The 72089-nt window shown below is 39.3% G+C and overlaps 1 protein-coding gene across 4 annotated transcripts; it reads left to right on the top strand.

Moving 5' to 3' along the window:
* The first annotated feature begins 24980 nt into the window (after positions 1-24980).
* On the top strand, positions 24981-48466 carry Cnr1 (cannabinoid receptor 1). Of its 4 annotated transcripts, none has more exons than XM_070010813.1 (2): positions 24981-25020; positions 46827-48466. In XM_070010813.1, exon 2 carries the CDS (start codon positions 46890-46892, stop codon positions 48303-48305), a length of 1416 nt encoding a protein of 471 aa, XP_069866914.1. In that variant the 5' UTR covers positions 24981-25020; positions 46827-46889; the 3' UTR covers positions 48306-48466. The 4 variants fall into 4 exon arrangements, with proteins under 4 accessions (XP_069866914.1, XP_069866910.1, XP_069866912.1 ...); XM_070010809.1 differs by lacking the exon at positions 24981-25020 and adding an exon at positions 25858-26436; XM_070010811.1 differs by lacking the exon at positions 24981-25020 and adding an exon at positions 26474-26620.
* The last annotated feature ends 23623 nt before the right edge of the window (positions 48467-72089 follow it).

Below are 72089 nucleotides of genomic sequence, written 5' to 3' on the forward strand. Positions count from 1 at the left end.
TCTCATCCCCTGCCAGAAGTTGCCAAATTTTCTATGCAAATCAGTGATCTCCCCATCACTGAGCAGCCCTCTGGCTAGCACAGCTCTACCTGTGTTGAATTGAGCATGGGAGTGGGAGTCAGGGTGAAGATGAAGGTGTCCCAGGAACTAAGGTTGGCAGAAATTGATGGAAAATGACCAGAGGTTATTGGTTGAGAGTTAAGAGGAGCCCAGTGGGAGAAACCTTAGAGCTTTGATAAGATGGAGGAGGAATCATGGTGTAGAAACAAGAAGAGGGTGCAGTAAGAGGACCAAGCCCACCTGTGTGATATTTATGAAACCAGCAGGCTCTCTTCAGAAGTGAAATGGCAGGTTCTTCATTTAGCTCAAATATTTTCTCCTCCACAAGTATTTCCTGGTTTTTCTCAACTGGGAATATTTTTTTCTTCACTAAAATCTCTGTCAAACAATCGATATATCTTTTACCACCATATGTTTAACTATTTTAACTATAACTCATTTTGATAGGTTCTTATCTACTTTAGCCAAATGTTTGCTACTTAAGGGTCAAATTCTGTCTGGTACCTCTTTCCATCTACTATAATGCTACCTTCATTTATTTAGGTGTAAAAGGGATTTAGTAAATGTTAAGTGAATGAATAAAAATACTTTTTCACTTTACTCCTAAGTCTTAGTCAAAATAATTGCTCATGTTTTTGAACTAGTTGCATGTATATTTGATCTACAATCACTACAAGTATAAAGTTTTGAGTACATGAATACAAAAAATTGTATTCACAGGCATTGTCTTTTATATCTTATCAGAGTTATCCTTTCCTTTGTAGCTTTCTTTTTCTGACAGCAACAATTTCATGCTCATTAATAATTGCATTAAAAGAATCCTCTTATATCTTCCTTTTTTATTAAGCACAAACCATTTTCTCTTTTAAATGGTTATTCTACACAACAACCAATAGGAATTGATGGATTTCCTTTAGCTTTTAAAGATATCTTATTGTTTTGAATATTTAGAAATCCCATGTTATTTTGCCACTTAATTCAATTACACATTCTGAATTTATAAAAATTTGGAATAGTGACATTCATCTTGTTTTGAGGACAGTGGAATATATGAATAAGTATTTGGGAAACCATGATGTTGAGAACGTAATTGTTTGATATTGTTAGATTAATCTTCAACATGATGCTGATACAGCATACATCCATGTTGGCACAGTAGATGAAAAGTTCACAGGTTTCTTCTTTGGTTTCTTAAGAAATAACATTTGGTCTCTAAAACGTAAAAAAAAAAAGGACTTCCAGTTTTTAAATAAATGATGCTCAAAAAATGGAAATGCACACGCACAAAAGTTCAGACACAGGGATTCCATCTGTCAAAACTAACTCATAAACCAGGCGCTAGCTACTCAGGACACTGAAATGTGAGGATCACAGTCCAAAACTGGCCTGGGCAGGAAAGATCATAAGATTTTTATCTCTAATTAACCACCAAAAATCTAGAAGAAGGAAGTGGCGCTGTAGCTCAAGTGGTAGAGCGCTTGCCTTGAGCTGAAGAGCTGAGGGACAGCGCCCAGGCCCAGAGTTCAAGCCCCACGACCGACCAAAAAAAAAAAAAAATCTAGAAGAAGAGCTATGGCTCAAGTGGTAGAGTGCTAGTCATGTGTAAAATGTCCCAAGGACAGAGCTCAGGCCTCTGGGTCAAGCCCCAGGACCACCCACCCTGCTCCACACACACACAAAAAAATCCTAACTCAAAATAGATTATTGACTTAGATACACTTCAGTATGGAGGACACATTTCAGATATAACACAAAAGGCATGATCTACGAAAAAAATGAATAAGCTAGATTTCTTTTTTGTGGGGGGCTGGGAGGGATCAGTTGTGGGCCTTGAACTCTACCACTTGAGCCACAGCGCCACTTCTGGTTTTCTGGTGGTTAATTGGAGATAAGAGTCTGAGGGACTATCCTGCCTGGGCTCACTTTGAACCGTGATCCTCAGATCTCATCTTCCTGAGTAGCTCTTTGGATTTTATTAGAAGTAAAAATTTCTTTCTGTGAAAGTTGTCAAGAGAAGACAAGACATAGACTAGGAGAAAATGCTTTCAGAAAACATAAACAAAAAACTGTTTCTGAAATATACACCACACTTGTAAAACTCAACAAGAAAACAATTGGATTAAAGAATGGTAAGTGACATTAAAAGACACTGCACTAAAGGTAATATGTGAATAATAACCACACTAGGGGGTTACAAAAGTAGTGCGACACCACTGCACACCTATTAGAATGGCTATCATTTAGAACACAAACAGCACCAAAGGCTGGTAAAGATGTGGAGCAACTGAAATTCAGTGGTTTAAAGAGAGTTTGGCAGTTTTTTACAGAACTAATCAAACTCCAATTATGCTACCCAGCAATTGAACTCCTTGGTTTTTACTTACTCAAATGAGTTGAAATTTTAGGTCCACACACAAAACTCTGCACGTGAATTTATGTGGCCATTTTCTGGTTATGTCAAAGTTGGGAAGCAACTAGGATGTCCTTTAATAGGTAAACAAATAAGTTGTAGCATACTCAGAAATTGGAATATTATTCAGCACTAAATAGAAATCATCAAGCCATGAAAAAATATGGAGTAACCTTAAATGAAAAAAAGCCAATCTGAAAATGCTGCCTAATTCTAACTATATGACACTCTAGAAAAAGAAGAGTTATGGAGACAACAGTAAAATAAAAATGAAGAGAGATGACTAAGTGGAGCACAGAAGATTTTTTAGGGCAGCGAAATTTTTCTGTGTGATACTATAATGGTAGATTCATGTCATGCAGATTTTCCCAAATCTATAGAATGTCTGACACTAAGTGTAAAAGCTGATGTAAACTATGGACTTTGGTTGATTATGATGTGTCATTGATTGTAACAAACATATCACTCTGTTGGGCAACGCTGACAGTGCGGGAGGTTGTACATATGTGAGAATAGATGGGAAATCTCTGTTCTTTGATTTTGCTGTGAAGCAAACTGTTCTAAAAAATAAGTCTTTTCTTTTTAAAATTCTCCTAGTATTCAAAATAAGATTGTTTTCTATGTATGATGTTACTGGCTCTTCTTGATTTGACCTTAATCTTTCTGTCCTATTTTATCTCCTATGATATCTCTCTATAACACCATTAGTCCATGTATCCATCCATCTACCTGTCCACTCATCCATGCATGCATGCATGTTTCTACCTATCCATTCTATCATCCATTTACCTACTTACATGCCCATCCAACCATCTATTCATCCATCCATCATCCATCTATCCATGCAACCATTCCATCTATCCATGTATTAATATATAGGCATCCACACATTCACCTATCCATGCATCCATCCATCTATCCATCTATCCGTTCACCCACCTACCTATTCATCCACCCACCCACCCATCCAGCCACCCATTCATACATGCATCTACACATCCATGCATGAATGCATCCACCCTCCTATCCATGTGCCCACTCATCTGCCCATTCAACTCCACCCACCCATCCACCATCCATCTTGCCATCCATCCATCCACCCACTGACCCACCCATCCATTCATGCATTGGTCATTCATTCTTCCACCTTCCCATTCATCCATTCACTTACACACCCATCCAACTATCTACCCACCCATCCACTATTCATCCATCCACCTACCCATTCACCATCCATCTATCCATCCATTCATCCACTTGCCACTCACCCACACATCATCCATCCATCCATCCATCTATCACCTACAAAATATCTACTTAGATTCTATATTACCAGATATTGCTAGGTACTATGACACAACAGAGAAAAGGAAGTTATCATCATTGATCTTTTATTTTCAGATTTTGAACACTTGAGGGTAGAGATTTTATCTTCCCTTCCAATATGATAGGCACTCAAATAAAGCTTGTGGTTAGCTATGTGAATAAATAACTACTTAAATAATGTTTTCCATTATGACACTGAAATTTTAAATTTAGTTGCATATTTACGTTTCCCTCTAACTCTTTCTTTGAAGACATAAATAACTGAATATTTATTAAATGCTCATGCATTATTAGATTATTTCCTTGCTACTTGGTAGCTCGTGAGTAACAATTCAGCTAGACAGCTTGTTATTGCTTCAAGCCTTTGGAGCAGTGGAGAAGTGCTTCTTTCTCCAATTACTTGTGTTCACAGTGACTGCCAGAAGTCTTGGAAGAAGAAATAGAACTTCAGTAAGAGCTTGATTTTGACTGTTTACAAATTAAGTGAGCAAAGATTTCTGAGTCATTCCTATTCCAGATCATCTTAATTGGTCATCTTCTTACTTCTTTTTTCTTTTCTTTTTTTCTTTTAGGTGTTGGGGGTTGAACCCAGGGCCTCATGTATTCTAGCACAGACAAGTATGAACTGTGATCTCCCTATTTATGCTTCCTTTGTATCTAGTCTGACAGGCATGTAACACATGCCTGACTATTTACTGGTTGAGATGGGATCTTGTGCATTTTTTGCTTGGACTGGACTTGAACCATCATCCTTCTCCTACCGAATATCTGGAATTACAGGCATGAGTCACTGCAACTAGATGACTAAAATTATATTTTTCAAAATCTTCATATATAGAAAATCTACTTGAGAAAGCAAAATAGAGAATCTTCAGGAACAAGCACCCTGTATCAATAAGAATTAATATTTGGCCTGGTATGTTTATCTAAATCCCTACCCACATTTCCTCTCTCTCTCTCTCTCTCTCTCTCTCTCTCTCTCTCTCTCTCTCTCTCTCTCTCTCTCTCTCTCTCTCTCTCTTTCTGCTCACCATTTGGATTAATCAGAGCAAATTTAATCTGTAAATACATATATTATATATATAGTGGTTTAAATCAACATTAAGTAAATTTAATAAATAACTGGTTGATAAGTCTCAAATTTCATTCATTTTGTAAGAGTTCTGTTTCCTTTGAAATTTACTTGTTAAAAAATAACCCTAATGAAATAAGAATGGCCAATAAACTCATGAAGAAATGCTCAACTTCTCTAGCCTTAAAAGAAATGCAAATCAAAACAACATTGAGATTCCACCTCACCCCAGTCAGAATGGCTATAATCATGAAATCTAGCAACAACAGATACTGGAGGGGATGTGGCCAAAAGAGAACCCTACTGCACTGTTGGTGGGCATGTAAACTTGTTCAACCACTTTGGAAAGCAGTATGGAAGTTCCTCAAAAGACTCCACATAGAGCTCCCCTATGATTCAGCAATGCCACTTTTGGGCATTTACCCAAACAATCACAAACAAGGCTACCAGCACAACTATGTGTATCGTAGCATTATCCACCATAGCTAAGATATGGCACCAACCCAGATGGTCCTCAGTAAATGAATGGATCAAGGAAATGTGGTATACATACACAATGGAATTCTATGCCTCCATCAGAAAGAATGGCATCCCCCCATTTGTTAGGTAATGGAAAAACTTGGAAAAAATTATATTAAGTGAAGTAAGCCAGGCCCAAAGAAACATAGTTCTCATGGTTTCTCTTATGTGCAATAACTAGTATATGTCTAGGACAAGCAGAAGAGGTCAAAAGCTATGTACATATGATCATATAAGATGATGTTAAGCAAAATGAACCCCAAGATAGGGACATAAGTGGTATTTTCTTTCTTGCTATTGTTTTTAATGTATTTGTAATATACCATGTGATTTTTCTGTTTCTTTGGCATGTTCCTCCCCCCACGGTATAACCACTGTTTTCACCGTATTTGTTTCCAGTTCCCTGCATCTTGTATATACACTTCTCTAATTTGGGGAGGGGAAGGGAAAAAAACAAAATGCTTAAATAGGGATACAGGTTGACCCCTTGTAACAATGAGATGTACAAGACACTATGTTGAAAATGAACTTTACAACTTCGGAGGGGGTGGAGGGGGGTGGTGAAGGGGAGTAGTTGTGAAGCTGGGAGGGACGGGACAGTAGGTGAAAAACAAAGGAGGAAGCAACAAAGCTTGATAGGAAATGTATTCATTACTTTACTCATGTAACTGTAACCCCTCTGTACAGTATTTTTACAAAAAAAACATACAAAAAAACCCTAATGATATATGTCATATAATTATAACATAATTAATATTATGTTATAATTATATGTATTTGTCTTGAATAATTTCTAAATTTTTCCAATCAATGTGGAGTAGTTGAACATGTTCCTCTATCTTGTATATTTCTTATCCATTGGTAGCTATAGATATACAGGCCAATTAGATCTGGATAAATTTTTTGCAGGAATAGTTCAGGTTTAGTGAAGTACATTTTCACCAAGAGCTACATACGGTTCGGTTATTTTCACTTTTTGTGATGTTGGTAGCTCAAGATAATCATTGTGTAGATCCATTATTTCATTAGGGAAGGAAGACAAGTCATTACTGTATCTTGGAATTTAGTGTCCTTTAGAAGCCCATATGGTAAAGCCTTGGTCACAAGCCTGTGGTACTATTGAACTTTGAGGAAGTAGTATATCATAGAAGGAAGTTAAATCATTGGGAGCATGATCTTGAAGAGGATCCCCAACTCTTTTTTTGCTTCTTGGTTACCATAAGGTGAGCAGGTTCTCTTATGACAATGTACTTCCTACCGTGTAACAAGCCCAAAGCATGGACTGTAACCTATGAAACTGTGAGTTAAACCTTTCCTAGCTAGGCACAGTGGCTCACACCTCTAATCCTAGTTACTCAGATCTGAGTGTCACAGTTCAAAGCCAGCCTGAGCAGGAAAGTCCATTAGACTCTTCTCTCCGATAAACTACTCAAAACAAAACAAAACAAAACAAAAAGCCCAGAGTGGTAGAGTGCTAGCGTTGAGTAAAATAAGCTTTGGGACAGTGCCCAGACCCAGAGATCAAGCCCCAAGCCTGGCAAAAAGCTAAAAGTAAAAAATAAAAAATAAATAAACTTTTCCTTTTTTAAAGTAGAGTAGCTCATATATTTTTGCCTTAGTAACAGAAATCTAACACAATAAGATTCTATTTTCTTTCTACAAATATTGGTTGGAATTCTGTAAAAAGAAGTTTCCCCTCTTCAAACATTTGCCTATCTTGTGCTGTAGCTCATACTGGAAAATTGGGAAAAAATGTTTTACTCTTTCCCCTATGTTCCATTTCTTGAAATAATAAATTGATTCCTTCATATTTTCCAGTTGACCGACGATCTTTTCTTTCCAATGAGTTTTTAGTTTAGTTTAGTATGATGTCACCTAAAAAACTCTTGAGTATTTAATTCGGTGTCCTTTGTAAGACATACAATTCAGAGAGTAGTTTTGTCTTTTGGGGGTTGTTTTGCTTTAAAATTATTATCACACAAAAGTTATGAATATGTACATAAAATTCCAGTGTTCATTTTATCTTTCAATATTTGGATGTCTACTTTGGAAAGAAGTATTTTCAGAAAGAGAAAAAAGTTATTATCTATACAATACTCTGCATTCTTAATATTCTTATCTCCTTGTTTTGCTTCAGAATAAAATAGGTAGATTAATTTCTAACTTTATCAGACTTCCTAGGTATTTTAGATTGGTATCAAGTAAAATGTTTTTAGACAATCTTGTCCTTTTCTTTACTATTTTATCACATCCTGTGCATTAAGATTTCTGGGTCTATATTTTTTTCAGCATTTTCATCTGTACTAAATGGATGAGAGCAGAGTGAAACAGAAATAGCTTTACCCCCAAGTCAATTTCCCATACATTCTAATTCAAGAGTGTGGAGGAGAGACAAATTATGAAGTCCCTATTTTTGTCACAGTCTCTTACTCCCCACTATTACCTCTTCATCTTTGAGAGATTTTTATCCTGTCATTAAAAGGACTGCCAGCAATGTGCTCCGATATTTTGGAATTGGCTTCATAACTATGGAGAACACATACACATTTCCCCTCCAGCAAGATGATGAAAAAGTCCTTAAGTGATCTAAAAGAAGTCCAGTCACCAAGTTTTGTGCCAGCTATTGCCATTTCTATGGGCTTTGATGCTACCTGCCTCTTGAGACAAAGATGCTGAGAACTGAGATGGATTGAACTTTACCCTTAAGCAAAGATAAAGGAGGTGTGGGTAGTACATGTATGTACAGTCTGGTAGGAAAAGTGGGCCTCTGTTGGTGTCACACGTAGGCTGGAGGGCTGGGAAAGCTGGAACACCTGGAATGACACATTCAAAGTCTGATATTGGAACTGTTGCAAAATCTCTTCATAGAAAAATACCATCCTTCCCTTTTAGCCATCAATTTAAGTTGGATTGACTTCAAATGCACTACTAAATTTCACTGCAGGATATAGGGATTTAGGACTAAACAACATAGTTGAAGAAAAGAAAATCACAGGTAAAATGGTGGTGGTTCCATCAGTTCTTTGGGTCCAAGTCTAAAAACAATGCAGAAGCCTGGGTACAGCTGTTTGATGGTTCACTTTCAGACCATAAGCTCTTCCAAAATGTACAACTTCATTTACAGTTCAAGGGATGTTGTTTGTTTGGTTGTTTGTTTTGTGTGTTTTTTGTTTTGTTGTTGTTCTTGTTTTTGGAGGATATAGATAGGAGTCATTGACCTCTGAGAATCTGCCTATTCAAGATCTGATCTCCCCAGGAAAACATATTCACTCACTCACACACACACTTCCACAAACACAAACACACACACACTTTCATAAACTATTTCAGACGAGCATGTGCCTCTTCCCCATGTTACTCCATTTCTATTTTCTGACCCTGTCTATTGCTTAATTTCTTGCCTTTGAGCTCCTTCCTGATGCTAGAAATTAAAGTCCTTCCAGAATGAATTGAGCCTGGAACTGATCCAGGCTGGCTTCTAGACACTGAAAAGCCTGGCTAGTGGCTGTGGACTTTTGTGCCTGCTCTGAAATACTACTCTGGCTTGCTTTAGAACTTACTATCTTTGAAGTATGCTGTGATCCTAACCTGGCCCCTCCCTCCTCTTGTCTCAACTCTGTAGAAACCTCCAGCTCGGGGACAGACATAGCATTCAGCTCACCACCCCCACCTTTATGTCCAACAGCTCCTGTGAGAAGCCGCAGTAATGACACCTTAATGACAATTCCACTCTTTGCTCACAGATTTTAAAGCACTCAAGACTATTTCATTTACATTTTAACGGGAGAATCATTAGTTCCTTGATGGAGAGATTTTAGCTCTTCAATTCATGGCATTTTTTTACTTAACAGTAGGAAACATTTTATCACAAGTCTAGACAAAGAAGATAAAATATGACTTAATGGCTCCATTTATGCATATCTTTCATTACAGACTACTTTGTCTTCAGAAGGACAATGAAGCACCTCACATTATTTTCTTGAAAATAAATCAATTCAGTGTATTTTTTTATTCGATAGTTCACAAAAGTAACAATATATGAGAGCTAAGATCTGTATAGGAAACTCCAAAGCCCTATTGTATTTTTTCTTTTATAAAGAAAGAAATGGAATATTGATTAAAATTTCATTGAATAAACATACCATAAACATCTACGACAATTAAATTTAGTTATAAATTTAATTATAAATATTATAAAAATCTTTTTCCAGAGGTAAAGCAACTTTGAATAATTTTAATTAATTATTGATCTGAATTTCAGGCAATTATGTAGTTTATTACCTAGTACTTCTGTGTGATTATTTGCTTTCCAGTCCTGCTTTTTTTGTTGTTTCTTTGTATGTTCGGAATCAAGTCTATAGTTATAAGTATCATGTTTAAAGCCACTATTGTGACACAACTGAAACAGTAAGGCAGACTTTATTGGGTTCATGGTATCAGGTGTAGGGCCTGCTTCACTGGAGTTTTGCAGTAAAGTAGAGAAGGTTTTGAAGAAATATTCCCTTTGTGATTTTATTTACATTTCTTGGGAACTAAATGGAGGTAGTGAGTTGGTTCTTGTATTACAGTAAAACCTAAAAGTGAAAATATACAGAAGATAAAGTGGAGCTAGTCAAGTTAGTGATTGTCTGTATGGGACACTTTTGAGACTATGAATTTGATGGGGCTCAGAACCTGCTATCCCAAAACAGAGCCAGACACTGAGAAAATGCAACAAAAGACAAGGATGTCTTTTGCCTTTCCATTTGGAAACAAGATTGTAAAACCTGAAAAGAATATTCTATCCCTAGCATCACAAAAGAAGAACAACAAAAATCAAGTTTCTGACCTTCCTCTAGAATAAATAATAGGTCATTAAACCATCACCAGAGCTCCAACAACATAGAAACACAGAGTAATACCTAAACAACTTTTGCTAGGTTTTCCTCTAATTTATCACAACTCAGAATCATATTCCTCTTGTTTAATCCCACTTCTGTACAACTAACAGTTGCTCAAGCTTAGCCTAATAGCACAGAGGTTTTCCAATTTCTCTGGGTTTTCATTTTTTAAGGCCTCCAGTGTCATATAAAACTTATACTTAGTACGTGTGCATGATTGTCTCTTACTACTCTGCCTTGTGCTATAGAGGTGTCCATGACAAAACCAGAGAGAAAAGAATCTTTTCTTCTTTAGTTCTCAATAACAGGATATTAACATGGAATTTCTTAGAAACTATTCAGAATTCCTCTAAAGATCACAGCACAGTTTTGAGGACAAGATGACCTGAATGTGAAGAGCAGCCCAGCAGCTCAGACCTTTGTCAATATGGAAGTGGGATGGGAAAGTTCATGCCTAGACTGCATGGAAGTGAATATGGTTTAACTTTTGGTGTCCTCAGGGCCAGCTCTATCACGGATGGTCAGCAAGATTTTCTTAAGTTCCCTGTGACATTTTCTTCTAAGTCTACACATTAGGATTTTTAAAAACTAAGCTTTTTAAAATCACGGTTCCTTAATGCCTGTTGAGTGACAACCTCGTGGAGTGTTCAGCATATCCTTTTTTCCAGTATTTCTCCTTAGCTGCTTTGCCTGCTTAACAGCAAGTCATCCCTTGAGTTCACTAAGTCCATACTCTCTTTTAATCACTTGGACTGGGTTATTCTCTTAGGGCACCTGTGCCTCTGCTTTCATAGCCATGAGACCAAAAGCCCACCAAAGTAGTGGAGAAATGACTTCAAAAGGAAAACATCCAAACTGGAGAAAAATTTTGCTGGAACTTTCCTTATCAGACAAGGAAGTAGGGTTATGAGAGGCAGCTGTTACAAAAACACATTTGGAAGTGCGATACTGAGGACTAGAACAATCAATCAATCAATACAATAAGCCTACTAGAACCTTCCATCCTTTGGAGCCCTACCCTCTGCCCCATATGTGGGTTGATATGCAAACATCTATGCCTAACTGTTCCAGAGTTACTCTCTATAGAATGTTCCTAAATGTATAATAATGTCTCTTCTATTTTTCTATTGTTATTTAATTCATAGATTCCCTCTAATCATAGAACCTATGTTGGTAGAGAAATTTTCCCTCTCAGCATTGTTACAAATTGATTTTAACATAACAGTGAGAGAGCAGCAACTGTCTAATTCTTGTTAAATCTTCAAGAAGATTCCCTAAGCTAATGCTTCTCCTCGACTCTTCGATCATTTTTACTTCATTCACACATGAACAACAAATTAATTAGATAGAGAATCCATGAAATATAGTCTTTATTCCTCCACCTGGCCCAGTGTTAATTGGATGTTTCTCAGTTGAACTAGTTCTTTGATCCTTGGTTGATTACCAATTATTCTCCTTATCCCAGTTCCCATCTCACTTTCTAAGTGTATTCTGTGTTTTTCTGCCCTGCTCTTATCCTTCTCCAAAAGTTCACAGATATTGTCTACTTCTGCTGGCGCCCCTGCTAGGGGTACCTGGTTGGGTTCTGCCAATGAAAGGTACCAGTAGGACTTGAAGGAAAGACAAGACGGGAAAGAGGCCATTTTCCCCGTATTAAGTGCACATCACTGATAGTAGCTGAATCCTTTGTACCTTTAGAAGACATACAGAGCCAGAATTCCAGGGTTCTAGATTGTGAGTAAAGGACTGACACCCCCCCCCCCCCCCCCCCCCCGCCTATTGTCCCAGGCCCATACAGAGTCTGGGAAAAATCCCAAGTATGTGCAAACTTGTTTGATGTGCGGGGAGAACAATCCACCTGAGCCCAGCTGTAAACATCCCATTGTGGGTCTAACTAAAAAGCCCCCCACCTCCCTTGACTTAGTGGCTTTTTTTTTTATCAACCTCTGCTTCCTTGGTCAGACCTCATATAAAAAAACAGCTTCTGTCCCAGCTCTCTGGCACAACCTCCAAACCCACGGGGAAGGTCTGTGCCCTGGCTGTTCCTCAATAAACAACCTCCCCTGTTGATTATCAAGTCTGGCCTGTTCCTCCATTTTCTCCTCCATTTTCCCAACAGTGAGGTTCTTCCTACTTCCTCTGCCATTCTTCCAACCTAGGCGGCATCCACAGCTCCAATTTATGGGTACCTTACTTACCTTATTTGCACTTCCAATTCACTCTGTAAATACAATCTCCTAGTTTTTCATTGAGCTACCAGAGATGGTTCCTGTGTCCTGGGGGATCCTAACTGACACAGAAGGTAACTGGATGACTGTTGTTGGTTTTGTGTATATCCTGGGGTAGAGACATGTGAAAATGTCTAGGATTAGTGCATTTCCTTAATAAATACAAGAAGTTATCAAGTTGACCTACAAGTACCTTCTGACATTTGTATGAGGATATTTTTCACACTTTTAATGTTTAGATGGAATTTCCGTGAGTTAGCCAAATTTTCTTCCAATAACATTGATTTATGTTTCTGGTCCATGTATTGTTTCCTCTTAGGAACTCTATATTTTTTTGGAGGGGTCCTCACAATCTTTCCCCTAAATTCATGTGTTTTATTATCTCTATCATTACTCCAATCTTTTAACCATTTCTTTTATGTCCTGGTAAACTTTTGACAATTTTTTATAATTGACATTTCTCAATATTCCCCATATGTAGGCTGTTTCCATCTCTGTTTTAAATTTGACAGTCTTGTTTTCCAAATTCAAGCAATCCTTTATTACTTCACATTTTCATAATGGTTTAATCAAGTTATATAAATGCAATTCTCTCTTGAATCTTAATGAGAAAACAAACTAGTTATTTTTTTCAAGACAGACTACTGAAAAATGGCTATTCTCTAGTTACATTATTTTCTACCCCAAGGTGTTTAGGGCTTGGGTTCACAAATATATTTAGAGACAATGTGATTTTAGTGTTTACCCATCATTCAAATGATACAATATACTTCTCAGTGCTTGCTTATAATTAACTAAAACGACTGGATTCTTTCAAAGGCTGGCATCTACAAATGCTTCTTTCAGAGGGACTAGGATTAATTTGGATTATATAAAGGGAGAAAGATTTCAAAAGGTAGTTTTTGCATCCAATGGGAGGAGTTAAAATGACTTGGAGCCTAAATTGCTCCCAGAAACCAAGATTTATTCTTCTTTGTACAATATTTGGGGGTTTCTGGTTTTGTTCTTTTTTTAAAAAAAAAAGTTAGGTGAGTGGATGAACAAATGAATGAGTTCAAAGTTCCAGAGTTTTTGTCACTGAAATAAGTTTTTCTATATTAAGAAAAAAATCAAACTTTTAAATATTCATTATTTTAACACACTGTCAACTCAACAAAATTGTAGGTTTAGAGAACAGATTAATTTTATGTTTTTAAGTCCTGAGTGTCATTTTTATTAAAATGGCATTGTTTTCTAAGTTCTGAATCAACACTCTTTTTCCTTGTACTTAGAACAAATATGCAGATGAGTCATCTGAATTGCAAATAGGCCATGGGAAACAAGATGGTGTCAGGAAAAGAGCAAACCCATTTACTGAGGGCAGACCAAAGTCCTATTTCCATCTTTTCAGCTATGTGACTTGCACATATCATTTAAATTAAGTCTTAGTTTCCTTATCTGAAATAAATCTGCTTTATCTATTTCCAAAGAAATAGATGGTAACCATGAAGCACTATAGAAATCTTAATGTGTTTATTATTATAGTTTCATGCATTAATTTTAAGCAAGATGCTTTTTGAGTTAAAAGACAAATATAGGAAAGATTCAGTAATGCAAGAAGAAAGTTAAATGACCTCTGACTGCACAGGGCAGAAGAACAAAAGTTTAACTAAAGAAGAAGAAGTTGAGGAAGTAGTCAAGCCATTGACCTTCAGAATAACTAACAGCAATAGACCCCTGAAGTCAGGAAAGCACTCTTCCAAAATACATCCAAAAGGGAATAAACAGACTATTTTATATTGACCAAAGAGTAGCAATCATACCAAATCTATCCCCAGGATAAACTTTATTTCACCAACAAACATGTTACTCTGTGTGTTTGTGTGTGTGTGTGTGTGTGTGTGTGTGTGTGTGTGTGTGCGTGTGTGCGTGCGTGTGCGTGTGCGTGTGCGCTTGCTTGTGCTAATACTAGGGCTTGAACTCAGGGTGTGGGCAATGTCCCTTAACATTTTTGCTCAAGGCTGGTGCTATACCATTTGAGCTTTACCTCCACTTTCACCCTTTTTGTGATTAATTGGAGGTAAGAAATCTCATAGACTTTCCTGCCCAAGGCTGGCTTTGAACCATGATCATCAGATCTCAATCTCCTGAGTAGTTAGGATTACAGGTATGAGTCACTGGTGCTTGGTCCTATTTGCCTTTTGAAGCTCTATTGATATTTCCTTTGTTTTCCCTCCCTTTTTCTTTTCTGTTGTAATGGGTTTCATTATGACATTTTCATACACATATAATATACTTGGGTCATATTCACCGTCCATTATCCTGTCTCATCCTTTTTTCCCAGTCTTGCTGGTCTCCTTCCTCTTCCCAAATATTCTCTGGAAGGGATTTGTCACAGAATGTCCAAACTCATTAATGCCATCCATGCTTTTGAGAACTGACTGGGCACTAATTTTATGTGCTAGGACTGAAATCATGAGTTAAGCATACTGGTCCCTACACTCACGTGGTTTGTACTCTGGACCATAAAGCTAGTGATTTAGCAATGAAAGTAAAATTTTAAATTCTTTCTTAAGTTTTAAGTTTTGTTGTAACATTATAGATAGTCAGTACTTCGCAACAATTCCATATGTGAAAATGAAATTAAACTCAGAAAATGGTGACAAATCATCTTAGAAGAAAAGACACCAGAAAATAGTTTAATGTGCCATGGATTAATATTTTAGTTATGTAATTTAACACAGTGTCTGTTTGTCCTAAATTATGGAAGTCTGAGGCTGTTGTTAGCATACTATATGCTAAACCATACTAGCTTGCACTTAGACTTTCTTCTCATACCTAAAACTGCAAAACATCACTTGGTATAGTGCATAGAAATGAGTAAGGATATTGTTTTTACTCTTTCTTTTGGTGGTAGTTTGGAAGTTGCTTTCTCCTAGAAACAGAGCTCTATCCCTTCATAGTATACTGGGCAGTACTAATCTGCCTAGGCTATATTCTTTCTCTAAGGATATTGGGTAAGATTTGAGTAACTCTTTATCTGCGTGGTCTAGGGTTCAGAGGGGCAGGTGAGAACTTCAATAGCAAGTCAAGAGGACCCTGAGAAGCTATGGCTCCATGAGCCAGCATGGCCCATCTGGATGAGGAAATGTGACTGTTCTCTAGAATAGGGTTTCAGTCCTGTCACACACATACACACACACACACACACACACACACACACACACACACACACACACACATCTTTCTATAACAAATATTTTGTAATGTAATCCTAAGTGAAATAGAATTGATAGGACATACAATTCACTCCACACATGCTTTTTAAAAAAATCAATAGAATTCTCTAAATAAAATATATGAAGTGAACTAAAAGGAAAGTAATTTATACACTACTGACTTCATCATTGTAAGCTTAGGCATAGCAGTGGCATGGCCAAATTAGACAAGAGAATCACAGTGAATCCACTAGTTATAAATATAGACTGAAAAAGATATGCTTGTTGAGGGCTTAAATATCACAGTGATGCAATTTTCCAAAAATGTTTAACTCTTAATTTTATTCTGGTTGTATTACTGAAAAATTCAATGTATGTTAAGGTTTAAACCAAGAAATATGACCCCTGAATTTTAGATCTATGTGTAAAATATGGTTAGGCTCTGGGTCTTCACCAAGCAAATGCACATCAGAATGTTCATAAATTGTACAAAAGACAGGATAGGGTTGTTTTGGGGTGTTCTCTGTGTGTGTGTGTGTGTGTGTGTATGTGTGTGTGTGTGTGTGTGTGTGTGTGTGTGTAACTAGCCTGCACATTGCATCATATCTAATATCCTTACCACTTATTTCACTTACCAAGGACAGGAATCACAGAATACCTTCTCCTACACATTTACAAAGTCCCTGGGAGGTGTTACTAATTCCTCTAAGACCTTTAAACGAGTCCAATGCTGGCTTACAGATGGGACCCGAGTGAGTTTTCACTTGAATCCAGCATATTTAAACTAGTTGACCAAATCTATTTAAAGGAGTTGGTATACAATTGATATTTTCTTTCAATATCTGAAATGCAGAAAACTTGGACTCCAAAATTTTATTTCTAGGAATTCATCCAACCATTATGTATATATAAAAACAAAGCAGAGTTGTAAGCTAGGGGTATCGGATGGGTACATTGACTTTCTATCACATTGGTTTTTCTTTATAATGAGCCTCTTATTGCTTATTAAGATTTGGTTTTGGGGGGTTTTGTTTTGTTTTCAGTTGTGGGGCTTGAACTCAGGGCCTAGGCATTGTCCCTGATCTCTTTTGCTCAAGGCTAGCACTCTACCATTTTGATCCACAGCTCCACCTCCAGTTTTCTAGGAGTTAATTGGAGATAAAAGTCTCATGGACTTTCCTGCCCAGGGTAATTTTGAATCATGATCCTCAGATCTCAACCTCCTGAATAGGTAGGATTACAGGCATGAGCCCCCAGTGCCTGGCTTAAGATTAATTTTTTAAAGCTACTTTTGCTCAAAAGTAATAAATAGGGCTGAAAATGATGTCACCTTGAGATTTGAACCAGTATCTTCCTTAAATAGGTTACCTAGTCAACTAAGCACACTAGCCCTAACATATTATTGTCACTAATGGCTGTAATTTTCATTTGTATGGTGTTTAATCATTTTGGAAATGCAATAAAATTAAATGTCCACTTTTTGTCGTATGGTCTAACTTGCAGGGATATTCATAGATTAGTCAATTTATCTGAGGTCTTTTAGAGAATAAATGATTAGCCAAGGGCCCATCCTAGCAGAATAAGTGAGGAATTCTTCAAAGTCAGACCCTTGGGGCTGTCTTGTGAAAGCTAAGCACCATTATCGCTCCATATTAGGCCAAATGTCAGGTCACAGATTTCACATGCCATCTGAAGTTTCTCATTTTTAGCATTTAAGGAACACTAAGAGATATAAATATTCTTGAAAAGCCTTCCTTACTTCTTATTTTTCCCCCATTTATTTTCTGTTTCTGTTTTTTTCTTCTGTATCCTACACATGAGTTTCTTATTAACAAAAACCCTAGCTAGTAGCAAAAAAAAAAAAAAAAAAGGAAAGATAGCTTTCTCTAAAAGTTGACAGAGGAGAAAAGACTCGAGTTCCAGAGGTACTGCTTTTACATTAAGATTATCTTCATATCTTCATAACACATCATAATAGAAAACTTAGGCCTACACACTTTGTGTGTGTGTTTGTGCTGGTCCTAAGGCTTGAACTCAGAGCCTGGGGCAACGTCCCTGAGCTTTTATGATCTGGGTTAGTGCTCTACTAGATGAGCCACAGCTCTACTTCCAACTTTATTTATTTAATTTTTTTGGTAGTTAATTGGAGATAAGAGTCTCATGGGCTTTCCTGCCTGGGCTGGCTTCAAACCATGATCCTCAGATCTCAGCCTCCTGAGTAGCCAGGATTACAGACCTGAAGAGTTTTTAAAAATGGCATTTACCAATGGTTAATTCCCCTATTCTTTAATAACTTCAATAATACAAAACTGTCACCTTAATTTCTACAATGTTGTGCTAAGTTGTGGAAAATCATGAATAGCTTCTAAATTAACTTCCCACATGAGCTTTTGTTCTTTTTTTTAATATTATTTTATTTTATTTGAGAACATACTGTACAGAGGGGCTACAATTACATGGGCAGGATAATGCATACATTTCTTACCAAGCATTGCAGCCTCCTCCTTTGTTTACCCTTCACCTCCCTTCCCAGCCAAGCTTTTGTTCTTAGAGTTAGTTTTCTGAAACCTTAAAATCACACAGAATACAGAGGTTGACTTAACACTATTTCACTCAGTGCCTATATAGGGAAAATAGGAATTAGGCAGCCTTAACAGCCCTATCAATATCATACATTTTTCAGATTCTTACATGTAAACAATGTCCCTTTAGTTAAAACATAACTTCCAGCAGACAACAGAATATAGGATGTATTTGCGTTAACCACAGATAGATCAGTATCTTAGTTCATTCAGGCTGCTATAACAAAATACCTTCAACTGGGTAATTTATAAATATCTATTCATTTAGACAGTTCTGGAAGCTGATCGAGGTGTGATGGGGAGGGGAGTACATGCTGTTTTTTGACAGGGAAGAAGTAAAGTAAAACACAACTCTCAACTTTTATAAAGGAATTGGTCAAACTCTTGGGGAAGAATACTCATGACTCAATCACTTCCTAAAAGTACTCACTTATTAATGGCATCACATTGTGGGAAGGGGCCAGCTAGGTTTCAGCATGTGAATTTTGAGAGGGCATGAATATTGGAAACATAGCAATCAGTCAATTTCCAATCTTAAAGAAGAATGCAATGGGACCATGCCTTTCCTTATACGTAATCACTATTACATCAATCCAGTAATTCTTTTTTAAGACTCTTCACTTGGTTATCAGTATACCAATGCCACTAAAGTGCTAAGCCTCACAGTTTACTTACTGTTCTTTCTTGAAATCAGCACAATAATTAAAACATCCTATGTAATTTGATACACTGAGAAATCAGTGGACCACTAAGTCAAGTAACATATTAATGGTAATAAAACCATGGCTTTGAATTTTTCCTTCAGCTTTCCCCAACGTATTCCAACCTTTTGGTCTTATTAGACACTTCCAAAGCTGTGTAAGAGGAGGAGAACCGATTAGCTTTAGTTCTATCTCACAGAATAGAAAAGGTCTAGAAATGGGGAAAGCCTGAGGCATCCATGGTGAATCTGAGGAGGTAGATAAAAGCATTATCTCTAGATTGTCTAGTCCCAAATCTCTCTGATATCTGTCTTAATCAAAGGTTTCTTTAAACCCCAAATTAGAAAACCATCTGATACATTCAGTTGTTCGATGAGACCTGAGCTGTACCTGTTTCTTTAACGACAGATACAAAAAAGCAATGAACCCAAGGACCAATCACACACCCCATTGGCTTTTGCCAATTCTCATTTTTACTGGCAGCTGCACTTCAAGGAAAATCTAGCGAACTGCAGGGAGTAGGTAATGGGGGGCATCTCAAGGTATCAGTACATCCAGACCACTGCGCAAAGCAGACAATATACAGCATTGGTTCAGAATGAGAGAGACAGAGAAAGAATCACAGCTGAGCCCCAAAGAAACCCTCAAACGGCAGCACTTATGTTTACCAATCAGCTGACTGTCCTGTGGCTTGAGAATTAAAAAGCCTTGGGCCATACTGTGGTCCTTTCCACTTATTTAATGCAGTCATTGCAAAGTGGAAGTCATAGCAAAAATAAAACCGCCTATCATAGATTGAGACCCTGTGTTCTCGATGCCAGGCTGAGAGTTTTATGTCTATTATTTTTCTTATTCCTCATTTCTCAGGATGGTTATTTCTTTTTCAGTTTTAAGTTCTGCCAGAAGTTGAAACAAACCATGAAGAACACTAGGGAAAGAGTTTATTCAGAAGGAGAAATAACTGGGTACACATGGCTCATGCTTGTAATCCTTGCTAATCAGGAGGCTGAGATGTGAGGAGCATAATTTGAAGACAGCCTGGACAAAAATGTCCCTAAGACTCTTATCTCTAATTAACCAGTAAAAGGCTAGAGCAGAAGTGGAAGTGGAAATGTGGTTAAGTGGCACAGCATCAACCTTGAGCAAAAAAAAAGCCAAGTAAGAGTGCTAGTCAATTCAGTACCAACACCAAAAAAAAAGAAAAGAAAAAAGAAAAAAAGAAAAGAAAAGAAAAAAGAAAAAGAAAAGAAAAGGAAACCAAGTAGCTCCCTAAAAAGCACATATTTTTGATCCTCTATATCTATTATTTGCTGTATTTTGACATTACAATTGTGCAGTCTGCCCTGTGAAAAAATTAAAACAAATAGTATATAATGTTTTCAGCCTCCTGAATTAGTATTCTGACTACTAGTTTGTAAGTTTAATCAAAGGGAACAAAAGCTTTATTATTAACCTGTTTCCTCATACTCCATTGTTTTATACTATGTGCTTGTTTATTATCTGCTAGACCATTCTCTTCATATGACTTGAAAGGAAAGGATGATCCATCTCCTTATTACCGATCCTTTGCTGGGTGACACGACACAAAACAAAACATATGAACAAAGAAAAAATTCCTTCCTGTCATTTCCCTGCTGCTGCTCAGCTGGGATGTTCGAGATTGAGATTTAATGAAAGAAGGTGAGAAGGTGGAGGGATTAAAAAAATAAAGTCCTAATGAGCATGTGTTTAGTTGTACAGAGAGATCACTAAGAAGTGACCCTGTCTTTGTTTATTCAAACCTAATACAACGCAGCATCCCTCAAGGTCAAAGAAGCCCAGCGCCCTTCTTCCCTCCCTCATTCCTTCACTTTCTATCCTGGCAACCAGCTTTTCCACTTGGAGCTGACTCATCAAGTTTAATTTCTGATGGTGAAGTGAGAATCTTCTCCTTCATCATCAACTTGTGGTTCTTGAGAAGCATGTAGGAGTGGTACAGGGGGTTCTTTAGGTTTCTTGCATTACTGGAGGAGCGTCATAGGAGCAAAGATCTGAAATCTCACACTGACAGAGTCCTGCCTGGCAGGTCTGCAGAGATACTGGCACTTACCCCATCAATGGAGAGCACAAAGCAGAGGCTGTGCAAAACCGAATGCTCTCATGCTTCAAAGGAGAGCCAATAGCAGCTGTTGAAACTCTAAAGCTATGCTCTGAATGAGAATGAAATCATGTAGTCATATCATTCCAAAAACATTTTTAATCAGTGAGTGTTACAGGCCTGTGGTGGGGGCATCACATGGAAAATGTCAAATCAACTCCTAGGGCCAGACTTGGGCCAAAGCCCCCAAACTGTCAAACAGAGTAACATTTTGGCTTCACTATTTCCTGAACTAGGGGATTGTTACCTACCCATTCAGTGAGTGGGAAAGAGGTGTTACAAAAACCATGACCAGTCAAAGAGGAAACTTTGGCCGAGCACCGGTGGCTCACGCCTGTAATCCTAGCTACTCAGGTTGGCTGAGATCTGAGGATCACAGTTCACAGCCAGCCCAGGCAGAAAAGTCCATGAGACTCTTATCTCCAATAAACCACTAGAAAACTGGAAGTGGCGCTGTGGCTCAAATGGTACAGCACTCACCTTGAGCTGAAGAGCTGAGAGATAACACCCAAGCCCAGGGTTCAAGCCCAATGACCGACAAAGAAACCCCCGCCCCCCCAAAAAAAACAAAGAATAAACTTTGGAGAATGGGTCAGCTATCTCATAGAGGAAGAACACTTCTCAGTGTTCTGTGTCCACTCTAACTATGAACATATTGGCTACTGTGAATTGAGACCTTCCTTTGAAGAGGAAATAGGCAGCGTTAACTGTGCTCTCATCTTCTACGTTTCAGAGTGAATAACCTAAATTACACAGAACAGCAGTAAATTGGCTCATCATAGCCCTGTTCTAATTTTAAAAGGATAAAGATCTAAAAAATAAAAGAGCCTAGCACTGAAGGAACTAGTGAAGCCAGTTAATGGGCCGCCATGTTCTTTCCCAAAAAGGTCATAGGTTCTAATTCGATCTAGATTTGTAGTGATCAACGATTTGTTTTAACTGATATATGTGTCCTCAATGGAATGTTCCTAATAAGGACACTGAGCTCTTGCCTTTGATTCTTGCTGACTCTCACAGATGTACAGGAGACAGGCAGCCACATGTAGGAAGTAAATCATTCCTTCCCATATAAAAGTGATCCTTACAAAGTCTACCTAGGAGCATGGTGCCTGTGTAATGTCTGCTACTTGTCTCTCTCCCAGTTTCCCCAAGCCCAGAGGGAAACAGTGCAGTCGTTTTGTGGCTATCAGTCCATGTCCTGATGAGCTTAGGCTTGGGACAGATGACATTTGAAAGACATACATACACACCCACAAAAACAGCACTTTCCAAACAACAAAGCATTCACATTCCATTCAACAAAGCATTCACATATAGCAATAAAGTATCAGGTCACAAGTCAAATTTTGACTCTATTACTGAGCATTATCCCTGAGCTCTAAATGGAAAGTCAGTACAATTCACCAGCTGTCAGGATCTCACTCCATCGAAATGATAGAATAACAGTTATCGTTGCTGGAGTTATTTCTTGATTTGATTCTTAATGATTGAGTGGTCTACGGGTCACTGTAGACAATCAACAGACTTTTAGCCATTCAGATCCTAGGTTTCTGCTTGGGTTTTCATAGGATACAGTGAAACTATCCACCATTTGGTAGTGGATACAAGAGGGGGAAAAATAACAATAAACTTCCCAGGTAGAGCTAGTAGGCTAACAATTTACCATAGGATGCACTTAATTACAGATATGACACAATCAGATAAAAGCTTAAAATGCTCTATTGCTTTTTATTGATTAATTATAAAGGTGATGTGCCAAGGGGTTACCATTTCATAAGTCAGGTAATGAGTACATTTTTATTTTAGACGAAGTCACCCCTCCCTTCGCTCCCTTCCATCCCCACCCACAAGTTCATTTTCCACATAGAGTCCAGTACCACTGCTACTCACCTTTTGTCCCCCCACCCCAAGGACAGACAAAGCACAAGACAATTCCACTTCCTGGAGTTCAATAAAAAATATTTTCTATGATCAGAGGCATTGTGTCTTTGTGTTTCTCCCCTAAGAGCGTCTTCCTTTGGGAAGTAGTTTAGCTAAGCTTTGTATTTTGATATGTTTTAGTGTCATTTACACTATTTTTAAGGACTCCTATTTTTCTTCAGAGTTTCTAATGAATACTGTTATGTTCCAAGGCTAAAAAGAAGATTTAGGATGATTTTTAAGATGCACATAAGCTGTCAGCATCCCTAATAGGAATGAGAATTCTATTGCTCCTCTTTATGAAAAAGAAAGTTGATGTTGGCTGAGTTGAACTACACGATTTCCATGAAGCATCTTCCACAGATTGTAAGTGGTTCACGCCTTCAGATTTGATATCAACCAGCACGAGGTAGATTGATGTGTAGGAGAATGACATATAAGGGGTGCTACCAGGCTATGTCAGGTGGTGATGATAAACAGCTGTGTCACCCAAGTGCAGACTCACCCTGGCTAGGGGTGGTGGTGAAATCTTATGGTCTGACAGTTCCCAGGATCCACTCCCTAGATTGTCCTGTGACGGAAAGATGTCTCCATCACACTGAAAGCAAAAGCTGCTAGATCCTTCCTTTCAATTACCAGCTGTCTCTTGGACTCATGCTGCTAGGTGGAGCAGGGACTTGGCAGTCACTTCTTGTGACAACCTGGGAGGCCCCCAGGAAGGCAAAGCTTTACAAATGTTTCCTTCTGCTAGGAATTTGAGGTGAGGGTAAAAGCCTAACAAACATGAACCTTGAAAGAAAAAGGCGAAGAAGTTGAAGTCCTTACCCTCTCTTTAAAGCTCCAGAGAGCTGATTTTTTTTAGTAGAGATGGGCTACAGATGGTAAAGAGTTCTTGCAGATTTCCAGTCCCAACAGGAATCCCACATCTCTCCTCCTATCTCTCAATCATGTTTCCACCTGTGTATGGGTCAGTTCTGTCTGTCTGTCTGTCTGTCTGTCTATCATCTGTTCATCCTACCTAGAATGAATATATAACACATATAGAAATCTATATACAAATATACATATACATGAATAGTTTATGTGTACACGTGTGTGTGTGTGTGTGTGTGTGTGTGTGTGTGTGTGTGTACATGCTTCCGCATGCACTCCTTCTCAAGTGGCCATTTCCTTCATGGGAAAGTGAGACTTTCTTGAACCTAAAGCAGTCTAAGAGGATTTTGGAAAACCCCAATGCCCAGCAGGAGGCTAAGTGTTGGCCTGATGTTTCCAAGGCAGAGTGCAAGCTTTCTTTCCTCCGGGGGACCTTGAACTCCCCACTCTGCAGCTTGCTGTTCACCAATGTTCCTTCTTTCCTGGAGAAGCTCCATTAGCCTGATTCAGAATGCTACCTGGCCCTAAATACGGGGCCCAGACATTGCTATTCCTGTCGGGCTGCGGGTAGGGGCTGGAGGGCAATGGAGATGGGTCAAAGTGGGCGGCAAGGGAAGCAGTCTGGGCTAGACTTCGTTGAATCCCAACAAGGTGCCTGCAATCACGAACGGGCATGGAAGGAACGTAGCGCCCATGGCGGGGTCTCTGCGAACAAGGCGATGTGGCTCCATCAGGTGGAACCAGGCGGTCCTTCCAGACCCAACTCAAGAGAAATAAAGATGTCTAAATAAGCACGACCGCCGCCACGAGCGGCTTGGGTCCCGGGAGGGAGGGAGAGAGGAGGGGCGCTTTCTCGGCCGAAGCCGCTGCGGGGGCTTGTTTGGAGGTTCGCAGTTCACCATGATAAATGTAAAGAGCAATTAAGGTCTGATCCGTGCGCACGGGAGGCAGACGGCGGCTGATAGTGGAACCAATTAACGAGCATGTCCCCTAATTCCTGCCGCGGCCGCCCGGCGCACCACGCATCCCTGGGCGCTCGTGGCAGCCGCCCCCAAACCCCAGGAGCCCCCCTCTCTCGGTCCTGGAGGAGAGGGGCGTCCTCCTCTAGCGAGAAGGTGCGGGGAGCGGGGCCCCGGGGGGCTGGGGAGGGGGCGCGCTGGGCCGGGGGGCGCCGAGCCAGCCGCCCACGGAGCCCAACTGTTTTGCCGCCAGGGATCGGAGGGTGGGGTTCGCCGGAGTGGTCGCGCGGGGCCGGGGCGGCGGCTGGAGAAGGCGCCCCGCGTGGGGCTGGGTGGTGCCCCGTGGGCGGAGGACAGGTGGCCGCGCGCAGCCAGGTATCAAATGGCTCAGGGGCTGCGCGACGCAGCGCGGTCCCAAGGCTTCGCTCGGCCCCGGGGCCCGGCTCCGTGCTACCCGCGGTGGGGAGGCGGGGGCGGCCTGTGGATGAGGCCGGGGGGGGGGGGGGGAGGGGGAAGGTAGCGCGAAGCTGCACCCCGGGGCCCCGCGTGTCCCAGCAGGCTTCTCCCCTCGCGATCCCCTTCCCCTTCCGGCCCACCCGGCTGTCCCAGACGTGACCTCCGTGCAACGTGTCTGGAGCTGCGCCGGGCGGGGCGCGCGTGATGAATGGCCCTGAGGTCGGGGGCGGCGCCGGCACGAGCCCCCTTTGGGGCTGGACAGGGTGTGCGGGTATCTGGGCGGAGAGTGGGGGTCGTGGCCGCGGGGGGTCCCCCGGGAGCGTGGGGAGGGGGGGGGTGCTGCGCCGAGGCGAGTCCCCTCGGGCCCCGGGGCCAGCGGCGCGGCGGGGGGCCCCGCGCCAGCAAAGTTTGGAGCCGAGGGCGCCGCGCGCTGCTCCCTCCCCGCGCGGTTTCCCCGGCGGAGTCGGTGCCGCCGCCGCTGCCAGGGCAGGACAAAGGCTCATTAACACGTGATGGGACCGCGCTTCATAAATGGGACCGGAGCGAGAGGGAGCCAGAGACAGAACGCGAGAGCGAGCGGAGGGAGAGGCAGGGACCGCACCGGCTGGGCGAGGCGTCGCGCGCTCGGGCTGGCGGAGACGACGGGCGGCCCCGCGCCGGGCCAGGCGGGGCGATCGCGAGGACTCAGCGCACAGCCCCGGCCAGGGGCGAGGTTCGCGGGCTGCCACAGCCGAGGGGGCGCCAGTCCCCCGTCGCTGTCGCGTGCTGGGGGCCGGGGACGTCAGCGCGCGGACCGACTGACTTACTGACCGACCGCCCGGAGGCGCACCCCGCTCCACCCCACCCCGGGCGCCGGCGCCGCCGCCCCGCCCTCCCCGCCCTCCCCGCCCGCTAACCCCCGGCCGCCCCTTCCTCCTCCACCACTTCGCCGCCCCGGTCTCTTCGGGGCTCCCGTGGCGCCGGTGCCGTCCTCTGGCCCAAGCCGGGCGTCTTGGCTCCCTGCAGATCTCTCCCTAGAGTCAGGGGGGACATTTCGTTCTAGCGGAGGAGGAGCCCCTGTGCGGGGGCTAGAGGTGCCCGGGGAGCTTCTACCCAGAGGACCAGGGGATGCGAAGGGTAAGACCCGACAGAGTTGCCTTTGGAAATACTTTTACCACCTCCCGCCCCATCGGGTACTGACCAGCGTGATCCCCAAGTGTCCTTCATTGGAGTTCTTGTTCCAGGAGAGCGAATCGTGCGTGGCTGTTTACTTAGCTGGATAGCCCCAGCCTGTTAACTGTTGTCTCTGCTGCTTCTGGAGGTTTCTACCATTTACTATTTATTGAATGTGTGTGCACCTGGCTCTCTGTATGCTGATGTCTGTTTGTAGAAAAATGTGTAATTGTGCATGCTTGAAAAGCAGGCGCTGGAGTTGTTGCCTGATGTCAGCCACTAAGTCTTCCCAGGGAAATACATTAATCTGCATCAACCCTAGAAACTAAAGTAAAACGTTAAATGTCACGTAAAGAAATGGATGTCAAAAAATAAACTTGGGATATAGAAAAGGGTAGCTACAGAAGCCCTCGGAGGAAAAACAAATGTGCATAGTACTTAATGCTTATGTTTGCATGCTGATAGAAGCATTTGACTCAGAGCTAGCCATTAGATGAATAAAGTTGACGTTGTATTTTTTTTAAAGGTATTTCTTGTTGAGGCTCACAGATCACAAATGGATCCCCTCTCAGATGTAAATAATTACGTGATAGACCGGAAAGGCTGCCCTTTGGTCATTTGAAAGTTTAAAAGCATGCACGCAGGCTTCAGATTTTAACAGGTCATTTAATCTCTCAAAGGTTTTAAGTTGAAGGAATACACGAAGAAAAAAATTAGTGTCCTATTAATCATTTTGTATCTCATCTTAAAATTGTTTTCCAAATAAGAGCTATTCTTGCCTTTGTTTATTTCTCCACATGTTAAGCCTTCTTGGGCATTTAATCCAATAAGAGATTAGAACAGATTTACTGGCTTTAAAGGTGTTTGAAAGATATCTCTATGGGTCCAATAACTTCTCGTTTTTATTACCAAGTGACTATCTTTTGAACAATAGAGGAAATGCAATTTCTAGGAGGAAACTCAGTGGGCATTGGGTATCAGTGGGGTCACAAATGACATCAATCTCTTTTGCAGAATATTGAGAAGCTCAGAGCAACCAACCTTTAAGGTTCCCATAGGACTTTATCTGATTTAAAGTGTTGCTTTTCTAAATCCTACCCTCTCGACAGTTTGCAAGGAAAAGATGTACTGATTGATTTTTTTCCTCTATCCCCTCTCTCTTCCTTCCCCCCCTCCCGGTACTTCTTCCTTCCCTCTGCTCTCTAATTCAGTTTAAAATCAGTTTTATCAAAGGAAAAGGCCCTGACTACTTTCTTAAATGAGAGAAATAATTTTCTGATTAGCTTCATACATGAACAGAATGCATGAACCTCCAGAATGTTAAACAGTACATACTGCAAGCAGTTATTTGCAGGACACCAGCAAATACCATAGTTGGACAAGAGGTTTGATGGTGCTATGGTTTATATAAACTAATGCGTTTTAGGCTATCAGGAGAACTTACTGTAAATGGACTCTTTTTGTTTCAAAGATGTCTCCCACTCCAAGCTTGGAGCTCCCTTGGCTGAGGTATGTATCTAGTATCTGAGGGGTAGAAGTCTCATTGTGTTCTTAAGTCTGCATGAAGGTAAAATAATGCCACAGGGTGGAAATGCTTAATTCTGACCTTTCAAAATAAAATTACTATGATTGCATACTCATTGTTAGGAAGGCAAATCAGAGATTCATACCTCTGAATTTTAATAGCATCAGTATATGTGTATATAAATGAATGTTGTGACTAGAACTTTAATTAAGCCATAAGTGATATGATTTAATCTGGTGTGTAAAGTTTTTAATTCTGGTGAAAAATTAGATCTCACATCGGGAGTCGTGCCTGGCTTTGTTTGTTATTCAGTGTTTTCTATCTTTTTCTGTTCCCCTTCTCCCTGTGGACTCTGTTCCTCTCTGTATGCCTGTGAGATTGCGTTTCTCTAATAAGCCTTGCTGCAGGATCAGTGTGTTCTTTTTGGCATTTCAAAATGTTAAAATAGTGAAATTGTTAAATGTTACCACCAAGAAACTGCCAGGAATGAAATTCTCCAAAGGAACCACTGTATGTGTGGCATATTGCAGCCTTCCTAAAGAAAACTCTTTTGAGTAGGTTTACCTATGTTCTCAGGAAGGCAGCAACCCCATTGACTGTGTTGATGAGTGTTTAGTATGCAGTGTCACTTATTAATTACTAAGGCAAAGCCTGAGGAACTCTCTCAAAACAATCATATGACATCCTTCTTTGCTTTGACTCAGAGTTAACGTTAACCACCGGGAAATGTAGACAGACTTCTTGGTTATCTTGTGTGTTGGTTGGCCTTTGGAATTAGGATTGGAATACTATGTAAGAATAAACTATTATGAAATAGAACTTGTAACTGCAGTTTAGAGTCCAGCACACTTACCAAATGTTTTGTTCCAGAAAACAGTTGGCCCAATAAAGGGATTATTTCCCACAACTGGCTATCCAGGAATGCTTCAAGAAAAAAAAAAAAAGAGTAGCAAATTGAATTTTCAAATACCTAACAACACATAATTAGTAAGATGAGATTTGGTTATAGCTTCTTGAACTTGGTTAGTAAGATGGAGACTGTCCTTTAGGTTACTGCCTGTTCTTCTTGGGGTAATTATGTTAGCTCACTTGCATAAAGAACACAGATGAGAGCTTGAATTCCCTGAGAAAAAGGATGCCATGTCTCCCCCAGTGTAAGTCTGTCTCTTCTATTTGGGTATTCATCATTTTCTAATTGAACTGACAAAATAGAGTGAAATAAGCCTATGAGTTTAAATTATTTATAATTCTGCTTTTGACTGTGAACCTGAACCCAACATTGTTTGAAAAACTATATGAGGATCCAGTTTACATATTGCACATCTATATTTGTACAAATAGCCAGCTCCACTGGTTTTTCTCTTACTGATTAAAGATTGGTAGGTACCAAAGAATAGGAGGAAATAAAAATTAATGGATGTGTTTTGTATTGACCAATTTTTAGCTAATATTCTAGCTCCACTCTGAATCTCTAGTTCTTTCTTAATCTTATTCTCATAAACATGTTAACTTTGTGTTATAACTGCATGGGTACTGTTTGCGGGGTGGGGGCAGATTGGGATCCAACACTTTGCCATTGAATTGCTATTGAGTGCCTTGATGACCATTCAGTTTATTTATCTGTATATCCTTAAATTAGATTGAATTCTGTGTAACAGATCAACTCAGATTACTCCGTAATATTTTCTGGAGTAAAAGAAACTTTTATCATCCAGACTGTCTGTACTTCAAATCATATGCTACATAATTTTAGACAAATGAATGCATAAATACACTTTTAGAAACATACATGAGCAAACTTGTTCAATGATGTAGATCATGACCAAAATACAAATTTAGACATGATTGCCTTTTAATATCTTTAAACATATCATTCTGATTTTTATTGAACACTACGAAGTTGGAGAAATGTCCAAGTTCGAAGCAACTGTGCAGATGGACACTGAAGACTCGAGGCAAAGGAAGCATTCACCTTGAATCAAAACAAGGCTGTTCTTGTTTTCCAGGATAGTGGGAATCTGTTCCAGTCCTATGTGTTCTAAAGATCTTGCAAATATGCCAGGATGAGTATCACCACATTTGATGATAATTTTATCGAAACACTGATTGCTTTAAGACAGTTTTTACTAATCTTGCTAATTATTTGCTTAGGAAATTAGGACTGTACCATTTGGAAGAAAACATAGGATGTTATTATCAGATCATGAGATGCATAATACGAGAGTTACATTTATCTTATATATAATCCATTTTACTGCTATTACAAGGAAGTTCACTATCAGAAATTTGTGAGAGGGAGAAGAGGAGGGTTATTTTTCATACATTCCATCTCCTCTCTGGCTACTATTTGAATTGTTTGAAGTTAGATGAACTAAGCTTAACCACATGGACAGTAGGAATATTTATGATCTATCAGTCACAACAGGTCAGAGCCATTACATAATCAGTGTGGCTACCTCTAGTTATTGATATAAAATATCTACTAAAAGCTTTCCTGGGTCATATTTCTTCACTGTGAACAGGTGCCTCATGGTCAAATAAAGTACATTATCTTGTAATGGGCAGTTAGTTGCATGTACAAGCATATTCTTAAGCTAGTTTTCATTGATAGTTTTATGTTGAAAGTATTTGTCATATAGATTGCTAATGAATAATGTTGGGATAGCCTCTAATTTAAAAGATGCATTTGAACAGGTTAATTAAACAGTGTAGTGACCACTGATTTCTTGAGGTGCATAATTGAGTGAGTGTATGGGGTTTGGAAACAAATCGTTTACCTCTCAACCCTGAAGAAATGGACCTTGCAAAAGCACTTGTTCTGGTGGGGAGGGGAGTACTATGAGTTCTATTTTGGCCCTCACTAGAGAAGTTTCCCCACCTGTATTTTAGGAAAGCTTTCAGAGTTTTGATTTCTTTGTTTTGTTTTTGTTTGTTTTTTTTTTATTCAAATAAGTGAATTGACACTGGGTAGATGGAAATCATTGATTTTTTTTAGCAACTTTCATTAAAAATAAAAACCACTGTGCTACTGCATCATATTCTGTATTTTTAATTAATTTACTAAAGGTGATGTTACATTTTTTAATGTAAGAAGAGAGTTAAATTCCTTCCCAAATGTCAAGTACTTTTTTCCTAGCAGCACAATATTTTATTAATTAATGTCCCACTTCCCCCATTTATTTGGATTCTTAGTTGGTTAGAGTTTTAATTCATTGAATAGATTTGATATTGTTGGCTTGATTTTTTTAACTTCAGAAGATAAATATTGTTTCCCAAATTTGATAATGTAATATCTTTTTTTCCTACTAGCAAATCCTATGCTATTGCTTTTTTTAAAGAAAAGCAGAGGCATTTTTCAAAGATGTGCCAAGCAATCTGTTGTGGTAGTTTAATATACTGACAAATGCTTTCACAAGCTGCGTATGTCCATAGTATATTTAAATGTAATTAAAAATATGATATAATTAGGAAATCAAGTTTCTCAAGACTTGCATTTAAATAGGAGGGGGCTTTTTTTCAACATTTTTGCATTCTTTTACATCTCACTTTCAGAGAAGAAAATTGTAATGAATATGCATTTTACAAATTGAGTTGAGTTTTAAGGATAGCTGTATCCAAATTGCTAATATAGTGTAATAAAAATTCATTCTCAAACTCAATCTCATTGATCACTAAACATTTAGGTGACATGGCTTTGTCATTCATATTTGTTTTTAATTTATCTGAAATTTGAAAGTAAATTTATTCCTTTACAGAAAGATTTGATTTAAAGTGACTGTGACCAACTGTATGTTGGTTTATCCACATGACGGCTGGTTACATGGACAAAGTTTTGGATTCATTTCAGTGGATTGCTGACCAAAACTTACACATACTTTCTCTAGTTTTTGTATTAGTAATAAGTAAGTGTATATAGAGAGAGCAAAAGGAAAACTAGAGAATGTCACATATAATTAAGCAAAAAAAAAAAAAAAAAGAAAGATTATCCAAAGAATTCTTCATGTCTGCATATGTGGGAATTTGACTTTGGAAGATACCCAACATCTAACTTCTTTCTTATTAACCACAAAAGGGGAAATATTTGTGTGGTTTTTAGTCCTCTATGGTAATCTATCAGTAATTTGTGATCTGTTTTCTTTGAAATGGGCAAAGAACAGCTTGCCCAGAGTCATTACTTTTGCCTCTTTTCTGTTCTGTTAGGCTCAGGGGATTCTTCCCAGAGTTGTGGGAAGAAATGTCTTAGCAGTCTTACAAAACTTTACATAAACTTTGTAAATGGAAGTAAGAGAAAATGGTGCAGGGTTTCTTATCAGTTTATCATGTCAGTACATAAAAATATGTTGAAACCACTTTCCTTAGCTGGACAAAATACATAACTAAGTTTTCTGGGTGGGGAGGGGAGTCTACAGAAGTCTTGAGTTGTAGAACAAAAAAACCTTTAGAGGGCCTCATTCTTCATGGTTATTTTCAGGCTGGATGAGTGTTATTGACTCCAATCAAACAAGAATATCCTGATTTGAAAGGTCCTCCTGTGGGAGAATACTTTGCCAAGAGCGGGCTCATTTAGCAATCATTTGAGTGAACCAAAATCTCATGGAATCTTATTTCTTCCTATTGAAACTCAGTTCTTCTTAAAAGCTAATCCTTCACCTCTCCATTTTGTTGGTTCTGTTTTTTGTTGTTGTTGTTGTTTTCTGTCAGTCATGGGGCTTGAACTCTGGGCCTGGGCGCTGTCCCACAGCTCTTCAGCTCAAGGCTAGCACTCTACCACCTGAGTCACAGTGCCACTTCCAGCTTTTTCTGTTTATGTGGTGCTAAGGAATCAAACCCAGGGCCTCATGTATGCAAGGCAAGCAATCTACCACTGAGTCACCTTCCCAGGCCGGTCTCTGTAACCTTTAACAATGGTTCTTAAATTTCAGAATGTAACAGAATCTCCTGGAGGCCTTATTCACTCAGATGTTTCCCAGCTCCAGTATTAATGATTTCATACGACTAAGCTAGAGCCTGGGAACTTGGTTGCTTGAATCCCCTGTAAGAGCCACTGACTGACCTGTAGACCTACCCCGCATGCACTGACATACCACCAGGTGACTCGTGAGATTATTTTTCAAACTGTGCTCTACACTTTCCAGCTCATTCCCATCCATTTTATTTCCTACTTCTTTATCTTTATGACACTTTTTCCTAATGTTTTTGGCTCCAGGTCTGTTTGGATTCTTCATAATTGTGTTATATGAACCATAGAATGAATCTGACCTTAGATGCACACAATAGAACTACTTCATGCATCTAATTTGCATGTTTCTAAATCAAAACTACATTTCCAAAGTACAGTTTGCATTGCTACCAGAGCCTGGTACTTACATTCCTGTGTGTATGTAATTCTTCGCACTTTCGCAGTATATTTTTCTGTTTGTGTCTTACATTGTTAGCGTGTACTGAAAAATTCCTAAACATTTAAACTAAAATAGGTACTGCATAAGGGCCTAGTTTTGAAAAGAATGTTTGAGGAAAATACTAGATTGAAACAATGATAAAAATGTATTGAAAATTATTCCACTGAGAGAATGAGAGAAAGGAGACTGAATTATTTAGAAAGTCACTATGTCCTCAATTGGTATGAATATTTGAACTAATATTCAATTTCTCATATGATGTATTTTGAGTTAGTCCCCATAACAATATAACATAATTTTCCATTCTTTTTCCTGTGTTGATGATTTTTATATTTGCAAATTGGAAAGCCAAATATTTCATAAAATTGATTTCTAGTTCCTGAGACTTTCTGTCTTGCTTTCAGGCTTTCTTGACATAAACATATTTGTTTTTGGTAGAACTAGTTTTCTTTACTCATTTATATTACTTTCTTGAGGCAGAATTCTAAATATTCACAATTAATTTTGTCAATATATTAAATTTTCTCAATGCTCCTTTGCCTCAGAAAACTAATTAGAAATTTAGTTTTTGTAGGCAGTAGTAATGACCCATTTTAGACCTCCATGACATATTTTCTTATTTATATTTAATTAGTTCAGTTGTAAAATTCATAAATTGTTGTAGCAGGAGGAGAAGTTGCTCAACCACAGCAAGAACTATGTCCAGTGATTGGAATAACAAATTGATTCCTGAGGGCTTTATGAAATCCACTCCATCTAGTGGTTGAATTTTTAGATAACTTTTTTGATAAAGTGTTTTGAAAACATATTTGTAAATGGAGAAACCTATTTGGGAAAGATCAGTGTATAACATGTACTTAGGTGAGGAAAAGTTTCATTATAACAAAAATTTTGCATGTTGTCTTTAGAGGTCTGTCATCAGTGTATATTTAGGCTTCATTCAAGGTTGTGCATTTCATAGAGATGGTCATATGTATTATTGCTATCTAGTTAATTTTATACCTCATAGTACTCACCCAGTTCATAGTACTCACCAGTAGACAGGATCAGAACAAACTGTGACAACTTAGTCTTTGCCCATAAAATGTTAATTTCCTACCCCCACCAATGTAACTTGCATCTGATACTGAGAGAAAAAGGTCTTTGAATAAATCATAACTGATAGATTTTGTGTTATTTTATCATTTGGGCATTTTATCAGATGGATATTTTTTGATACTCAGACAGCTTCAGTGCCCTCATGATCAGCTGGATTTATGCCAAGAAAATAAGCATACTTAAAAGTTATTCTATACAACAAGTTGCTGATGCTCAGTAACATGCTTTTAGTAAGCAATACCTATTCTTTGCCAAGCAGAGGACCTGCAAAGCCATGAAAGACCTGTCCCAGCTCTGGGAATGTTTGTGGTCTGGAGGGTTTAGACACAAGAGAGACCAAGAGAAGCAACTACAAAACTGCAAGCATTGCCCTTTGCATCTCCTGGAAGAAGTTCTCAAGGCATGGCCCATACTCTGTGATGATTAAAATATCCCTATTACATGTTTTCAAATTCTATTCTTTAATCTATGAGGAGGTTGGCAGATGGGGCTTTATTGGATGGCATAAGATAGGATGAAGAATCCTTCCTCTTGCTCCTTTTACCCAACACATATTTGAATATAATGGTTAATGCTTAGTGTTAGCAGAATACATACCTGTTAGACACGAGGAAAATAAGAATCACTCATCTGTTGGACCCTGACTGAGATTTACAAATCTTTCTACTTTGATTCCAGCCCAGAATTTAGGAGTTGGCCTTGGGAATTTCCTCTGGGCCTAAGCAAAATACTCTGCCCAGAATGGAAACTTGAGTGATTCCAGGGATGTTCCATGTAGCTAATGCAGGTTTTCAACCTTTGTTTACTAGAAACCATGGCATCTTATTCATATTCTGACATGAAAAGGTGATATAAAGGTGTCAGACATTGAAGGTGCTCTCTTCACTTTTCACGGGTATTATAGAAAGGTGTCATTACTGTGCATAGCCTTTGTAATTTTCTAATGAAAGCAAAGGAAAAAAAAACCATAACGAACAGGAACCAACCCATCTTCCCTAATTCAAAAAAAGTAGTGTCATGGGCTAGCGGCTCATACCTGTAATCCTAGCTACACAGGAAGCTAAGAAATGGAGGATTAAGGTCTAACACCAGTCTAGGCTGAAAAGTCTGGGAGTCTCCCACAAGGCCATGAGTTCAAACTCTAGTACCACCAAAACAGTTAGTGATGAAGCTGACTTTGATTTTATTAATTTGCCAACAATGACTGCAAACAAGGTGCTGTTTTGATTAGGCCTTACAGCTTACAACTAACTGCAATACTTTGTCCCTGTAGATGAGGGGCACAGATGTTCTGTAAGTCATATGGACAATCCTTTCAGATTTTATTTGTTCAGTGCACAAAATTATCATGTAGTATTTATGATTCCCCTTTTCCTTGAGCCAACTTTCCCTCTTCCTAGCAGTGAGAAAGGGTATTTTATTTAATGGATCTCAGGGCAAAGAGCAGGGGTTCTGAGTTAATACAAACTGGACGGAAGCAGCAGTTCTGTTACTCATTGGACATCTGAGACAGAACATTTTTACCTCTCTCAGCCTCAGTTCTTCTCTCATGTGGAAAAGGATTCTCATAAACTGTACCTCATATAAATATGGAAAGAAATATAAAAACCATAATAAAGGAAATAAAGCATACATTTAGCCTGATGCCTAGAACACAATTAAATGTTCAGATGTTTCTTAGATGTACGTTTTCAAGTATTGAGCATTTCTTTAATATGTATTTGTTCAACCAAATTTCAGATTTGAAGCTGGAGAAATAGACTCAAATTAACCCCTTTGTCAATAGATGCGGGGGGGGGGGGAGAAACAATGAAGCTATGGTGCACAATTGGACATAATGTAATATACATTTAACCATTGCTGTGGAGAACTTCATAAGGAACTGCAAAGAAACAATGTCTTGTTACTGAGCTCTACATGTTTTATGAACCAGAGCAATGTGTTGCTTTCTGCTGTTTGGGGGTATTGCTATGTAGTTCAGACTGGCCTTGAACCTTTGATTTTCTTACCTCAGTCTGTTCAGTGCTGGCATTACAAGCCATTATGCTCACTTTGGTTTCTACTTTTAATAACCAAGACTCATGTGCAAGATAATCTTATGAAATATTTGACCATAACTTTTATTGAATCACAAACTTGGCATATTCTCTACTACTACCTTTCCCCCCAGATGGTAGAAAAGGTATCTCTCAAGGAAAAGGCCAAAATCACTTGGTAGGAGACAACAGCTAAATAGTGAAACAAAATTATATGGTAGATGGAAATTTTTATTCAACAAATCATATCACTTATATTATTAATTCATCTTTGTGACACACTGCTTGTTAACACCATCACAAAATAGTGGTTAAGCCTATGTAATTTTGAAGCCTGAAATATTTTGAGCCCTAAAATTAAATTTTAATAGGCTTTTAAATGTTAAATAATAATGCTATTTTATATTGAATTTGAAAAAAACAGCCTCATAAATGCTTATTGTCCTTAGTTCATACTAATTGACACATTTTTTAAGAAAAAATCCAGCGGTCCCTTTTATTGTTAGTAAATAACAGACCAGAGAAAATGGTACATTTAATAACTTCTGGAGTTTTTTTGTTAGCAAATATAAGTAGAGCTGAAGCTTTTAAAGTCAGCCAAGCATTACCAAGATAATGGAATTTTCTTTCATATGTAGGGAAAGGAGCTGACATTAATGCAAGAAAGAAAGATTACGTATTTTTGCCTGAATTATTAGGATAATTAAGTAAGTCCTTTATTTTACTTTGGTTCAAAAATGATGGGGGATGACCAAACTATTTTAATAATTTCAAACCAAGATTTAGAAGACTTACAGCCATTCTAGCTGATATGGAAGCATTGTTTGTCTATTATGCTATTTGCCCATGAGATCTGCCATGTCTGTTGCAGACATGACAGACATAATGTAGTTATAAGCATCAACTAAGATTTTCCTTACTAACTATACAGAAATACATTAACGAAGTATTGAGGTTTATTAAATTAGTAGGGACCAGATTTGTTCCCAGAAATGTATGAAGAGCAGGAAATGCATTCACTGGAACTGTCATTCTATTTGAACCCTTTATAGTAAGGCTCTTTCTTGAAGTCAGACAAACAGACTACAGATCAACAAAGTAGGAAAAACTGCAGAGTAAAGCAAAGACCCAGAATTACTGCAGGTCATATCTTGGGCCCCTATTAGTTCGTGTATTCTGAGCTTGGCAGTGCTGCTTCAAAGCATTTTTAAATGTAGAATATTAGTCAATTGTGGCGTGCTGATATAATCTACAACTTTATCAGGAGCATCGGTCCTTTGGATACTTCTATAGCATTTTCTGGTTTCTAGTACTTTACATTCTGTTGCTTGTCAGCCTACTATTTATGTCCCTAAAGAGCTACACAGGCCAGACTACAAGGATTTTGACTCCATGTGCAGCAGGGATAGCTAACTAAATTATTGAAATATCCTTCCAAAATAAAATAGATCTTCACTAGGGCAATGAAAATTCTAATAACTGCTGTTAAATTATACTGATACAGGAATTGCTCTGTTTAAAGCCTTGTGTTCATGATTCACTCTGTGATCAAGCTAATCAGAAACAAGGATGCAATTTGTTTGCTTTTGTTTGTTTATGAGACAGGGCATTGCTATGAAGCTCAGACTGGCCTCGAACTCACAATCCTCCTGCCTCAAGCTCCCAGTTGCTGGGATGATAGACATGTGCCACTACAGCTGGCTTCAACATGGATATTTTATACTCTTAATGGTTGTATCAATAAGGATTTGGACTCTGGAAAACTTAAAAAAAAACATACAAATCTATGCTGTTACCATACTCATAGAATTCCTTTGATGATACCATAGCCTGCTTATTGATCTTATGTGGTTTTTTTCCTGAAGGAGGAAAAAAGAGGCAATTTTCATAAGCCAGGTGGGCAAAAATAGCAGATGATACTATTTTAAGAAATTATTTTCCTTACAATAATAGACTCAATGCATTAAAATACTTTATTCTTACTATAAGAGCATGGCTTACACCTTAAGTTGGTTATATGTTGGTTATTAATTGAAAAGCAAAATTCTAAGACGATATCCTTAGATGTCATTCCATTCATTACTGTAACTGTAATAAAAATCAACTGCTTCTTTAATAGGTGCACCTATGAATCTTGCTAGAAATTTCCAATTATATTTTCCCATTAGCAAACAAAAACAAAATTAATCGTACCAACATCCCCCAAAGCTGAAGCTAGATTACTAATGAACTCTCAAAAAAGAAACCACTCTCCATGCAAAAAATAATAAGGTGGAAATTACTGCAATAATCCAAACGTAGAAATAAAAGCAAGAATTGCTAAAATGCAGAAAACAGTTCTCTTGCCATGGTGCTATTAACTGCTCAAATAACTCAAGCACAGTGCTGTTTTGACATTGGTAAGATCCTCCAACTGCATAAAGCCAGGTTGTTTTAAACTGTATTCTTTAATTAAAGTTGACTTGTATTGGACAGAAATTACATCTTCTAACCTTACACCATGTTGTGGCTTAGATTTTTGTTTTTTTGGTCAGTCGTGGGGCTTGGACTCTGGGCCTGGGCGCTGTCCCACGACTCTTCAGCTCAAGGCTAGTACTCTACCACTTGAGCCATAACTCCACTTCTGGCTTTTTCTGCTTATGTGGTGCCTCATGAATGCAAAGCAAGCACACTGCCACTGAGCCACCTTCCCAGCCCTTGGCTTAGATTTTAACAAGCTGGTTTGTTTTAAGGAAAGGGGTTGGTTGCATTAAAGTGGGAAATTGGTTTTGCATTTGTGGTAATCTTCCTATAGAACAAGTAAGAGTACAGTCTTACATTAGTGAAATAGTGAAATGGTGATCTTTTGTCTTCCTTTGAAGAAGCTCGATCAGTCTCCCAAAAACTGACAATGATATTAATTCTTGGGGACCTGCCACTATACAGATTTATCCAGACTTAGTAAAAATTAGTGTTTGTTGCTATTGACAAAATGCCTTAGTTTCTGTTTTTAAGAGCCTAGAAGATTTGAAAATAAAATGAAAATGGCTTTGATGTAGTTACTGTTAATCCTTAAAACAGTACATGAAGTTTAAAAGCCGAGATTCTGGTATATTGCATCCATTCATCTACAAATCCCCAGCTTCTGGATCATTTCCTTACTAATGGCCTCCATTTTATCTGTGAAGTGAGGATGACCAATAAGCGCCTAATAGGTTACCATGTCAGTTGAATGATTGATGTTTGTTAATTTCTCAAGTACTGGACTGCACTAGACATTCAACAAGAGATGCTCATCTGTTACCATCTATGCATCCTGTAGGTGCTTCATGCTTTTAGTGCTAAGACAAAAATGAAATTGAATCAGCAGCCAATGATCAAATTAAGGTACTGCATTTTCTTGAGATATAATAATTGCATAGGCTATCATTATTAGCATATGTTATATTCTTGAAATATAATTAGTATGGAGAATATGGAAAAGAGCCCTAATGCTAGGTTATGATGATAAAAATATTTATTGAGGATTTTTGTGCCAGATACAGTACCAAGTTCTCTATGTGTATTTGTTTTCATTTAATTTTCAGAACAGTTCTGTGATTTAGATCTCATCATCATCATCATCATCATCATCATCATCATCATCATCATCATCACTGTCATCTTTGTCTCTTTTGCAAATGAAACTGATACTTAGATTAACTTCCTGGCTGAGTATGGGCTGACCCTAATCTTGGTCTGCTAACTCCTGATTCAGTGTTCTGTCCTTTGACTAGTGCTCTGGCTGCCTGGAAACTGTAGGGAAACAAAAGGATATAGTCACACCCTTGTCTTAGTATACACAAGGAGTATATCTTAAACGTTAAGAAAGAGCAGGAAATCTAGACCTGCACTATCCAATGTGCTAGCCACTCGCTTCATTAGGCACTTGAAATAGGGCTCCATCCCCAGTTTTACCACCTATTAGATGTGCTAATGGCAAATTACCCTCTCTGTGCCTTTCATTGGAAAATGAGTATAATAACAGCAACTCCCTCATAGGACCATTATAAGAATAAGCAAGTTGATATGTGTGAAAGGCTCAGAGTGCTACCTGTCCCTAATAAGCTCTACATGTGCTTAAATGGGAGAGAGCCGCAAGTCTTAAGAGGTACTCCTGATTGTAGAGGCCCAGAAGGAGGAGGTGTCACAGTAAGTCCAAGGTAAGAGCTTAGCTGACAAGAAAGGTTGATCACAATACTGAAAGCAACGTGAAGAATAAAGTAGGCAGAGGTAATTCATTGCAGCATTATTTGTAATAACCGATGGCAAACATTTAACCCTCCCATCAGTAGGTGGCTGGTCACCTTCCTCTAACAGATCCTTCGGAACCCTGTCAGATGAAGAGGGAGGTTTTGTGCATGACGTGGCACTGACTTTGGTGTGCACTTTCAGGTGGACAAGCAAGGTGCAGAACCGTACGTATAAAGCAAGTGAGGCGCTAAACATAAATGAGAGTAAGAGACTGACTTTTCAATGTCTATATCCTTCTTTTTTCTTGTGTTTTTTATTTTCACTCCCCTTGTTTCCATCCTTGCTCTGAACAAGGATGTGGGCCCAGCTAAGCAGCTCCCCCTTCCCATGGCATTTAGTTAGTTAGTTAGTTAGTTAGTTAGTTAGTTAGTTAGTTTCCAGTACTAGAGTTTGAATTCAGGGCCATGTACCCTTGCCTGGCTTTTTTTTTTTTTTGCTCAAGGCTGGCTCTCGACCACTTGAGCCACAGCTCCACATTCAGCTTTTTGGTGATGCATTGGAAATATGAGTCTCATGGACTGGCTGGCTTTGAATCTCCATGCTCATTTCTCAGCCTTCTCTGTTGCTAGGATTTTTCTCTTGGCTTTTGTTCTCAAGGTCCCACCTTTAGAAGGCCTGGACATTCCTCTCAATTGCTGTGGTGTTTATTTTACAAACTGCTCAGCAGCCCTTGGAGGGCTGGGCAGTGGGAAGACCATCCAGGGGCCAGCCTCCTTGCTGGGACAGCCTCCAGCGTCCTTTTGGCTTTTGAAGACTGCAAGATAATATTGAATACTGCAAATATAATTTTCAAAATTAGCCTGCAACTGGCATGCGTGATAGGGGTTCATAATTTGAGGGACAATGACATGGACGAGAGGCTGTGGAAAATTACCAGTAACTACTTGAAATATGAGCTTTCAAATATGGTTTTCAAGCCAGTTGTCTACTGAGTTGTCTTTCTCTCCTCTAATTTTAAGAAAAGGCAAATAAGTATGATTCAATAACTGTTTGAGTGTAGTAGCTAATATGATTGAGCTGTCTTCTTACTGGGTTCGGGTTGAACATTTCTGGGGGATTCCAGATGTCTCTCCTGCTCTCAGGCTGACAAACTACCTAAGCGGAGTGGGGGAGGCGGGGCGGGGGGAGATATCATTCCCTGTTTGGAAACTGCATTCTAGTTGTGGAAGTAAATATGCAGACTCCTGAATAAATAATAGTATGAGTCCTTGGCAGAAGGGTAAACCAGCACAACTAGTTATGCCTGGCACAGGCTGATTGGCAAGGTCTCTGGCATTGAAGTAGCAATGGCACAGGCCTAGAAAGAGAAGTATCATAGGAAGAAGGCTTGAAAATGAGTGTTTAGATAGAGGGGCCAAAGGAAGGAGGAAGGCCAAAGGTGTGTGGTGTAGTCAGAGACTACGAGCCAAGTTTACAAAGATTAAGAGTTGACTTCTGAGATATAGCTTGTTACTGAGATGCAAAGGGTGTGTTCTTGAAGGAATAAGAATGTGAACAAGAATAGGACAGATTGCCGGGCGCTGGTGGCTCACGCCTGTAATCCTAGCTACTCAGGAGGCTGAGATCTGAGGATCGCGGTTCAAAGCCAGCCCGGGCAGGAGAGACCGTGAGACTCCTATCTCCAATAAACCACCAGAAAACCGGAAGTGGCGCTGTAGCTCAAGTGGTAGAGCGCTCTCCTTGAGCTGAAGAGCTGAGGGACAGCGCCCAGGCCCAGAGTTCAAGCCCCACGACCGACAAAAAAAAAAAAAAAAAGAATAGGACAGATGGATAAATAAGTGCTCCAAAGACACTTGAAACTTGGTTGAAACCATCTGAAGAGAGTTTTTTAGTAACAGAATCAGCAAGCACTGGTACCCAGCTTGGCTATTGAGCTTTTTCTTTCGTATCCTTCATTTCTACATCCTCAGCAAGTGGCCTTTGTCCCCAAACCATTGTCCCAATTGGGCTGCAGTGGCATTTCGTGACTCTGTGTGGTTTGTGCCCTGGAATTCCTGCCTCTTCTCAAGCAGTTAATGGCTATCATGAGCCTTGTTTTATGCCAGTGCAGAGACAGTGTGCAAAGCAAACCCAGACTAAGGAGGCAAGATCTATTTCCTGAGTGATGACAAAATACTAACTGAGGATTCAGGCTCTCTTTTGGCAGTAACTCCTTGTTGTCACTGGATCAGGAAGAAGGCCTTCAAAACCAAGGAGGTGTGAGGAGGTATTTTGGCCCACCTGTCCCAGGAGTGCAGTTCACTATGAGGTGTGGTGTTCTGCTCTTCTCATTTGTCTCTCTAGCCACAGTTGCTGTGTCATATAGGTCATACTTGTATATGTAGACTAGGTGATCATTATGTAGACAGATTCATTTGGAATGAGAACCTCACCTCAATAGGGCATTTTCCTAGCACAAAAAGATTGAGCCACTCTTTAGGATAGAAAGCTTGATCCAAATGGCATACTCATTTATTTCTTATTATGATTGCAAGAACCCCTCATCATCCACGTTGAATAGAACTTTTTTGATTCTGTTTGAAATATACATATACCTATATGCATATTTATATATTTATATGTATATATACATACACACCTATGTATATGTATGCACACATAGACATATAGATACACATATGTATGTATACTTATATATAGACATATGTATACACACATACATTTAGCCAACCAACTTATGTACAGCCCTTCTTATATCCAGACATTATCCACAATTAAAAACTCAGGTAGATAAGGTCCCCAATAAGACCTTCAATGAGCCTATGCTCTTCTTTGTGATATGAAATGCAAAATGAGAAATATTGAAACTTTTAGTAAATGCCATGACAGAACTCTGGGGTTTGTTTTTTGTTTTTTGTTTTTGTTTGTTTTGTTTTATTTTGTTTTTGGTCATGGGGCCTGAACTCTGGGCCTGGGCACTGTCCCTCAGCTCTTCAGTTCAAGGCTAGCACTCTACCACTTGAGCCACAGATCCACTTCCAGCTTTTTCTGCTTATGTGGTGCTGAGGAATCAAACCCAGGGGCTCATGCATGCAAGGCAAGCACTCTACCACTGAGCCACCTTCCCAGCCCCAGAACTCTGTTTTGTTATTCTGAGAGCCCCAAAGAGGATATAGGTCATCTGAACCTGGAAAGCAGGAAGTAGGGAAAGAAGTGATAACCTTATGGGAGGAGTTGACCAACAGAGAGAGAAAAAAAAAAAGAGTATTGAGGTTGTGGGAACAAAGGCACCAAACTGAAAAGTAATCCTTTTGGTGTTTGCTTATTTTTATTAGCATTTATTTGTTGTATCTTGTGTCCAATAATTTGATGTGTTTATGGAGGTAGAATCCATGTGCTGAGACCTAAGCGTGGAAGTAAGGGCTAGAGACACAAACAAATATACCACAGAGCAGCTTTATGGGATTTTGCCCTTGGGTGCAGAAGGTGGGAAGAGGAAAGCGTTGTGTTCAGGGAGAACAGAATGTGGAGAGGATTGGGGCAAGAGAGTGAGTATCAGAATCTGAAAGGAGCTCCGTCAGGCTGATAGGCAGAATCTGAAAAAGGCTGCTCTGGAAGAGGAAGCTGTTTGATCTTTAGGGTACACACTTGACATGGATAAAGGGGGTCACATAATCAGCCATCCATCTTACAGAGATCACACCAGTGGGAATGTAGCAGTGATTAGAAGAGTGAGGCCCAGAGAAAGGCAGGAAAACGGGTCAGTAACCTAATTCTGTTAAGCAATCATGATGGCCTGGACATGGAGGTGGAAAAATGTACAAGGTGGGCCACATCTACCTCATCCATTCCAAATAATTGCTTTTCCTTCTTCCTTCCTTCCTTCCTTCCTTCCTTCCTTCCTTCCTTCCTTCCTTCTTTCCTTCCTCTCCTTCTTTCTTTCTTTCTTTCTTTTTCTTTCTTTCTTTCTTTCTTTCTTTCTTTCTTTCTTTCTTTCTTTCTTTCTTTCTTTCTTTCTTTCTCTCTCTCTCTCTCTCTTTTAAAAGACACAACTCTGTGCATTTGAAAATCTTTTTTCACTCTGTGTCCTGTGTCTACCACATAAGTCCTAAGTATATTTACATAAATATCCTTCCCCTAGGAAAGCCTCCTTCGACCCCTAGACTGGTTACTGTACAGCAACTTTGCCCTTCCCAGGTGGAACTCATACTCATACTAAGTGGCGTACTTCCTGTGAGCAATGAGTTCTTCTATTATGCAGCTCAGACACTAGTGTCTGATAAAGTACCTGGTGGACAGTGGGTAGTCCATACTTTATTGAAAGGGTCATACAGGAATAAATGAATTGTTGATTCAAACAGTAAAAAACCTCAAACTTTTAAATATATCCCACGAGAGTGGTTCTCCCTTCTATCCCCACATAGTATTATATATAAGAACAACAAATGACAAATAGTAAAATATTGGAGTTTACTTTAGTCGTGAGAGCTATCACTCTGAACTTAGATTTCTTGTAAACTAAAGAAATAAATAGCCACCTGTTAAGCATTTATATGACTCTTAAAATTTGGTCCCTTCTTCCTAATCATCCTTGTGTTCAGTGCCATCATTGAGAGCCTTGTTGCCAGGCCTTGACATGCTTGTCACCACAGCACTTGAGGCGGATGCTGTCTGAAGCACCCTCCATTACCATCTTCCCTGATACCAGAGACCTTGGCCTTCCCTAATCCTTAGTGCCAGTTTGGCATTTTCTGATGTTTTTTTTTCTTGGTTGGCCTTGACTTTTTAGAAGTTCAGCTTAGCCACAGAGGGTCTGTGGATGAGGAACAGGAGCAGATCTCTCCATAGTTTCCTCCAGTCCTTAGTTCTTTTTTTTTCTTGTAATATTTTTTTAATTGTGAAAATACCATACAGGGGGGTTACAATTACATGGGCAAGATAATGAGTACATTTCTTTTTTTTTTAATTTTTTATTGTGAAAATACTGTACAGAGAGGTTACAATTACATGGGCAAGATAATAAGTACATTTCTTATCAAGCATTGTAGCCTCCTCCTTTGTTTCCCCTTCCCATCCCTTCCCATCCTCCCCTGCCTCCCCTCACCGCTCTTCCTCCCCTGCCAAAGTTGTAAAGTTCGTTTTTCAACATAATGTCTTGTATAGTTGCAATGGGTCCACCTGTATCCCTACTTCAACAATTTGTTTTTTCCCTTCCCCTCCACAAATTATACCAGCATCAAATACAGTGAAAGCAGGGATGAATGGATCAAGAAAATGTGGTATATATACACAATGGAATTCTATGCCTCCATCAAAAAGAATGACATTGCTCCATTTGTTAGGAAATGAAAAGATTGGAAAAATTATATTAAGAGAAGTAAGCCAGGCCCAAAGAAACATAGGTCCCATGGTTTCCCTTAGTTGCAATAACTAGTATATGTCTGAGACAAGCAGAAAAAGTCAGATAAATTGATGTTAGGCAAAATGAACCCCAAAATAATGACTCAAATGTTTTTTCTTTCTTGCAATTGTTTCTAGCATATTTATAAGATGATTTCTTTGTTGCTTTGTATGTCCCTTTCCCATGATATAACCCCTGTTTTCACTGTCCTTAGTTCTTGTCTTTCTCCTCTACATTGTCCCATGTCCCATACATTTTGTCTTACCTGTCTAACAAGGTGTCTTCTGGAGTAGGGATTGTGTGCTCTCTGCAGCCACATCAGCACAGGATGCTGTGTGGGTGATGGTAGAGGCAAACTCTTGCTCAGAAATGCATATCTTACCCAAGAGACATTGCGTGTGATTTGGCCTATATGACCCTGTGTGTCTATTCAGGACTCACACAGTGACTTCAATCCAGAGAGCATAAGTAACGAGAGTGATGGGTCTAGTGTATGCTGTTCCATTGCCTGGTAGTAAGGGATGGGCTCTCATTGTGTTGACTGAGTACACAAAGGCTTGAACCATGCTCAGAAACAGAAAAGAAACTGCCTGATAGCACATGCTTGTGATGGCCACAGTGCTTCTGCTTACTGTTGTCCTGGTTTGCTCACCATTCAGCTTCTCTGTTTTCCCTCCCGGTAGGCTTCCCTCCTGCGGTCTCTTTCTCAGTCCCGTTGAGTCTGGCCTAATCAAAAGACTGAGGTTATGAAGTCGATCCTAGATGGCCTTGCAGACACCACCTTCCGCACCATCACCACAGACCTCCTGTACGTGGGCTCGAATGACATCCAGTACGAAGACATCAAAGGCGACATGGCATCCAAATTAGGGTACTTCCCGCAGAAATTCCCTCTGACCTCCTTCAGGGGCAGTCCCTTCCAAGAAAAGATGACTGCAGGAGACAGTCCCCAGTTGGTCTCAGACCCAGCCAACCTTACAGAATTCTTCAACAAGTCCCTGTCGTCCTACAAGGAGAATGACGAGAACATCCAGTGTGGGGAGAACTTCATGGACATGGAGTGCTTCATGATCCTCAACCCCAGTCAGCAGCTGGCCATCGCCGTACTGTCCCTCACACTGGGCACCTTCACGGTTCTGGAGAACCTGCTCGTGCTGTGTGTCATCCTCCACTCCCGCAGCCTCCGCTGCAGGCCTTCCTACCACTTCATCGGCAGCCTGGCCGTGGCAGACCTGCTGGGGAGTGTCATATTTGTCTACAGCTTCGTTGACTTCCACGTGTTCCACCGCAAAGACAGCCCCAACGTGTTTCTGTTCAAACTGGGTGGGGTCACGGCCTCCTTCACCGCCTCTGTAGGCAGCCTGTTCCTCACCGCCATCGACAGGTACATCTCCATTCACAGGCCACTGGCCTATAAAAGGATTGTCACCAGGCCCAAGGCTGTGGTGGCTTTCTGCCTGATGTGGACCATCGCTATCGTGATTGCCGTGCTGCCTCTCCTGGGCTGGAACTGTAAGAAGCTGAAATCCGTGTGCTCAGACATTTTCCCGCTCATTGACGAAACCTACCTGATGTTCTGGATTGGGGTCACCAGTGTGCTGCTTCTGTTCATCGTGTATGCGTATATGTACATCCTCTGGAAGGCTCACAGCCACGCGGTCCGCATGATTCAGCGTGGAACCCAGAAGAGCATTATAATCCACACATCAGAGGATGGCAAGGTACAGGTGACCCGGCCGGACCAGGCCCGCATGGACATTAGGCTGGCCAAGACCCTCGTCCTGATCCTGGTAGTTTTGATCATCTGCTGGGGCCCTCTGCTTGCGATCATGGTGTACGACGTCTTCGGGAAGATGAACAAGCTCATTAAGACGGTATTTGCCTTCTGCAGCATGCTCTGCCTGCTGAACTCCACCGTGAATCCTATCATCTACGCTCTGAGAAGCAAGGACCTGAGACACGCCTTCCGGAGCATGTTCCCCTCCTGTGAAGGCACCGCACAGCCCCTGGACAACAGCATGGGGGACTCGGACTGCCTGCACAAGCATGCCAACAACACGGCCAACGTCCACAGGGCTGCAGAAAGCTGCATCAAAAGCACGGTCAAGATCGCCAAGGTGACCATGTCTGTGTCCACAGACACCTCTGCCGAGGCTCTGTGAGCCCAAGGCCTCGCTGGCAGCACTGGAAAAGAAATTTCTGTCACTCTTTCCCTCTTTCCCTTGTCACCCTCTTTCTCTCTCTCTCTCTCTCTCTCTCTCTCTCTCTCTCTCTCTCTCTCTCTCTCTCTCTCTCTCTCTCTCTCTCTCTCTCTCTCTCTCTCTCTCTCTCTCAGCTCAAAATCTAGAAGAGTGTGTTGTCTCATCGGTTATATTTTTTAAGTTTACCATGCTCAGTGAAAAAGTGACAGTCACCATGCTCATTGGTCAGTCTATTGACCTTTCAATAGTTTAGGTTCTCCAACTCTGTACTCCAGGGGTTTAACAGTAAAGAAAGCCTGTTGCTTCTGCGACTGGGCCATCCCTCAAAGTCTTAGTTTAATAAGAAGGAAACCTTTGGCTACACAATTTAGAGTCTTAAGTACCCATAGAAAAATGCTATCAAGTGAGTAATGCCTTGGTAACCGCAACTTTCATTGCTATGTGTCCGTCTAGTATCAGAGATGTCCATTTTTACAATAGCGATAGAACTAATGTAGAGCTATTTTGTAAGATATGTTGTGTCCTGTGAGTTGTGTATCCGTGTTTACTCTGTGTTATTTCTGTCTAGTTTTAGCCAAACCAAAAGGGAGACTTTGCTGTGAAAACTGGAGCACAGCAACAAGTATGTGCCAGTGAGACAATTTTGGATAAAACACTATTTGCCCAGGAGAGAACTTTAGAAATCTTTGTAGTTCTTGAGATATCTCTATTTAAAATTGACACTGAAGGAACCATGATGTTTTACTTATTTTTTTTCTGTGAACACAAGAAGAATTTGAAGATGATCTAAAGTCCTGAACTGAGTTCACTGACACTTCAAAAGTTGCTAGTCCTGTGTTTTCATGAGAGGACATTATTATCTTCTAGACTATAGCTGTTCTGTGAGGGTAATAGATTATAATTAGAAAGGAAGGAAAAAAACATATTGACTTTTTAGACTGACATCTCTGACTTTCCTTAGTTGTTAGCTATTCCTGGACCTCTTAAGACAGCATGTGTCAGTCTTCATGTATATTGTTTTCACTGTGCAGTTGCTGTTTACTTGAAGAGTATTGCATTCCTATATTCCAGGTTATAAGTAGACTTCATGCCTGGGTGGCCAAACAACAGTCTTCATTCTGTTCTTAATTGCAAAGACATATTGTCTGGATCAGTAAAATTGTACTTTGTGTGAATGTGACTGTAAATGTGTGTATGTGTGTGTTTCTATCTTGTAACCGTTGCAGCAGTGTCATAAAGTGAAAAAACTGTGACCAAGTGTAAACTCTACCACTTGCTTAACTCTTGTACATGAATTCAGTTTTGAAAGTTGAGTTCTTCCAGAAATCTTGTTGAATAACAATTCTGACTATAGCCATTCAGACAATCTGTTTCCCTAAGAGATCGCAGGTCAAGGATTACTAAGGACTTTAAGTATTACAGAAGACCAGTGTTTACCAAGGAATCACCAGTGGCAGGAATTCCAGTCAAGGTTGATATTTCCAGTGTCACGGTAGGGATATGAGAGTATGTGGGTTTCTCAGAACCTAATATTGATCAAGTTCATGGAGATATAAACCATTAAAAGGAACATAGATCTAAAAGCTCAGTGCAGAAGCCATCTTCAATTGTGCACGCAGGTAGTTTGAATCCCAATTTAAGTAGCACTATACACATCATGTTAAAGTAGGACTACCAGATCGTGGCCATGTGGCTAATGAGGCTGAATCAGACAGTGAGTGAGACAGAAAAGGGCAGGGAAGAGCAGCACACTTGGGATTGAGGCCTGGGTAACATATGCTGCTTCTGTGCTTTTCCCGGATGCCTCTGGTGACAGCCCAGCACCCAGCTTTGTCTACATGAGATGGGGATAGGAATACGTTTCTCCTCTGCTCACTTAGCAAGATATATCAAAGCATAAAGATGAGCATGGCATTGCTTGATTGCTTTTGATGCTCCAGCCTCATATTCCTTGGGGCATGAATACTCACAATTGGATCCCTTTTCCAACAATGAAAGAAACCATGTAAAAAGCCACTTGACCCTGATAAATTTTGCTTACAAACAGCCAGTCTCTACTCCTTACACAGGTACAACATGACTCTGGCTGGGCTCTGGGGCCGGAGTGGCAGGAAGTGAAATGGAAAAAAAATCTACCTGGTGATTTTCTACCTATCCCAGTATCCAGCCTGCTAGGGTGGTGCCCTTCTTGAGGTTGATGGCCAAGGTAGATAGTGACTTGTGGGTCAATCTGGAGTCTGCCTGCAGATTCTCTCACTTTACCTCTTGTGAAATGCAGATGAGGGCTTAGGGTGCTGCTGGAAGAGTGATATAATTGCCATGAAAGGGGAGACTGCATCAACCAAATCCTATCCAGGGTCTAGTCTCCATGTTTAGACTTGCCAGTCTTTGGTCCTGCGTCATCCTGAATCTTAATCCACATCTCTGAGCTCACCAGGCAGTACCAACTCTCTTCTCACAGCTGTGAAGACTTGTTGAAGAGGAAATTCTTATTACAGATATAAAAATAATTCCAAGATTCCTTTTTGAAACTGTATTTGTGTGAATGCCATGTAGATTTTCTAGTGCATTGTGCTTTCAAACTTAAATCACATATAATAAATTAAGGGACAATGGGGCTGACAGCACTAAACATGGTGCTTATTGATATTCTAAGAAATATCTGTGAAATATCATCATGTATATGTTATACGACCTTCATTTAAAAACATTAAAATTACTTGGATTCATTTTGACATTTCTCATATCATTTCCTAACCCGAGTGACTAAAGTGGCCTCCCCAATGAATATCCTCATTAGAATTACTGTTCATTAGTATCATTCATTTGCTAGTTCCTTAATTAGATCCATTAATTTAAATATGATTTAAATTTAAGTATTTATAAGCTCTGGCATCAGACTTGTCATGCTTTCCTCTGAGGATGATGCACGTCTCCTCACCAAGTCTTATGCCATCACTTGTCGTTAGAAGGGGCCAAATCCTAACCTGCTCTACTGCTTCAGAATAATGATGATTCAGTCCTAGTTTAGAGTTGCATTTAGACCAGTAATGCTGTCTCCAAGAAGCTTCAGTTGGTCATTACATATTAAATATATGTAAAAGAAATAAAACTGGGGAGACCTTGTAGAGATAAGTCTGCAATTGAGACAAGCTCCAAGCCTCTCTGGTGTTTTGAGTCAGGTTTATCTGGGATGAAATGTCAAAGAAGGTTGGTGCGTTGCTAAGCCCACTCTGCAGGAAAGAGGCTCATTCACCAGAGGAGAGTCAGGCCCCTGGTGAATAGCACTCTAGTTCCTGTCCTGTTGATTCTTTCATGCCACTCCATATCCATAAAAGAGACCACCAATATCATGTGCAAAATTAGATTCCTCATACTTTTAACTGTACATTTGTATGATATTAAACAATCTCCTAAATGCTGGGCAATGGCTATTCACAATTGTCTTGCACTGGCCTGATAAAATGTTAACAATGCCTATTGTAATATAGACAAAACAAAACATTCTATCTACTGGTTTGGGCTGAATGTATGTAAATAGGTCTTTTAAAAAGTCAGATGTGTAAGCAGTGGTTTACAAATCAGTGATTTTTCAGACAGGAGATTTTCTTTCCATTGCTGTGGTATCCTAAAACCTCTCTTCATGTAAACTTATGGACTAAGTCTCCTGGGGATCAGAGTCCCCAAGAAAGAAAGCTTTTTTCATGAAATAAGAGGAATCGAGACACCGGATTATCTGGATTCTTATTTCCAGTGTTTCAAGTAGAAAACACAACTCTTTATTGTCTGTAAATCTAGTATTATTACTTTTCCTCTTAGAAGAATATTGTATTGTTAGATGTTTGTTGAGCCGGTAACATCCTTGCAACTGCTGTAATATCTTTGTTAGTAATGTGTATAATACTTTGGATACAAGTACTAGTAAGATTGTTACTAAATGTAGCTTCAGTCATTAAATTACTATAGCAAAGTAGTGCTTCTATAATATTTACGATGTATTAAGCTCACAGTATATTTTATTTTGTTGATGTAATTTAACTGTTATTTATTCAAGAGAAAACATCTCTCCATGTCTACTGTCCAAAGTTACCTGGAATCAAATAAACAGTCTAGATTATCATAAAGAATAGATGCCTTTGAATTCTTTTATTTCACAGTCTGACAATGAAACACTTGGGATTTGTATTCTAAAAGATGGTTGAACACTAATTTATCCTCCCCAAAGCATTTATGACTTTGTTTAAAAAGTGTGGGGACAGACTGATTTAATGAATACTCATTTTCCAAGACAGAAAGCCATCATTTATATAATAGAACAAAAACAGCTGCACAGTATCACCTTATTAAAGATTTTAATGATTTTGCACTAAAACCAAGTTACAATATGTTAATTACATTGAGATTGAGCCCTAGAGTTTATAAACATATATTCTGAACCACAAGACATAAAAACTTCTCAACATAGTTTGTAAAAATTCACAATGTTTCTAAGAGTGAAAAATACAGTGCAGTTTAAATAGTTGTTTAAAACAAAATATGTTTACAGTTCATTTTTAAAAACAAGTCTTAAATTCCTCAAATGATAAGTATTTGAAAGTAGAAAGAGAAAACCAGTTGAGGCATGCAGAAACTCCAATGTCCCCATGAATGATTCCAGAGGGAGAAATTATACCATCGCCTCTAGCACATTCTATAGTGAGATTTTCCTGGGTTGAAGGTGAAACATGAAATTCTTAGCCCCATCTTGAATGACAGTGAGTGGATGCTTTAGATCATCATTGTTCCTCAACTCCTTGTCCCTGGAAGATTGAAAAGGGGTATTGGGAATGGGTGCCCCTGGTTAGCTTAGAAGGTGCCAAAAATGTGTGAGGGTGGAGCTCAGAAAAATCTCAAAAGCACTGATCACTGGGCTGCTGTGGTAACCACATCAGAGGTTTCTGAGGTATCACTGTGACAAAACACTGGAGATAATCAATTTAAAAGAAGGAAATACTTACTGTGGCTCATAGATTCAGAGATTTCAGTCCATGGTTGCTTGGCTCTGTTGCTTTGGCTGGTGGTAACAAAGTTCGCATTGGCAGAGATGCCTGTTTACTTCATGGCAGCTGAAATGCAAAAGAAGACAGGAAAGATCCTGGATCCCAGTAACCCCTTTAAGGACACACCCCCAGTGACCTCACATCTTTCCAATAAGTCCTCCCTATTGGGTGATGAGAGAAGCTTTTGGAGGTAGAACTTTCCCAGTCATGTCTCAGGCTCCTGCGCTTTTAAGGGAGATTCAAAATACAAATTCTAACTGGGTTATGTCAAGTAAGGAAGCTGTGGGGTTTCAGGATACCTAGTTCCCCATAACATATGCAATGGGAAAAGGAAAGATAGGAGAGAACTGATAAGTCAGAAGAGTAACTACAACATTACAATTCTAGTCTTAGATTAGGAGAAGTACATTATTTTATTGCCTTGCTTTGTACTATAGTGCATCATTTCATTGCTTTTGAACATAGGTAGTGAAATATCTGTAGAGCAAACAATTTTTCTCTTAACATGAATTTAGGTGACTAATATAGCACTTTAGGTATTTATTTTAATAATAATATGCATTGTTTGATTATCCTGGTCCATCTGAAATCAGTCATATGTCCCTTACCTCATGAGAATGAGGAGAAATGTCAAAGATTCTCAACTTTGCTGGGCAGAGGCAGTTATCATGCTGGAATGAACACTGGAGGAGGAATTATTAGACCCAGATGTCTGGGTCACTCGTTTTCCAGTTGTTTGGACTCAGACAGCCACAAAACCTGATATTTTTTTTTTTGCTTGCAAAGATTCCAGCTCTGAAAATGTTGAGAAAATATAAAATGTTTTGAAGAGTTTAATACTTGTGAAGGACTACACAAATATAAAGGGCTAGAAATAATCTACATTTGAATTCTTCATTTTATCTTATTTAGTTGATGTCTACACCAGCTTGGAAGCTAATACTTAAGAATAAAACATCCTTTCAAAGTGGGAGAAATGATTTCATTAATATATTATTAACTGTGTGTTACAGAGGGGGAAAAGTGCTTAGTAAAGTCCCAGAACTAAGGGTAGAACCCAAGCCATTTGAACCACAAAGCCTATATTCTTTTTTTTTCATTTGTATTGAGAAACAGAATGGGTCATCAAAAAATCATGGAGCTGCAAATAAAATTAAGTCTTCACATTAGATACTTAACAGATGATTTGAACAGAAAAAGAATCAGCTATCACAATGGAAATTATTCTGAAGAGTGAGTAGAATATTATTTAGAGAATGGATCTTATATATTCCAATATTGTAAAAATTATTAGAAGATCTTCAGGGAGAAGGAAGATGAGATTAGAATAAAATCTTGCAAAGGAGAATGTGAAAGAAAGATTAAACACTAAAATCCTTTTTTTTACGCTCACACTTAAGATATTATGAACAACATACTGAGTCCTGACAATTCCTGAAGAGAAATTTCATGAATGACATCAGCTGAATATGGATGGGAGGAATCTAGAGTATTCTAAGATACCTACACTAACTCTGAAACTGAAAAATGTTATACGAAAGTAGATTTAAAAGACAGGTATACATGTGAAATCCCAGATACTAGGGAGGTGAATTAGGAATAAATTAGAGCTCACCTGGGGCCACTTAGCAACATCTTGTGTCAAAATAAAGCTAAAGAAGCCAGGAACTGGTGGCTGATGCCTATAATCCTAGCTACTCAGGAGGCTGAGATCTGAGGATCATGGTTCAAAGCCAGCCTGGAAATTACATGAGACCCTTATCTCTAATTAACCAGCCAAAGGCTGGAAGTAGAGATGTGGTTCTGTTAAGGCAGTGCAGATTAGCAGAGATCAATACTGCATTTTAAAGTGACCCAAATCAGGCTAGTGCCAGAAAGAAATTTGGATCCTGAAAGAGGAGAAACCCTTAGTTTTATACAAGTTGGTTAATACAAAATAGGTATTAGTTAGACATGCAAAAGGTCAGGAAGCTGACATAAATTTCTGGCCAGAGAGTCAATTCCTTTCTAGTCCATATTCTTATTAATGATAGATCCATTCATTTACCCATCCATTCATTTACCCATCTATTCACGCATGCATACATCACTTAAAGCCATGTATTCCATGAGTATTTATTGCAAACTGCCCAGGTGCTAGCAAATTTAAAGATAAAAAATAGCCTCATACACTACAGAATGGCCTAGGATTTTATAGTATATTTCTATGTATGTAAGCTCAAAGAAGTGAAGTTATCTTGACCAAGTTCACAAGGACAATTACTTGTAAGTTGCATCTGCTGACCTGAGACCCAGAACTTGGAACTTTAAATTCTGAATCATTCCATCGCATCACATTGCAAGGAGTTATGAGGAGTGAATAGGTTCATGTCTCTAGCCAGATACTAATATTTTCTTTCCTTCAATTTCTAGACAATGACAGTTCAGAAACCTTATTAAATCTATCCTGGTGTCAAAATACATTTCTGATGTTTTTTAATTACTTGCTGATATGAATTGTCACTCACTTTGGGTAGCCGAAAGAGTGGCTAAGAAGAAATTTGAATTATAACCAAAGCCAGACACTGCAGGCACAGTCCTGGTTCTAACTACAGTGGGTGTTTCTTTCCAGTCTTATGGCCCTTTCCTGGGTGAAAGATTTCACTTCAATTTGCTCAATTAAAAAGACAGACTTACCTTTAAAAAAAAAAACTTGTACAAAACATAACGCATCTGGAAAGTAACACTCTATAGTGGTAAATGAAATGTAACTTGCTAAAACTGTGCCATGCAAATTAGCAACTGAGAACCTGCCTTGTAGTTGGCACAGATAACAGAATTTACCTTATCTATTTTGAGCTGCATCATTAGTTTTTTTGTTTTTTTGGGTCCAGATGCGAGGCCTGAACTCTGGGCCTGGGCGCTGTCCCTCAGCTCTTCACCTCAAGGCTAGCGCTCTACCACTTGAGCCACAGCACCACTTCCGGCTTTTTTCTTTTTGCTTATGTGGTGCTGAGGAATTGAACCCAGGGCCTCATGCATGCAAGGCAAGTGCTCTACCACTGAGCCACCTTCCCAGCTCCCTGCATCATTATTTTTTACTCTTCTCACTGTGAAATATTATTACCCCCATTTGACAGTTGCCTGCTTGAGGTCAGACAGCTAGCTACTAAGTGTTAAATTTGCTCTGAACTGCTAGATTACTGAGTTGATATCCTTAAGTTCATTCCCATTTAGTTAGCTGTTCTGTGCATTTATCCTATTTAATTCAATATCTACCATAATAAATCATAAAATGACAAGATTAATAGGAAAAGACAAATACTTTCAACAGATAATAAAGTACAACCAGTGCTAAAATGGAGAGGTCAATGGTGAACCCAGAAAGGAAACAATTAACTGACATAGGAAGAAAGGGTAATATTGGGCCGAATAGTGAAAACCCAAAGAGATCTAGCTTTGGAAAAAAAAGGAAAAGGGAAATAAAATGATCAGGAGTGAAACAAGAATTGGATGAGGGAACAGGTGAGAGATATAAGAAAGTACAATACCCTGCTACTTTGCCAAAGTTTTGAATCAGCTTGAGTAATTTGGGAGTGGAGTCTATGGGATTCTTTAAATACAAGGTCATGTCATCTGCAAAGAGGGAGAATTTTACTTCTTCTTTCCCTATTTGGATCCCCTTTATGTCTGCATCTTGTCTTATTGCTGTAGCTAGGCATTCTAATACTAGATTGAAGAGAAGTGGAGAGAGTGGACATCCTTGTCTTGTTCCTGAGTTAAGAGGAAATGGCTTTCGTTTTTCACCATTAAGTACAATGCTGGCTGTAGGTTTGTCATATACAGCCTTTACTGTATTGAGGAATATTCCATGTATTCCTAATTTTTCCAAAACCTTCATCATAAAGGGGTGTTGGATGTTGTCAAAGGCTTGGAAAAAATTATATTAAGTGAAGTAAGCCAAGCCCAAAGAAACATAGGTCCCATGGTTTCCCTTATTTGCAATATCTAGTATATGTCTGAGTCAAGCAGAAAAAGTCAGATAAGATGATGTTAGGGAAATGAACCCTAAGATATGTATTCAAATGGTTTTTTTTCTTTCATGCGATTGTTTCTAATGCATTTATAAGATTATTTCTTTGTTGCTTTGTATGTCCCTCCGCCACAGTATAACCCTTGCTTTCACTGTATTTGATGTCGATATAATTTGTGGAGGGGAAGGGGAAAAACAAGTCATTTAAATAGGGATACAGGTGGACCCATTGCAACAATGAGATGTACAAGTAGTTATGTCCAAAACGAACTTTACAAGTTTGGTGGGGGGCGGGGGGGTGGGGAGGATTGGGGAGGGGGTGGGGGGAGGATGGAAGGGATGGGAAGGGGAAACAAAGGAGGAGGCTACAATGCTTGATAAGAAATGTACTCATTATCTTGCCCATGTAATTGTAACCCCTCTGTACAGTATTTTCACAATAAAAAAAAAAGAAAGCACAATACATCTAGTGAAGGACACCTCATCTCATGTGGCCAGGTGTGGTATCTAAAGAACAAGGATGAAGGCCAGAGGACAGATAGCCAGGGGCTGTAGACACTAAAATTCAGTTGTCTGGGTACACCAGCATTTCAATCTACAGAATATTCATAATATTAGCCAAAAATGTGGAAGTATCAGTAGCTCTTCTCCAGTTCAGCTAACTCAAACACATTCTTACAAAGTATTGTGGGGTGAGCAGAGAAGGGGTGGGGACGGAAGGAGGGAGGGAAGAAGGGAGGAAGACAAACAGAGAGGGAGGAAGAGAAAAACTTCCTACATAGCTTACTAGATCTCTCCAGGGTTGAAGTAGGGGCTCTGTATCCTTTTCTTCATTAGCTAGCCATGTATTTTCCCTCTCCATGGCATTATTGTCACTGCAAGAAAGGGCATTATTCACTTGCAACAGAGGGACATCAATTACTTCCCCAAACAGAGCAGTCATCAGTCACAAAGTGTTCTTGGCCATTATTCACCTGGGCTGGGGCAAACCCTCTGATCTCAGGATGACAGGGACCTTATTGAACACCAGCCCTTGGGGCCTCCAACCCTCTGCCCTCTTGCCCCCTTTGTAAATAAGATTATTGCTCTGCTACTGCCTGGTTTGCTCAAAGGGATATAGAAATCCTTTAGGGGACAAACAGATAAAGACTAACTGAGAAAATCTTCTTAAACTGTCCAAAGCAGCCCAACCTACACCTGACTCAAGGTGTAATTGTTTTATTCATTTTGAATAACATAGACTGATTTTCAATTAGGAATTTGAGTTTATGAAAGGAAAGGAAAAAATCCAAAAACATTTTTTAATTATGCTATAAGGAGAAGACTAAAGCTTTAAAATATTCTGGTATTCTTTTCCAAATTAATTGTGTACTGCATGATTTTTTAGGAAGATTTTGACATACATGCATTCACAAAATCTCTTTCGGTAAACTTGTGTAATTTTAAGGGAAAAGGAACTTTGCCTTTGTTCACAGAGCTTATTACTTGCCCTTATAAGCCTAAAATAATTTTTCTGGATTATTCTTCATTAAAAAATCGCTGTTTGTTCCAGAAAATAACATAGCCCCCTTAGCCATTCGATTTGCTCTCTGACTGCTTGTCTTATTAAATCTCAGTCTTTCTAACATGGGTGACCATGAGCAATCCAATATGACTATTTCCAAATGTGAATTCCTTTCCACTGATGAGGGGTGAGGAGATTTCTGCTGAAAGACATCAGAAAATAGCTTTCATTTCTTAACAACAGGACAGCCTCTGTGTATTTCCTCATTATGAACTAAATATCCCTTGAACTAGGACACACATACTTCAAAATGCCACTGTCTCCCAGAAACACTCTCTTGAGAGAGAGGCGTATGATTGTGACGTTTGGCAGATACAGTTCCACAAAGACCTTAGCACAAGTTATGCTCCAGAGAGCCCTCAACAGGATGGACTTCTGGAGAAGTTCCTTCTTGTAGAGCCCCAGTTCTGATAGCCATTGTGGTGTCCAAATGGAAGGTATAAAGCAGAGATCATGTGTAAAGGAAGGAGTGTGGGATATTTTTCTGAAACAGTCCCAAACATCAGCTGTCTTTAGGCTAATCACATTATGTCCCAGAATAGGGAAATAGAAAAAGAAATATTGATTCTTTTAACTGATTATGAAAGTAAATTTTTTAACAAGATGGCCTCAGGAGATGCTTGAAGTAGAACAGGAAGTTTCTTCGGGATTTGTGGAATCAGCCTAGAGCTGACTACCCGTTGTGCTTTGGGGTTAGAAATGATCAATTCTATCATGCATTCACCATTATTGTCAGCTTCCATAGCTTCATCCCTGGCTTTGTTGTGTAGGTCACACATGACTAGACTTTTTAAGACTGGAGAACTATCAAAGGAGCTTCTGGGTCCTTTGTTCATGATTAGGCATGTACAAAGGAATTAGTCATTTACCAGAATATGATATCTTATCTTAGATGCAAAGATGGGTATAATGCCACAGCTAGAAAAGAGTTGTGAACCAAAGGACTTGGCACCAAGATTCAATATTATTGTTTCTGTGATTATCTTCTCTACCAGTAAGTAGAATAAGTCGTCTAAAAAAAGAAAGCTCTTGCTAGGTACTGGTGGTTCACACATGTAATTCTTGCTGTACAGAAAACTATGATCTAAGGATTGCTTTTCAAAGCCAGCCCAGGCAAGAAAGCCCTTGAAATTCTTACTTTCACTTAACCAGCAAAAAGCCAGAAATGGAGATGTGGCTCAAGTTGTAGACTGCCAGTTTTGAGTGGATAAAGCTAAAGGAAAACACCCTGGCTCTGAATTCAAACCCTAGTAATCACACACACACACACACACACACACACACACACACACACACACACACACACATACACACACACACAAAACAACTAAAGATAATAATAAAAAAGGAAAAAAAGTTTAGTTTAAAAAGCCTATTATTTAAAAATAAAAGCAAGCTCTTTCCTTTCTGTGAAATGCTAGAATATTCCAATGAATCTAGTGGATGTCAGGCACTGGGCCAACAGACACTCAAAACGTAGGCCAAAGTGATGTGCTGTGATTTAAATAATTCTTAAAATTCTGGCTTATTTTTCATGTCACTGTATGCTTGCTGTGGAACTTTGAAGCTGTCTGCATAAATGACTGCAAAGACAGAGCAATCATCTGGAAAATGGGAACTAAACACAGGATCTTTGTCTAGGAATAGGAGAGCAAAAATGAGGCACAAACAGAAAAGAACAGGAAAAATGTAAATGAAAATGAATTGATTCTGACTCTTTGGGTCTAAATGAAAATTCTGTATGTAAGTGATTGAAATATAGAAGCTGAAAATGAAACATAAGTCCTTCTTACCTAAGAATGCATCAATGCAATGATGAATAGATTTAACATTACTAAAGCATTTACATTTTTATATCTGGCTATACAAACTGGTCCACTCAATTTTTCTCCTGTATATAGAGAGTGAGTGTTTGTGAATTGTGAAACTTAATCAGGTCTGGCTCATTGAAAACCTTACCAATTTATGATAAGCACTTCTTGGCTTTGGAAATTGAAAAAGCCAGGTAGTTTATAATGTTCCCAGAGAGAATAAGCCCTCCATCTCACAGATATTCAATGAAAAGCATCTTGGCAGACTTATCTATACAGGTGTTTAATGACAATGTGATATATTAAAATTAAAATTCATAAAAAGATAACTGGGGAGGAATTTATTTCCTCACATAAATACACCCGCAAGGAAGCAAAAAGCTCATAGCACAGTGTGCTTTGAGGAGTTGACACTCTTCTAGTTGATCCCAAATGTTAACTAAGTGTTCATAAGTCTAATTTATAAGAACTTGTCAGAAACAGCATTACTTTTCAACATGAAATGTTGATATGGTGGAAAGTTTTCCCACCCACCCTAATCCTTCTAATCCTACAGAAGCATTGACTGTGTGGTTTTGTATTCTGTAACCAGAATTATTTGTTGTAGATGAGTATGATGGACTGAGCATGCCCAGCTCCTCAGGGCATAGGTCTCCTCTAGAAACATGATAGTGTGTTAGCAAAGTAACAAACCTCAGTTATTCTGAGTAATAGTGGATAGAAATGTGGTGAGTAATGAAATCCAGAAATAACCCCCAGATCCCTAAATCCTTGATAGCTTAGTTTGAAACATTCTAGCCTCATCAAAGATTTTGTTACTGATGCTAACAAGTGGGAGAAGGCTGATTAAAATCCAATGATTTCTCTCTTTCTGCTGACCTCTTTCTGCTGGCAAAAATAACAGGCAGACAAATGGTCAGCGAGCAGGCAGCCCAGGCCTGGCAGCAGAGACACTCTGCAGACTTCATAATTAGCTCTTAAAGAACAGGGGGAAGACTATAAACAAGGCAGAAGCAAGCCATAGGGAGCTTTTCTTCTACTTAGCACTGATGTTGTCTGTGCCTGTTGGTGCAATGAAGACTGAATACCGCAGCCTAGAATGGTACCTTGGGTCTTCCCCTAAGACTTTCCAGACTCCTCAGCTACAGTGGCTTTCCCCAAAAGCTGCAGATTCCATTCCACTGTGATACTATAGGAAGGATGCCTTGCCTGGGTTCACAGCCTGGCTTAGTAGCTTAGCTGTGCTTCTTTTCTACCCCAATGTATAAAGCCCCAGCTATCTGTCTTCCCACTGCTTTACAGGGCCTACAGACTAGTGATGACTTAGTGGCCATGTCTTCTCAAGTACCATATGAATGTAAGGTTTTATTAAAGGAGGAGTTAGAAAATGCAAAAGTAGTTAAGTAATGTTGGATGGACCTTGGCTTCCCATTAATTTCCAATAGGGCCCAGTGTTTTATTCTAGTCCACTCCTAGAGTTTGCACTAGACTCTTTTTCACTAGACTCCCAAGCAGCCTTAAGAGCTTGAAAGAAAATCTAGCAAAGTTCTACTATATAGCTGAATTGCTGGGAGAATTCATTTAAAAATATGATCTGTCTACTATGATCAAATTCAGTGCCACCTAGCTCTCCCCAGAGCCTCCTGGTGACTCAGCAGCAATCAATCTACATGCACAGAATTTATACATAATGTCAAACTTTTTGCAAACATTGTTTTTTTCCCAAAGATCACATGTATGCAAGAATTGAAGGCACTGAAAAAGAAAGTTGGTTTCCAGTGGACTTAACTATTTCAGACATATTTTTGAGAATTAGTACAATGTAAATAGAAAAACTCAACTTGTACACCTAACTATTCAAATAGAATAGAATTATGTGATGATTATATGTTTTGATATTTTGGTATAATTACTTCTTTCTATATTGTTCCTGCCGTTTTAACCAAGCCAAACCACTGTGCAATGATCATGTTCTTTTGATTGTCTTGTGGTAGAACCAGCCAGAATTTGTTCAACTGTTTTATTTATTTTATTTATAGGTATTTATTCAACAAACATTTATAGAGCAAATTTATTACCCATTCTGGGAAAATCATTCAAAGCCCAGTGGAAATCCTGTACTTATGTGGTAATTTATAGTACACAACTGACCTTCCACAATTACAGATATATAATTAATGAATATAGATATATAATATATAATTTTGAATATCCACTGTAGTTTCTTTACTTCTTGCTCCAGTAATAACTGTTTTGCCAAATGTTTTGCTGAATCCAATGATATATGAAATCACTTATCAAAGTATTAGGAGGAGCTGGGAGCTGGTGGCTCACCTGTAATCCTAGCTACTCAGGAAGCTGAGATCTGAGGATAATGGTTCAAAGCCAGCCCAAGCAGGAAAGTCTTTGAGACTCTTACCTCCAATTAATTACCAAAAAGCCAGAAGTGGAGCTGTGGCTTAAATGATAGAGTACTAGTTGAGCACAAAAGCTTAGGGACAGCACCCAGGCCCTAAATTCAAGCTCCAAGACTGGCACACACACACACTCACAAAAACATTAGAAGAGAGAAGCATAGGTGATAGGAAGCTTTTTGCTCTGACACAGCATTAATCTATATATTTTATAACTTACAGAATTAGTCTGCCAGCAGCAAAGGGTTAATTATACAATGAATGGAATGGGGAACTGCTAGGAGAAGAGAAGCTACTATTTATCCAACTAGAATTTAATTCAAATTAACAAGATCTTTTATTGGACTGTCAATGCCCCCTGGCTCATTGAACATATCTGTCACTTATACCTTGGTCTAAATTCTTTTTAAATGTGGCTTCAATTATATGTATTTTTAAATAAGTACTTTTATTTCATTTGCTATATGCTAGGCCATGTCCTTGGGTCATTATTAGCTGATTCATACTATTAATCAGAATGCCCACCTGCTATATTCAGCACAATCCTTTCACAACTTTAATAAAATGTTATGGCATACAAAAGAATATTATTTATATATTATATTAGAGTAAAGGCTGATGCTGCTCATGGCTAAAAAGCATTGACCTTGGACGCTATCAACCATTCAGGGAACAGAGAGAACTAATTCAGTAGGTCTACAGCCTATTTGTGGCCCATTGGTTAAGAATGTTTGAACTGTGAATTCATTAGATAAATCTAAGGATATGGTACCATAGGTAGAAAATGGATAACTGTATAGACATTATTACACAATAGGAAATTTTGAAGCATAAAGCGTATCTTGAGGGGTTGGAAGATGTTGAACAATGGGAAGATAGCAAGAAGTCTCTGGATTCTTTTAATCGGCCCAAATATGAAAGGATGAGTATTCTACATCATTTTTAGGATATCATTGATAAGATTTAAGAGTGACATGGTTCTGGAAATTAAGAAGGGCATTCTAATAATCTACAAGCCCAGTGTATTTTGTGTACTTAACGATGCATTCTACTTTAGGGATATCAGATCAGACAAAGGCTCTTACAGCAATTCTCCTGCAGCTCTGTTTCTGTTCATCTCATTTGTAAGGAGGCCTTTAGTTGCTTTACCATCCAATCTCATACCTTTTAAGCTTCCAGTAACAGCAATGAAGCAATGCTTCGCCATTTAGAATTTTGGGTTCTAAATAATACCTTGTAGTGGTGAAGAGTGGTTCAGCTTTATAGCATAAGACACTATTTCCAGGACCAAGTTTTCAAAGAAAATAAAGATGAAAATGAAAGGCAGTTTTTCGAAATGAAAGACATTCCACGTGTCTTCAAACTTAGTCTGTTGTATAGAAATATGGTATTTTTGCTCTATGAAAGTGTTTTCCAATAATTTATTAGTGTCACTCAAGTGAGTGTCTTTACCCTTTGATCTCAATGACTCTCATTGTAGGCATGTTCTTCTTTCATTTCTCTTTTAATTGATGTAATTCTTTGACCTAAGAATCCAAAAGTCATTTACAAACAAATTGCTTTTTAAAAACTTATCATGCAATAGCCATCATGTGCCATTTGCTGCCCTAGCTGGAGCCACTTACAAATGTAGATACTAGAATCACCTGAGATTTCCTTAGCTCTAAGGTCATCTGACTTGGAAATGAAAACATTCCAGACACAGTAATGCCCCCCACAAACCATGCAGTGATAATGGATTTGGAATGTCTCCACTCAAAGACTACTGGGGAGAGAATTATTTCAATGGAATTCTTCCATAAATTAAAGCATTAGCAATTTCCTCAGTTTCACTGGATGGTATCTAAATTTGCCAAATAATTGAGGTTAACGATAAAAATGATAATACAGAGCTTCCTTCCTTTGTGCCAGGTTACACTGTGAAAGCCTGGTGCACCTTTTTCTCCATAAATTCAGGCTCAGAGGCAGTTAGCTTTGTGAGGCTTTAGCTGAGAGCACAAGCACTGAAGAGGGTAGAGGAATTGCTTAACACAGATGAAGCACTGGATTTGATCTTCAGCATGAGGGATGGGGGTTTCTGGAAAACAAATAGCTGGGATCAAACCAGTTCTTTCACACAAGGACCTTGACTGAGTTTTTCTCTTTCTATCCCTATTTGTGTATTTTTTGAGAGTCATTAAGTAAATATGCCGAAAGAGCAAAACTTTAAACCTTAAAAAATCATTGTTCTCATGTTTATTTGTTTGTTTATTTCACTGGTCCTGGGTATTGAACTCAAGGCCTGGGCACTGTCCCTGAGCTTCTTTTGCTCATAGCTAGTGCTCTATCACTTGAACTACAGCTCCACTTGCAGGTCCTTTTTGTGATTTATTATAGATAAGAGTCTCAATAACTTTTCTAGTCTGGCTGGCTTCCAATCATGATCCTCAGATCTGAACTTCATGAGTAGCTACACAAGTCCCCGGTGCCTTGTCTTTCTTTATTCTTGAATACAAATAAGCAGTGTCCTATGCTGAAAAGTCTTATACTTCGACAATACCCAGCTTTGTCATAGGACCTCCCTTAACGATGCAACTAGCCCCTGCCCCACTTCCCCATAAACAGTGTGATACTGGAAAAATGTCATGGGTGGGGTAGAAACAAATGGAGGTTTCCTCCACTCTTCATGGCAAAAGTTTTATCAGGAGCACTTTCATTGTGGTTTGCTTCTAAAACAAACTCCAGACATGCTTCTGAATTTACATTGGACTATTAGGTGTTTGGAAATAATTCCAATATTGGGACCACACATACATTTTTTCCCTTTAGTCAATTGCTTTCTTGTTCTTCATCAGAAGAGAAGTTCAATACCTGAACTTTGGAGTCGACTTCAGGACCGCTTGATCCAAATGCTGCCAAAGAGGCAGTCCATTCTTGGACCTTAAAGTGACCTGGTACCCAACTCATCTCTGCCCAGCAAAATGCCTGCACTCCCCACAGCCCAACGTTAAGAGGTACCTTGTTATGTTTAATGGCAAGCATTTTCTTCCACTCTCCACTGCAGACTTATTGAAAAATATCCATCTTCATTTTCTTCCTTACCACTTCCCTACTACTAAGGAAGAAAGAAGTATTCTTCACATCCAAATATATTGCTCCTTGTCACTAGTGGACTAGATGACGTTAGAGAGCAGCACTATCAAAGCTATTCTAGGGGCTGGGAAGGTGGCTCAGTGGTAGAGCGCTTGCCTTGCATCCATGAAGCCCTGGGTTCGATTCCTCAGCACCACATAAGCAAAAAGAAAAAAGCCAGAAGTGGCGCTGTGGCTCAAGTGGTAGAGCCTTGAGCTGAAGAGCTGAGGGACAGCGCCCAGGCCCAGAGTTCGGGCCCCACGACTGGACCCCCAAAAAAATTAATTAAAAAAAAGCTATTCTAAAGATACAAAGTATGTTGACCTGGTTACCTAATGACCATGGATAGCAAGATATGTATAGGAAAACATCCTCCAATATCTTACAAACAAACCTTAGGGATAAAGTTATCTCTACATTAGCTTCAGCCTCAAAGATGCTGCCTTTTACCTGTAATAGTTGTTAAACTTTGGTGTGGTCAGCAGGCTGACTCTTCTTTAAGACTAATTCCAGACAGTGGTCCAATAATGTATTATCAGAGTGTCTCTCAATGGGCTACAGCACACACTGTCCATTTGCTATGCCCTGACCTGGATCTGTGAGTAAGCCGATCATTGGGCATCCCTTGGAAATGGATTTTCATTAAATGTTTCAACATACATTTAAGATAAAAGTTGAATATTATTCTGGAAGCAGCTCAAAGAAAAGGAGGACCGCAGGTAGTATTGTTCCAATGTGTATGCTCAAATTCAAACTTAAAGTCCCATTAACTGGAACTTCTTTCTTGAAAAGTCACCCTATGACCCACCACTTAGTTACTTTAAAATAGCATAAAATTGGCAAGGGCATAGGTATGATTCACAGGCTTTATTCTTGACAAAGCTGTCCTCTGTGTACTCCTGACCTTGGCTAAGGGTTCTCCCCTTGCCCTTTAGATGGTTGTGGCTCCCTGCTAGAGACAACAGGAACATATTTTATTTTCCTGAGGATAATGGAGAAGGGAAATCAAAAAGACTATAATTAGCTATTGATTTCTTTCTTAAGATTTTTACCCAGATGCAATTTAAGAAACAAGTCTTTTAAACTTAAATTAGTCCTCAGAAAACCCACGGAAAGCTGAAAGCCCAATAGGAGTATTTGGAGCCAAGTAATTTTTAATGGTGCTGTTGCAGGCCTGTTAGGATCTTTTCAACCACAGTGAAGATCTCCCTCCATTAAACTTCAAGAACTAAGAGCCTCGTGCAATGATTCTCAAATTCTAACTTACAATAGAATAGCCTGGAGTGTATGTCAAAACATACACTCCAGATTTCTGGATGTCATACCCAGAGTTTTCAATATGTCTTGTGTAGGGACCGAGAACAGGCATTTCTGAAAAGTTCCCCTTGCTACTTGATCTGTCTCTGTAGGTAGCATTTATTGTAATCATAATTAAGTAAGATGATAATTAATCATTTAGTGTTTGTCTTCCACTGTAAATCATGAATTTCTCAAGGGCAGGAACTGAGTCCAAGTGTCCATAATAATAATTCCAGTTCTTTATACATGATTTCAAATATTTGTTGACTAAATAAGTGATATTATTATTTTGATATCTGTTTATATATCACTTTATCTTAATAACAGTACTAGTTATAATTAACAAGGGTTAATGACTTGTACACCTTTAAAACATGCTAGAAATGTGTCAAGCACTTATATGCATAATATCCTTTACTTTCACAAGAGTTGTATTATTGGTCCTTATTTTATAATTGACAAAACTGAGATTCAGGAGGATGAAATAACTTGAGACAGATTACATTCTAGTAAGTTATACATCCACAGTTTAAACCATGTTGCCTCCAAGTTCTTAAGTACAGTGTCATTATGCAACCAGCATACATCCTCATAAAAATTACCATCTGCTGTTCATGATACACTTCTGGATGCTTCTCCATTCCCCTTCATCCTCACATCTGTGGCTTAACCATATGATCTTGTTTATGACATACTTTCCGCTTTAAATGTCTTTTCTCTATGGGTCCAGACAATGTTAAGACATCTCAAGTGTTTCTAAATCTTTATTCTTCTTTCTTTTGTGCCAATCCTGAGGCTTGAACTCAAGGTCTCATGCTTTCATTTGGCTTATTTGCTCAAGTCTGGAACTCTATCGCTTAAGTCACACCTCCGCTTCTAGATTTTAGTCTGATAAGACTTTTCTGTCTGGGTGGCTTTGAACCCAATCCTCAGATCTCACTCAGCCTTCTGAATAGTGATTCAGCTTTTTCTCCCATACTTCTACTCCCTCAACCTTATTTACATTCTTACTATGCCCTACTTTGTTACAATATTTTCTTGCTTTTTCTCCCTTGATAATATTCTCCAGAATAGGACAGGAACTGGACAGGTCTTAAATGATTCTGGTATCTTCAGAACCTAATAATGTTCATCATGAACATTAATAAACCTTACATAGACTTTTGTTACTCTCATAATACTTATCAGTAGATAAAAATAAAAGCTTGTCCCTTTCATGTCTTATCACTCTAAAACTTATCTTCAGTTTTTTTCCTTTAATGTCTGCTATTTTCAGAACTTCTATTTGATTCTTTCAAAACCTACAATCTCAAATTTATTATGTTCTAGAATGGAGAGCTAATTTTCATTTGTTTTTATGTCTTGACTCTCCTTCATGGTGATTCATTTCCTCGTGTGGTTTGTAATTTTTTAATTTGTGAACTCATCTTCTGCAAGGCCTATTTTTCCCTAGAGATACTGATTGCTCTGGATGTGAGAGAAAAAAAAGCCAAACACTTTTGAGTCATTTCAAATGTGTTTCCACTAGGGATTACAACTCATTCAATAGTGCAAAGGCAGCTTCTAATGCTAATTTCATGGTTTAAGTTTTCCGTGTCACCTACTAGAATAAATTCAGACTTTATGGCTATGTTTGGCTCAACACACATGTGGCTTTAGATTTCCCATAGCAATTCTTCCTTGTTCTCTCATGTCCTTAGACAAGTGATAAAACTTAAATCTGTTTTTCTGAACTTGAGAGAAAAGTTCTTCACAAATAGGACACGCTTTTGTAGTTCCAAGCCTTACATATTGTTATTTTTCAGCCTCTCAAATTCATGCAGATTCAAGGCCATCAACTCCAGAGCCTTGAAATCTATCTATTCTGAAACCTATATACGCAAGGGCAACTACTTACAGCCTGGGTTTGAGTTGTTGTTTTAAGTCCTTTAGGATTTCCTTTTTCAGTGTTTGGAAAAAGCCATTGTGTTAGCTAGCTTCCCATATATGTGACAAAATACCTGAGATAAAGAGCTGATACAGGGGAGATTTTTCATTTTGGCTTGTGGTTTCAGATATTTCAGTTGACAATTCCTTGGGTCTGCTGCCTTGGGCCTATCAAGATGTGTTACATCTTGATAGGAGCACCTGGTAAGGAGGCCTGACCGGGAAGCAAAAAAAGTTAATGAAGGGGTCAGGAGTCCTAAAATTGCCTTCAAGTCAACCCCCAATAGCATTACTTCCTTCCACTTGGCCCCACCTTGGGGGTCAGACACTATTGTCAGAATTACCTTGAATCAGGATGCTGGTGTCTATTGCCAAATTGACTAATTTATGAGTAAGGACCTTCTCCCTTACCCATCCCTGCCACATATACTCTGTTGATTATTGTGGTCTGAAAACAGAAAACAAGTTCTTTTTCCAGCTCAGATTCTGCGTCTCACTCTGTAGGCAAGGTATCTGTAGGCCAAGGATGGATTGGCTTTAGTGAGTTACCACCAACTGTTTCCCTTGGTTCTGACTACAATCCTTTTGAGCATGGGTTCAAAAAAACCTTTCGTTACCTTGAAAACTCAAATGCAAACAAACGCCATTCTGTTCACTGGATGCCAAAAGGCCCCATCCTCTCAGCCTTCCATACATGAAGGGAATTCCAACTCCTAATCCCTAAACACTGCTAAAACACAGATTGCTAGATTACAAAGTGAGATAGAACTCCTGTACCCAACATTGTATCTTCACCAGAGATGGAGGGAAATTATGGACTTCCTCTCTTCTCCTTAAGCCAATGAAGTATCTTCTGGATTCAGATTTCATTTGTTTCCTTTTTTTTTTTTTTTTAGTTGGTCATGGGGCTTGAACTCTGGGCCTGGGCACTGTCCCTGAGCTCTTTAGCTCAAGACAAGCACACTAGCACTTGAGCCACAGTGCCACTTCCCAGATTTCATTTCAAATACGGAAAAATGAAAGTACTTCCAAATGGGAATCAGAAACATATGCACATTAGCTTCAAATCATCTTGCTAATTAGTCAGCCTTTGTTGTCTCTTACCTTAGGTCAATGTATACAAGGGAAATCCATGCAAAAATACTTGTTTTTCTCAAATTTCTTATTAGTAGTAAAAGATGTTTGCAATAGAATACAATATCTAAAATTATCTCCTCATTGAAGGTGACACTTGTCAGTGTGATTGCCAGCAACTGGGACAATTAATGCAAATAGTCTGATATTACCATGTCAGTGATGCATTCCATTAGTGTCACCTAGTCACAGAGCATGGGCTTAAATATGGTCTCCTAGTTTATTGTATCTCTATTGTCCCTTTGGCCTTTGTGAGCTGGGGTATCAAAGAGAAAGAAAGGAACCCCCAGCTGTGATCTGAGGAAACGTAAGGACATGAAGCTATTCCTTTAACTAATATTTTAATTTTTTAACCAGTGAAAAACAGTCAGAAAGCTTACAGTATACAATAGACAGTTTAGCTGTTGACAATGCACATTGTTCAAACAAGGGGCAAAGGTAACTTCAATTGTTCTACTCTGCTGTCATCTCCCCAATGTTCTCACATGGATCTTCTAGACAGATGCTATTACGGAAACCAGCTTGGACATAAAGGTTGTTTTTCTTACCCTTTGTCTCTTCTTCATTGGGCTATTGCCTTCCAATAATTTGGCTGCTGCTTTAGAGACTAACTCTAGTCAGTAAGTGCAGCCTGAGACTCTGGAGACTTGTGTAAGGAGAGAGCAGAGAGGTCAAAGACCATAGCAGGCTTGTCCAGCAGGAGCCCATTTATGTGTGTCTGTTGGGAGCAGTCAAGGACATTGTTGATGAATGTTAACATGGCTGCTCCTGAACTCAAATGCTTTCTTCACGATATAATATTGCTTTATGCTGGGACACTGCAGGATTTCTGTGGCATTGGGGCATTGTTTGACAATTCAAAGAATTCTCCAATGGCAAGCTTGGCTTTTCTAAAAAGGAATCAATTAAAAACTCAAGTGCTTTAGACACTGTGCAAACATGTCACAAATGTCCCTGCTTTGCATCTGAAGCAAAGAAGAGAGATTGAATGTTATTTTAGATCAAGGACAGCTGTCACCTAATGGGTTGAATTCCTTCCACAAAGAATCTACAAGCAATGGAAAATGCCAAGGTCTATCATTATGTTAGCAGGTTAAACTAAAATATAATACACGTTAAATATTTTCTACCGTAGTTAGTTTGATTTTAATGCTTTGTTAGCTGTTAGAGGCTACAGTCCTGTAATTTATGTTTGGATTTCCACCACCTAGTGCCACTGGCTTCCTTGAGAGATTTTTTTCCACCATGTGTATATCGCATATATCACCTTCACCTAGCTGTCTCATTTGCCATTCCATCAGCTTTATCAATACCTGAACATAATATTACTCATAGTACAGTCATATTTCTCTAGTTTGTTCTGAATGGTCAGAAAGCTTTTTTCTGATCAGTCTCCTTAGGAAATGAGCATGGAACATAACAGCTGTGACTGGAA

Source organism: Dipodomys merriami, unplaced genomic scaffold, assembly GCF_024711535.1.
Source record: "Dipodomys merriami isolate MVZ:Mamm:240054 unplaced genomic scaffold, mDipMer1.0.p SCAF_8, whole genome shotgun sequence".
NCBI lineage: Eukaryota > Metazoa > Chordata > Mammalia > Rodentia > Heteromyidae > Dipodomys > Dipodomys merriami.

Coding starts and splice junctions, on each gene's coding strand:
- Cnr1 (XM_070010813.1), top strand. CDS start 46,890: ATGAAGTCGATCCTAGATGGCCTTGCAGACACCACCTTCCGCACCATC.